The 71,896-nt window shown below is 45.7% G+C and overlaps 3 protein-coding genes and 1 long non-coding RNA gene across 7 annotated transcripts; 2 read left to right on the top strand and 2 right to left on the bottom strand.

The window, feature by feature from the left end:
- The first annotated feature begins 6,437 nt into the window (after positions 1–6,437).
- On the top strand, positions 6,438–16,526 carry LOC123452274 (MADS-box transcription factor 14-like). The gene is made up of 8 exons (XM_045128907.1): positions 6,438–6,777; positions 12,368–12,446; positions 14,917–14,981; positions 15,070–15,169; positions 15,368–15,409; positions 15,553–15,594; positions 15,684–15,796; positions 16,047–16,526. The coding sequence occupies exons 1-8, from the start codon at positions 6,593–6,595 to the stop codon at positions 16,153–16,155; spliced, it is 735 nt and encodes a 244-aa protein (XP_044984842.1). The 5' UTR covers positions 6,438–6,592; the 3' UTR covers positions 16,156–16,526.
- Positions 16,527–19,808: 3,282 nt separating this feature from the next.
- On the top strand, positions 19,809–23,441 carry LOC123452273. Of its 2 annotated transcripts, XR_006632574.1 has the most exons (3): positions 19,864–20,032; positions 20,123–20,683; positions 22,600–23,441. It is a non-coding gene; the product is annotated as an uncharacterized LOC123452273 (long non-coding RNA). The 2 variants fall into 2 exon arrangements; XR_006632573.1 differs by having other exon boundaries at positions 19,809–20,683.
- On the bottom strand, positions 20,952–24,510 carry LOC123452271. Of its 3 annotated transcripts, none has more exons than XM_045128903.1 (2): positions 24,101–24,510; positions 20,952–22,024 (listed from the first exon to the last, which is right to left on the bottom strand). In XM_045128903.1, exons 1-2 carry the CDS (start codon positions 24,213–24,215, stop codon positions 21,009–21,011), a joined length of 1,131 nt encoding a protein of 376 aa, XP_044984838.1. In that variant the 5' UTR covers positions 24,216–24,510; the 3' UTR covers positions 20,952–21,008. The 3 variants fall into 3 exon arrangements, with proteins under 3 accessions (XP_044984838.1, XP_044984840.1, XP_044984839.1); XM_045128905.1 differs by having other exon boundaries at positions 23,501–24,502; XM_045128904.1 differs by lacking the exon at positions 24,101–24,510 and adding an exon at positions 22,564–22,651.
- Positions 24,511–45,890: 21,380 nt separating this feature from the next.
- Positions 45,891–47,435, bottom strand: LOC123398387 (two pore potassium channel a-like). Its single transcript, XM_045092865.1, has 2 exons — positions 46,350–47,435; positions 45,891–46,245 (listed from the first exon to the last, which is right to left on the bottom strand). The coding sequence occupies exons 1-2, from the start codon at positions 47,243–47,245 to the stop codon at positions 46,092–46,094; spliced, it is 1,050 nt and encodes a 349-aa protein (XP_044948800.1). The 5' UTR covers positions 47,246–47,435; the 3' UTR covers positions 45,891–46,091.
- Between the last annotated feature and the right edge of the window lie 24,461 nt (positions 47,436–71,896).

The following is a 71,896-nucleotide window of genomic DNA, read 5'->3' as shown; positions in this document are numbered from 1 at the left end:
ACTATGAAAAGGTTGAAACTTAGCATGGTATCATAATTTTACCCACATAGCATGTGCTAAAACGTTGAGAGGGTTATGGAAAAAATTGGACACTTCGTGTACAAACTGGACAATCTCTTTCGAAGTATAGGGGTTTCGGACGAAAACTCGTCTATTACAAAGGGATTTCATTTTTTACATATTTTAACTCTAGACTTTTTGTGAGGTCAATATGCAACATTCTAAGACAAATTATCAACTTCTTCCTTTTTCTAACTTCATTTGCTCTTTTTCATCCATTTAATCATTTTTTGAGATAAATGACCTTGAAATTAAAAGGCACTACAAATGAACTCTCAAAAGGTTGAAACTTGACATGGTATCATTATTTCACCCACATAGCATGTGATAAAAAGTTGAGAGGGTTAGGCCAAACACTGGATGCACTTCATGTACAAACTGGACAATCTCTTTCGAAGTATCAGGGTTTCGAATGAAACTCATTTATTTAATTAAGTATTTAAAAAACCATTATAGAATATCATGAATAGAGAAGTGACTAAATTAATACAAGTTCATCATCAAATGTTATTACTGAAAAAATAAACACGTAAAGTCCATACATATAGTCATCATAGAACAACATACATCTATCTAGGGCATCTAATTAAAACATACATTCAAACTAACATACAAGTATGTAAAACATTTAAATGCAAGGACAAATGCGACCAAAATTGCAACTAAGGTAACAATTGATCCAATAGCTTAATGATACCAAGCCTCATTATCAATGACACATTTTTTTAATCTTCAAACGCATTGCATTCATCTAGATCTTGTGTAGATCGAGGACATCGGCAACATGCAATTTCAATATCATCTTCTCTTCTTCAACTATTTTCATTTTTTCTTTCAAATAATTGTTTCCTTTTTCAACTAGATTTAACCTCTCGACAAAAGGGTCGGTTGGAATTTTCGGTTCACATACTTTGTAGATAAATACATCTATGTCACGTTGCTCGACATAATTGTCATAAACACTAAATGAAACAAATAATTATAAAAGATAATATACCACATGTGAATCATAGACCGGACAAGGGCCGATGGGGGCAGATACCAAAACTATGGCACTATGTAATATCAAACAATAATAGAAGTAAGAAAATTATAAAAGAAGCTAAATAAATCATACAAGTTAGATTTTTTTCTCTAAAAAAGATAATTAATAACAAGAGGCTCACCATGGTGGTGTAGGCGACGAGATCGGCACGGGCAAATGACGGGGCTGAGGACGACGGGCACGGGGGCGGGACGACACTCTACACATGTGCAAACTAAAAGGTTAATTTGAGATCAAATTGTGCATCTAAATCAAATAAACTAACGCATACACTCCTGCACTAAAACCCACAAACCACACTACTTCTAAAGCATTTGAAATGAGCTAAACTAATAGTGAGAGATGAGGATGAAGTTGCTAACCTTTTTATAACACTTTGATAGTTGGTGCACCGCAAAACCTAGACAAATCTTGGGGAAAATGGAGCTTGGAGAGGAGAGAAAGCTTAAGTACGGCTCGGGCATTTCATCGAACACCTCATGTGCACAGGAGGTGAGAGCAGAGTAGCACACAGCTCCCACACACTGGCCGGCCAAAAATAGAGGAGTGAGCGGGCACGAATGAGGATATATATAGGCATTTTTTTAGTCCCGGTTGGTATCTAGAACCGGGACTGAAGACAGACATTTAGTCCCGGTTCCAGACACAAACCGGGACTAAAGGTGTTGCGCGAGGAGGCACGCCCTTTAGTCCCGGTTAGTGGCAGGAACCGAGACTAAAGGTCCCAAACAAATCAGGACTCGTGCCTGCCGAGGCCCGACAGGTGTCTTGGTCGCTCGAACCGGGAGTGTTGCACGCATTAGTCCCGGTTCATAAGTCGGCTAGGACTAATGCTCTGATCTGGCCAGGACCAAAGCCTTGTTTTCTACTAGTTCTTAATTACCCTTAGTTTCCACTAGGACACCACGACCATGGGAGGGTAGGAGAAAAGATGTTATAAAAGTTCTTATTGCAAGCACGTATAACTATTTACGGAATGCATGCCTAGTTATATATTATTAATGAATTGGAGCTAGTTTGCTATCGATCTAAGTTATGACTATTGCATATTGAATCTCATCTCCACAACCACATCAGTTACTCCATGCCTATGCTTTTACTGTTATTGTTTTCGTTACATTCACTAGTGTCGCGCTTTGCTACTACTTTGCAAACTTGTTACAATTTCTGCTACTCCTACTTTATCACCACTGATTTCAGTGCTACTAATAAATTGTATGAAGCAAGTTATCTCTCCAAGTATGGTTAAATTGACAACCCAGGAGGTGTTTGTTTTGGAAAAAAATCTTCATTACCTGTTTACGCTGTAAACACAAGACGTTAAGCGTGTTTGTTTCATCTATGCTGTAATCGGCTGCCACCATAAACGAGTACATGTCATATTTGGATCGATACCACCCACACCCCTCTGTAAACGATTTCGTTACTCCTCCCATGATCCCCTCCTTCTCTTCAACCAGCGCCGCCGCCTTCGGAAAGAAATCAGCACTGTCGCCTCTCGAAAGAAATCAGCTCCGCCGTAGTCGAGCTGGTTCGTCCCATTTTCGATGGTCGGAGAGCCTTCTCCTCTTTTCTCGGCCCCATCTCGTGGTAGCCATTGCCACAGGCCCTGTTCGCCACCCGTCGTTCGCTGCCGCCCCAGCTCGCCCTCGTCGTCGGAGCGTTCATTGCAAGGTACATGCCCCTTCCCTCCTCCACCCCCATTCTTCTGTCCTCTCCTCAGTCCTCCCTCCTCCTCCTTTGTCTGCTCTTCCCATCCCTATCTGTTGTCCTTCTTTTCTGAACACCAGCCACAACAACCCAGAAGAAGACATCCTCACTCAATTCCTTTACATGCACGAACCAAACAAAACAACGATTTATCCATTACATCCTTGTTACCAGCGTGATCTGTTTCCCTTACCATTTATCAATTGCTAAGTCTTATAATTATTCATTGACTTCCCTTATGTTGAATCAATAATTTTGGGTTGCAATACTTTCTTCGAAGACTGTCACGATCCCATGTACTTGTGGGTCATCAATCAGTTAGGGATAAATCGACCTTCAAAACGGAGGCGCGAAGTCATGACCTCTGGTTCGCATGATCCAAGGGAACAGTCGTGCGGGCTCCGAAGTAGGTACGTTGGATCATCGAATCAGAGTAGAGCCATTCGCCGATGGGGTTTCAACGCTGTCCTATGGCACCGTCGAACTGCTTAGAGCATCTCCAATAGGCGCGCTTCGACCGGCGCCCAAAAAACTTATATACAGCGCGCGGTTAGCTTTTTTAGGGCGCCGACGAGCGTCGGCTCCAGCGATCGCAACATATTTAGCGCGCGTGCGGCTCTCCAGCAGCGGCTGCAAATTTAGCGCGCGTGCGGCGCTCCAACACCCAAAACTTGTCCAACACGCATATAGATTGTTGTCGTATAAATAAAAACACATAGATTGTACGCGCGGGCGGCCTCGTGCACGGTCTCGAACGTGCCGAGGCCGAGGCGGACATCGCCGGACCGGATCTCGACGTAGTAGGTGCCGAAGGGGCGCTCGCAAACGCCGCGGTAGCCCGACGATGAACGGCGGCATGGCGGCAGAGGGAGTGGCGAGGGAGAGGCAGAGGAAGAGTCGAGAGCGCGACGAGGGAGAGGCGCGTGGCTGTGTGGGCAGCCGCATGGCGGGCGCGACATTTTATAGCGCGCTGAAAGCGGCGCGCCAAATCTAACGCGCGGCCGTCCGTTTTCTCCCGCGCGCAAAAAATTACCGCGCGCTTTTTTGCCGTGTCCGCTGGAGCGTGCGAATTCGTCCCGCGTGCGATAAAAGTGATGTTTACCGTTTTTACGGCCACTGTTGGAGATGCTCTTCGACCGTAGAATTTTAATTCGTGGGTGCAGCTATTTCCCAGTCCGGTCTTCCCTTGCTTTGAGGTCCCAACTGGATGTAGGTCCCTTGCTCGAATTCTTATTATTTTAGAAACCTTACGAGTCACGGTTTTGATATCAGCATGTCCTTGTTAATTGTATGTTTGACTCCAGGAAGCCTGCAAATGATCCGTTAATATATGCATTTGACATGCTCAACGTGCTGGGGCCTCGACATGAGGCGAGGTGGTTGCAGAAAGGTGCAACTGTGTTGCTTAGATTGCTCTACTCCGGAATTGCTCTGCGTACGACCTGATAGTTACGATTCACGTCCGACGTTCTGATCCCACGATTACCATTAATGCATACATCTGATCCAAGGGTGGCTGAGCAGTGTCGTACAAAAGTCGTAAGAAAAATATCGTACGCATAGCACTGCTCTGCTCTACTCGGCACCCGAATCGGCGGGAAAGGAATTGCAGCTAACAGAGTTGATTGCCGCAGGCCTATTCGTTTGCAATGCAGCACCTATGCCACACCGCTCTACTAGTTCCCAATTTAAGAGTGGATTATTTGATCACGGGATCATCTATTCCCTATAAAACTTTGAGATGTTTTCTATGAAGTATGGTTTACACAGTATATCTGATCTAAATATTGGTTTTGCATTCTTGGAAACACACTGCAAAGTTTAGGGATGCTCATGTTTGTATCTTTTCAATCATAGAGATATACTCCCTCCGTCCGTCAAAAACTGTGCATCTAGCAGTATATTTTTTTTCATAAAGAGTGTACATCTACATTTTCTATGCGCTTAGCTTTTAATTTAACCGGTATTAAGTGACTAATGTAGTAACTTGTGCTCTAGCTATTGGCTGCATGCCTAACCTTAATTACTGCATGCAGCAACGTTCATTTAATCTTCTTTTCTCAATGGTTGTATGTACACATAAGTCTGTTACTTTTGTACAATAATTATGTCATGGAGGTCTTTCTTGGTCTATGTGCAAATCTCTGTATGCACGATTTTTGGCGGACGGAGGGAGTACACGACATATTCACAAGCAAAAAAGAAAAAGTTGGACATGGCATATTCGCAAAAAAAGAAATAAGAAAAGAGAAGAGATGTGCATGGCATGATTGTGAAACCTATCCTCATCGATCGTAAAAAGCGGTATTGGTATTTTTAGGGGAATAAAGAGCGCTATTGGTGGTTGCTGGTTACATCGAATGGTTGCAAAGTGGTCATTTGACAAGCACGCATGTGGGCTTTATCTGTTTGTCATCATAAACGATAAATGGGTCAAGATTCACAGATCAGAGAATACGTCGTCAAAGGCTCGAACACTTCACTGCGTGGTCTACTGGGCCCAATAGCAGTTTTAGTGAACAAACCATTTTAGTGCTGCAATAGTTTCAGCACGATCCTTTGTACCGAGAAGCCGGTCACCGCAGATATATCACATGCACTTTCCGCATTTTTTTAATATTATATCACATGCACAGTTCTACTACAAGACATACACAGAGCGTTTATTTTTTTTGTGAGAAGGAAAACACATGAGCCGTTTCAACATCGCATGATTCGACGCTGGGCAACAGTGTATTGATGGGTGGAGGACTGGTCGGCGCACACGCGCGCACAGTACCCCTACTCCGGCGGGAGTATCTTCCATTCATTCCAGAAATACGCGGGTCGGCCAAAAGTAGAAAAATACACTGCGCCGACCCAACCCAACCCACACGCAGCAACGGTTCGCGTCAAAAGTCCAGCTCAATCACGCACGCACACGGTAGACGCGCTGCGAGCGGAGGCGGAACCCATCCGTGTCTGCCCGCCCGCCCCGCAGCCGCCCTCCCAAACGGGACAAGCGGGGGCGGCCCAAAACGAGCAAGGAAAGCAGCCTCCTACTGTGGCAGCCCGCCCCCACGACCACCATCTCGCCTTCCATTTCCCTGGACGGACCAGAGCCGTCCCGAGCCGCCCCTGACCTAGCCAGCCAGCATTTCCTGTTTCGTCCCGCGCCGCCGTGACGTGACCGAGAAAAGCAAAAGAGGAAAAAGCGAAAATGCTAAAGGAAAAAACTCTGCTCTTTTATTCCTTCCATATCTACTCCAGCCTAGGGTACACACACACACACTATATATATATATATATATATATATATATATATATATATATATATATATATATAAGTAGAAAAAAGAAGAAGAAAATGTTGCTCTACTGCTCTATGGTGTGGGTTTGTGGCGAGAAAAAATGATTTGGGGAAAGCAATATGGGGGAGATTCGCGCGTACGATCGTCCGACACGTCGACACGGGGCGGGCCCGCGGTGGGGCATCGTGTGGCTGCAGGACCGCGGGGCCCCGCGGCGCGGGCCGGGCCAATGGGTGCTCGACAGCGGACATGCCCCAGACCAGCCCGGTATTGCATACCGCGCTCGGGGCCAGATCCCTTTAAAACCCCCTCCCATCGCCCTGCCGGAACCCTCATTTGGCTATCCCCTCTCCCCTCCCACTTCACCCAACCACCTGACAGCCATGGCTCCGCCACCTCGCCTCCGCCCGCGCCTCTGGGAGTAGCCGTCGCGGTCGCTCGCTCGCTCGCTCGCTGCTGCCGGTGTTGGCCCGGTCCTCGAGCGGAGATGGGGCGCGGGAAGGTGCAGCTGAAGCGGATCGAGAACAAGATCAACCGCCAGGTCACCTTCTCCAAGCGCCGCTCGGGGCTGCTCAAGAAGGCGCACGAGATCTCCGTGCTCTGCGACGCCGAGGTCGGCCTCATCATCTTCTCCACCAAGGGAAAGCTCTACGAGTTCTCCACCGAGTCATGGTAAATTATGTACGCGCTGTCTTAAATTTCTCCCCCCCAATCCGCCCTGGGCTTCGATTTCCTCCGCGCCGTTCCGGTCCGGCGAGGCGACCCGGCCGGCCCCAGGGCCTTCTCCATTTCCGCGCTGCTGCTGCTTGGTTCATCCGGTTTGCTCGCTCGCTGTTTCCTTCGGATTCTGCCGTCGCTGCTTGCTCGTTTTTTCTTAGAATCGATGGCGGAGCTGGCGCTCCCCGCGGCCGCGATTTCTTGCTATGGGGGTAGGGCGTGCGACGGGTCGCGCCGCTATTTTATGCTCCGCCATCGCCGGGAAGGTTGTTCATCTCGCGTATTTTGGGGAAATTTTGGTCCTGGACGCGCCAGGTGGCACCCCAAGTGGAAGGGTTAGGACGGTAATCTTTTGATATTTTCACGGACCGGGGATACTTATGTAACAAATTTATTTTGGATTAAAAGTGACATTTGCGTCCGCAATTTAGCACGCTACCTCATCTTCTCATTTCGAATCTTACTAGGCGCTAGAATACTTCGTTGCCCGCCTCATCAAATCCGTGCTTGCTGCTTGAACAAATGAACCTTGTCATCTCGTTTCTTTCCAGAATTTTGTGCTACAGGCTTTACTATCATCCGTATTGCTAGCTCCGGCCTCCGGCCATGCGGCCATTTTGTTGTTTGCTCGGAGATGCTGCCTATGATACTTGACTAGCTCATGCATAGAATAATTGGCTCCAGCTGATGAAACTCCGAAATGAAGAGTCAAACCAAAAAGTAGAGAGTTCCTTCCAAATAAATACTATAACCCAGTCGCCAACATCAAAAGAAAGGGCCTGATGTTTATCATCATCGTAGTGCTTACTGCTATGCAGCCTAAAGGAGACACTCACGGATGTCTTGGAAAAACTGATTGCGGTCGATGATCTGGCGTTCCACCGCTTGATTGCGAATTTTGCCCGGCGTATAGTCTCGGAGTGAGGGGGGATCCTGTCCATAAACCACCCTGAAAGGACTGTCCTTCAATGCTGAGTGATACGAAGTGTTGTAGCAGTACTCCGCCCAAGGCAACCATTGTAGCCACTGGCGTGGACGATCCCCAGTGATGCAACGAAGGTACATAGTGGTGACGCGATTCACGGTCTCCGAAATCCTAACGTGAAAACCACATCTCTGTTCGAAACGATGGAGCTTGCAAAACCATGAAGTCAGACAATGTTGGAGACGAAGGCCTTAGCAACAAACTAAGCAGTGTATGGATGCGCCAAGGGAATGAAATGTGCATACTTGGAGAAACGATCCACGACGGTTAGGATCACACTTTTGCCGCACACCTTTGGGAGGGCCTCAATGAAATCCATGGAGATGTCTTCCCGGACACGAGATGAAAATGTCAAGGGCTATAACAAGCCGGTGGGATAAAACTGCTCCGTCTTATTGCGTTGATAAACCTGGCAAGCACGAATATACTGCTGAAGTGCTGCCCTTGCTTGCGGTAGATGGAAATCCCGGCGAAGATGATGAAGCGACTTCTGGATTCATGGCCCGTATCGTGGGCTACAGCTAGGACCTCCCCGACCAGCGACGACGCGGGTGGCACATAAGCTCGTTGCTGGAAGGTAACAACACCATCAACGAGAGCCCAAGGCTGGCCCAACTCACCAGATTCGAGCTGTTCCCAGAATGTGATGAGCGTCACGTCAGTGTGTGTTGCCCGACGGAGAGCTTCAAATAGATCAAAGGAAGGCCCAGTTATGGCAAGTGCCTAGGCAGCAGGAGCATCACGGCGAAAGAGCGTCGGCGACGATGTTTTGGCGACCTGGTTTATATTCCATCGTGAAGTCGAACCCCAACAACTTGCCCACCCAATGATGCTGTGGAATGGTAGCGAGGCATTGGTCCAACAAAAACTTCAGGATGTAATGGTCAGTTTTGATGACAAACGCACGTCCCCAACGATAGGGCCACCAGTGGTGCACGGCGTGCACCAGACCAATGAGCTCCCGCTCGTAAGCGGCGAGAGAAGCATGGCGTGGAGCGATGGTTTTGTTGAAGTAGGCGATGAGGCCGCCACCTTGATGCAGGACCGCCCCGAGACCAGATCCAGAAGCATCAGACTCCACAATGAATGAAACTGAAAAATCTGGCAGCTGAAGCACATGGGCGGTGGTAAGAGCTGTCTTGAGAGCTTCAAAGGCGGTAGTCGCTGCCGGCATCCAAAGAAATCCATCTTTCTTGAGGAGGGCCGTGAGGGGAGCTGCAATGGTGCCAAAATGCTGGATGAACTTGCGGTAGTAGCCTGCCAGGCCCAAGAAACTACGCACAACACGGACGTTGCACGGAACCGGCCAGTCTACCACGACGAGAACCTTGTCGCTGCCCATGGCAACTCCTGCCGTGGAGATCCCATGTAAGCCATGGTTTCCTCCCCAAAGGAACACTTGGAGCGCTTGAGAAACAACTGATGTGTGCGCATAGCCTCCAAGATGAGCTTGTCATGACGAAGGTGCTCTGACTAGGAGGAGTTGTATATCAAGATATCATCAAACAACACAGGCACAAACCGACGAAGGTAGGACGAAGAATGTTGTTCATGAGTGCTTGGAACGTCGCTAGGGCATTGATCAAACCAAAGGCCAACACCACGAACTCAAAGAGGCCCTCATGTGTGCGGAACGCCGTCTTGTGAATATCCTCAGGAACCATCCGGACCTGGTGGTAACCAGACCGGAGATCCAGTTTGGTGAAAAAATGGGTGCCCTTTAGCTCATCCAGAAGTTCATCAACAACGGGAATTGGAAACTTGTCTTTGATGGTGACCAGGTTGAGACCATGGTAGTCGATACAGAAACGCCAAGTCCCTCCGTGCTTTTTGACGAGAATGGGGGATGAAAATGCTGAAGAACTAGGACGAATCAGACCACGAACCAGCATCTCTGCACACTGGTGCTCCAGTTCTTCTTTCTGAATAGTTGGGTAACGGCAGGGTCCGACAGCAACCGGCGGTGTCCGTGGAAGAAGATGAATATGATGGTCATGGGCGCGCTGAGGCGGCAGGCCCTGAGGGTCGGCGAAAATGTCGGCGAACGTGGCTAGAAGGTTGTCAAGGAGGTCCTTGCCTTCGCACTCATGGAGGTGTGCATGGTGTCCGAGGGAGCCAAGTCCTGACCACTCCACACGGTGATCCGAGTGCCAAAACGACATCCACTGCGTAGTGAAATCCCAGAGAATTGGCCCAAGAGTTTTGAGGAATCGTGTGTCGAGGACGATGTCGAACCCGCCTAATGGTATGGCATGCAGATCAACAACGAAACACTCCTTGTCAATAGCGATCTTAGACTGCTAAAGGAGTCCCCAACAGGTCACCTTATCGCCATTAGCGACCGTGACTCCCAGGCGCCGATTGGAGGAGAAAGGCAACCCGACGACGGTGGCCAGCTCTTCGTGAATGAAGTTACGAGTGCTGCCCGAATCAAGCAAGGCGACCAGGTTACGGTCCCCGATGCAAAGAGTGACCTGCATTGTGTCGCTGGTGGGAATTCCGGTGACAACCAAGAGCGAGATTTGTGCCTCCTGGAAATCCTCAAACTGCTCTTCGTCGGTGTCGGTGGACTGAATGTAGAACACCCGTAAGCATAGACCCTTAGCGCGCCGTTCATCCATCTCGGCCGGTGAGTCTTTTGAAGACGAGCGCGAGCGTGGGGCTGGAGGAGTCCGGTAAGGCTGGAGTAGGTGCGGCCATGGGACAGAGTGGACGGCTAGGCCGTGCCGCGGTGGTTGCAGCGTTGGTGACGGTATTGTGGTGTTCGAAAGAAATGGCCAGGTCCATAACCGCGTCCAAAGTTGTCGGTTTCATTATCTCGACCCGAGTTTTCATGGGCTCGTCCAAGTTGTTCGTGAAGATATCCCGCTCATCGTCATCGGCAATGGGCGCACACGAGAGAGATTCTCGAGGAATTGTTTGGAGTATTCCGCCACAGTGTCGGAGCAGCGAGTGGAGATCAGTTCACCAAAGGGGTTGGCGCTTGTCGACGGTCCGAAGTGGTTGGTGATCAGTTGTTGAAATTCTGTCCAGGACGGCCGCTGGCCCAGTTTTGCCTAGAGGTGGCCATACCATAATGCGGCGATGTCGGTGAGGTGGTAGGATGCGAGCCAGGTCTTATCGACCTCCCGCGTTCGTTGTTCAAGGAAGAACTGGTTGCAGTGCGGGCTCGGGTCAGGATATTGAGCCCGACGATCGGGCTGGGCTCTGGTCTATGAAAAACCAAATTTAAGCCGAAGTTAGGTTGGGCTTTGTCGGGCTTTTCCTGGCTTGGGCCCAATATTTAGGCCTGACGGTCGGGCCGGGCAGAGCTCTGGCTTGGGTTTTCAGCATCGGGCTTTTTTCTGCCCAGCCTAGCCTGACATATGCCCAGGTATGGGCAGAACCATAAATTGGTTTTGAGCAATGTTTTTAAGGCATCGGTATACCGTCGATATAGCGAAGACATAACATTGTGGCGCGGTCACAGGCCGTCCAGGCTGCCCATATTTTTGACCCGTGGCGGGAGAGAGATAAAGAGAGGCGTCCATGGCTGGGAAAATTAGCCGCGTACCTCGTCCTCTCCCTGTCGCTGAGGACGGAGAGCCAAGGAGTCCGTGGTGGATGAGGTGCGACGGAAGTGGGAGAGAGACAGAGAGAGGCGTCCATGGCTTGGAAAATTAGCTGGGTACCTCGTCCTCTCCGTTGGTTGAGGACAGAGAGCCAAGGAGTCCGTGGTGGATGAGGTGCGACGGGGAGAGGAAGGAGACGACTAGCACGACCCGGGGAGGTGGGGGAGCACCGGCCAGCCATGGTTGAGGTGGTTGGTGTCGCCGGTCTGGAGGGAGGGTGTGCCGGTCGGCTGGATCGAGGGAAGGAGGGAGCGGCTGGGTCTGGATCGTGAGGAGAGAGAAATCGATAAATGAGGGAGAGAGAGATCGACAAGTTGTGGGGGTGGCAACGCGGTGCTAGGTTAGGGACTTTCCTTGGCTCGATATGAGCCCAAAGGGCTGAAACATGGAAACATATACTACTAACGAAATAAGCATGATGCATCTTATACAATGGGGTATATACACAGTGCATTATATACATCTAAAAGTAGTCGTGTACAAATTATAGATTTAGATTATGTCTATGAAGTTGTGATTTAATTGCTATCATTTTCCATAGGTTGTGTCTATGATGTCGCCACGTCATACGCCATAAGCGTTATAATGTTATGAAGGGGGTCGGTTTCCATACAATGCGTTACACCATGGAAACATTGGTTTTGAGATCTTTTCTGTTCCAGCTCTAGACAGACCCTCTATTCTTCCCAAGAAAACTTGAACAACACCAGAACCTTAATTTGAAGTTCAGTTTCATGTGCTCTTTCTAGCTTTGTTGCATGTTACCTATCATTACATTATGGTCACAGTGAAATGTTTTGCAAACTATTTGACCAGTGTATACCATATTTGAATCTCATTTGCATCTGCCGATATGAGACAGCGCATTCAAAAAAGCTTCCGATTATCAAAATGGTTAATCTTGTTTACATGTACTTCCAATGACCAGATATTTCTTTCTCTTATGCAGTATGGACAAAATTCTTGAACGGTATGAGCGCTACTCTTATGCAGAAAAGGTTCTCGTTTCAAGTGAATCTGAAATTCAGGTAAAAGTGAAAAGCAAACGGTTTGCTTTCCTTTAGCTATGAAGTAAATTGTTGCCGACATCAGATGTGCTGACATTTATTAGTAGGCCACTATATTTTGAATTATTTCAGTGAGCTATGAAGTTAGTTGAATTACAACTATAAATTGATTGTCCATTTGATTCTCTTGTAACCTATTTTCAGTTTGTCTTTGATGAATGCTTAGGCATGGTCGAATGATGTAACCTAATACCGCTCTCACCTAAGCCTAACATCTAAAGCCGGAGGCCCCGACCGAGCCACATACCGGGTCAGGGGCACAAACCGGTCTGACGCACTCACATGTGTCGTCGCCATCATCTTTCACTGGTTCATCTTCAGAGCAGATTGAGGTACCAGTCTTGGCAGGTGCCTCCGCCATCGACGCCACCATGACGCCAAACGACGACCGCCACCTACGCGAGTCCATCTCCAAGCAGCGGACGTAGATCCATGCTAGGATAGGGCCGCACCACCGTCGTCGCCCACCACCCACAAGCACCACCCAACCCCAAGGTTCCCAAAGCGGCACCTTCAAGAAGGGAACGACGCCGTGAGCGCCGCCGCTGCCCAACAAAGTTAGGGCTTTCGCCCGGGAGACCTAGGGAAAGGGGAAGTGAGGGGATCAGTTCATACCGACGCCTCCAAGGAGGGGAACGACGCCCTCAGGCGTCAACGCCAAGGATTTCGCCCGAACTAGATCCTCGTCACCAGTTGCGCCTCCTGTACAGAACCGACGACCCAAGGAAGCGCGGTTCGACCAGGCTAGTCCGCGCGCCGAACATGGGAGGAGGGGATGTGCCAGATCGCGCGCACCGACCACCGCGGAAGCCGTCGCCGGCCGCCAACGACTACTGGATCCCGCCGCCCGCGCGGCTCGGACGCCAGATCCACCGCCCGCACGACTGCTAACTTGCCGTGCCTCGTCCATGAAGTCGCCGCTCCAGATCTGGAATTCCTCACGCAGAGGCAGGGCAGCCAAGGCCCCGCCGCCACGATCCTTGGCGCCCCGGGCTTGCCCGGCGGCTGCCTCACGCGGCGGCGAGGAAGGGAGGGGGAGGGAGTTGGGCGGCTAGGGTTGGGAGGGAGAGGGAGGGGAGGGAGTGGGGAGGACCGGGAGGCGAGAAAAATCTGATCTGACTTTAAGCGTTACTAAGGCCCTGTTTGGAACCATAATAGATTATGATAATCTGGATTATGAACATAGATTATATAATCTGGTTTATAAAAATAATCCAGGTGGACATGTTTGGAGACCAGATTATATAAACTGTAAACCAGCTTTTAAATTGTACAATGACATGTTTGCCCTCTGTTTACAAGAAAAAATAGGAAAGTGGCGGTGGCACTGCGTAATTCTCTTGAAGTTTACAAGGGTAACACGTCATTTGTAATCCATAATCTCATTTTAGCTGGGGTGGAGCAGATTATGAGATTATAATAATCTGATCATCTAGTTTATAAAATCTACAATATAAACTGTCCTGTTTGAAAATACAATAGATTATAAAAACCAGATTATATAATCTGGGTGGTTCCAAACAGGGCCTAAATTAGTAGCAAACTGCAATGCATGTCAAGATCAGAAATTCTAGATTAGCTGGCTGAGTTTTCGAAGGGCTTAGCAACAAAAATTGACAAGCGTATATATTGTGATGGGGTTAAAATACTATGTGTGCATCAGTGACAATCACAATATTTTGATTGAAGTTACAAAAGACTGTCCTAGATTATTAAGACTTGTTACTTGGTTTGTCATTGATCCTAAGTTCTTAAGATAAGCCGTTGAATCTCCAGACCTACGGATTGTATTATGCTACTAATGGCCATTAAGGATCACTCCATGACATTAGGTCTCATCTCCAATATTTCTGTATTGTTTGCGATATTGATGCAGTTTCTTCTTACAGCTTGTCCAAGGCTAACCATCTAGGATAAAATGTAGATCCAGCAGACTTAGAAGATCCTGTTAGGCTCAATATTCTTATTTTTGTAACTCGAGCTCCAGGGCCACACTTCAATTTTATGGACAATTTTTACAAACTAAGTTATAGTTCCAACTGAGAGATCCAACCAGTTCTATCTGATTGCTGACAAACAGATTCAGGATGTACGTTTTACGAAGACTATTGAAACATGTAATTACTAACCAAAAATGATATTTCAAATTTATTTTAAATATTTACCTCCACTGCAGCATTTTTAATACGAAGAATAATATTTTTACTTATGCTAGTAACACTTGTTGCAGTGACATAATTTATTTTTAAATTACGAAAATTCAAGTTTGCTACACAGAACAATCCTTCCTGATTAATGCCCCTGGTGATCAATGTTGTTAAAGTCTCTTTTGTTCATTTCCGAATTAACTTAGCCTATTTATAGCATTTCTATGATTGTTCCTTCCTGATCCACTCAAAGTTAGTAATGCAATTGTTATTTGCTTGTGCAGGGAAACTGGTGTCACGAATATAGGAAACTGAAGGCGAAGGTTGAGACAATACAGAAATGTCAAAAGTAATTTGTAACGATTTTGGTTGATTGCCAGTATGCTGTATGCTCTGTGAAGATAAATGAGACTGAATTCTACCTCCTGCACCTGCAGGCATCTCATGGGAGAGGATCTTGAATCTTTGAATCTCAAGGAGTTGCAGCAACTGGAGCAGCAGCTGGAAAGCTCACTGAAACATATCAGAGCCAGGAAGGTAGTGATTTAAATGAGTTGATACAGCAGCACAATTTATATAAAAAAACAAGAAAAACACTTGCAGAGAAGTTCAGCGAAGTATATCTGAAAAGAGATTGTAGACTGAGATGTTCACAATATGTATATGCATTTTAGTCTTATGCTCTTTATAGTTAAAAAATGACTTTTTTTTTTCTTTCCTTTTTTGTACTTACAGAACCAACTTATGCACGAATCCATTTCTGAGCTTCAGAAGAAGGTAAACTGTCAGCCTTGCATACCTGAATCGATATTTGAACTGGTCAACTTGTCATGAAACCTTAGCTTGCTTGTGACATTATAACATGTATGCAAGTACTCTGTCTACCTGCACGAGATCTCATTACATCATTCTTGCTGCAGGAGAGGTCACTGCAGGAGGAGAATAAAGTTCTCCAGAAGGAAGTAAGCCCGTAGTCAATTTCTGGTCCAACCGTTCTAAATTGTTTCGTAAAGCTAATTTTATTGACAGAGATCCTTGTCCCTTCCCACAGCTTGTGGAGAAGCAGAAGGCCCAGGCGGCGCAGCAAGATCAAACTCAGCCTCAAACCAGCTCTTCTTCTTCTTCCTTCATGATGAGGGATGCTCCCCCTGTCGCAGATACCAGGTGATGATGTACATGTACATTGCAAGTCTATTCCTATTTGGAGTTGAAGGAACCATCTTTTGAATTGGTGTCCCTTTCAATCAATTTTTCGTGTGAATATACAGTCCTGTCCTGGACACATTTCAGTAACAAAATACTCCATCTGTAAACTAATATAAAAGCGTTTAAATTACTAAAGTAGTGTTCTAAATGTTCTTATATTATTTCGGGGGGAGTACTAAATATGCATGTGTTCGCTTTGGTTGTGCAGCAATCACCCAGCGGCGGCAGGCGAGAGGGCAGAGGATGTGGCAGTGCAGCCTCAGGTCCCACTCCGGACGGCGCTTCCACTGTGGATGGTGAGCCACATCAACGGCTGAAGGGCTTCCAGCCCATGTAAGCGTACTATTCAGTACGAGTAACAAGTTGCAGCGGCCAGCCTGGTGTATCATGCGGTTGCGAACATGCTAACCCCATGGAGGGGAGAGGAAAAGAAATCAGAGTAAAGTAGCAAGCTGCAGGAATGTGTATATTTCACTTCGTCCACCTCAGTTTCCTTTCCACCTGGGCTGAGATGGCTGTACGAGTAATCTACCATGTAATTTATATGTAGCATGAGTGACGAATTTTCAACTTTCGATGATACCCGTTGCTCCTGGGTGTTGTTTCTGTGAATTAACCTATCGAATATGAGCGTTGTGTATATTGTGATTCTTGAAAATAAATAAATCAGGACCTTATGTCTTCGTTATCTTCCCATCTTGAATAAACTGATCAGCCACAAAAGAGAGCATACCGATTGGATCTTACGGATGACATCGGTCACCAGTACAAAAGGTTCCGTCGGCCATACATTTCCCCCTTCATAAACAAACAGAACACCTGCCATTGTAAAAAAAGAAAGAAAATGACTGATAAGGGATGCTCTGCACTAACACCAATAACGTATGCAGCTTGAGCCTGCTGACGATATTTCAGCCCACGACCGAAAAGCTAGAAACGTAAGAAATCAAACACTGACATAAGATTACCTTTGTTCTTTCCACTACCAGCCGGTACGTGTGCTACAACTTGGATCCCATCCGTAAGAGAACTGTATTAGCCAACGTAAGATTATGGTTTGCCTCTCCGTGAAACAACCACCACCAAACTAGACAACGTAAGCTTTTTCTTTTGTGAGATTTCTTTTTTATAGAAGGTAAGATTTTTCTTGAGAGAAAGATTTTTCTTTTGTTGAAAACGCAAAACTACCAACTACTACCGTGACAAAAGATTACGAAAACTAATATTCCCTTCATTTCCTTATACAAGGCAACACTTTTTTTTTGAACAAAGTACAATCGAAGTCGCTCACATACACGAGTGTACACTCACCCCTATGAACGCATACCCTACCCCTATGAGCACCTTCGGAACGTCTCCTCCCACTGAAAGCACTTCGCCGGAATACCTGAAATAAATCCAGGAAAATGCAAGCATCAACGTCAAGTCTGGGACTTGAACTCTGGTGGGCAGGGATACCACAATCCTCCTAACCATGCAACCACGGGTTGGTTTGATATACAAGGCAACACTTAGCTTCTATCTTCTCAATCCTTCATTGTATGCATGTGCCCTATTAATGATTCTGATTAACAAAAGGAAAAGTTGACTTACAAAGTAGGCATTAATTTTTTACCTTGATACCTGTAATATGAGTTCGTGTCCTTGTATAAGGGAATGAAGGGAGTAACATACACCTTTTTGGCTCCATGAGCCAACCACCACCAAACATACATACTATCCGTGATTTGCTCGTTAAATCATCCGGAGTCCTTGCACACATGGGGTCAAATAAAACGCAATTCTAAGATATCTAGGTATAGCCTATTGTGCAATTTCACTTGTAGTATAAAATAACACGACATAATAATTATCAGAAAGACTTTACACTCTTTAAACACATGTTGTAAGATAAATTGGCATGGCGTTGGGAGCCCAAAGAAATGTGCTATGTAAAATGTGTCTCTAAATTCTTACAACATAAAAGACGAGCTGTTATATGTATTGCGTCATGGTACTATATGACCAGGTCTATGCCTCTTGATACTTTGTCTCCAAATCACATACAAACAGCTTTGTCGCTACCACGATTGCATACCCGAAGCCTTTATTTCTTAGTTTCCTGATAAATTCACAAAAAGTAGATCATGTAAGATTATTGATCAAGTACACTTGGAATTAGGATAAAATAATTATTCACTTCTCAAAGATAACAGACTTTCACTCTTGGTGATAACATATTTAACAGTTCAACCCAAAGGATCCCTACAAGGCAGATATGTATGTACTTGTGGCCCTCACCCAACACCAAGCAATATGAAATGCCAACTGATGGTATTCAATATCTTCTCGTTGTACTTACCGAATAAATTTTGCTCGCAAGCTTATTATTCTTTTTTAGCATCAGCAGTGGGTATTCTCCTTTAGCCTCAAAACAGTTGGCCCCTTCCAGATAAATGTGATTCAGGAATTTAGCATGTCATGACTTCACAGTGAAGAGATTAAATTTATCCAAGAAATAGGAGGTACTATTCCAGATAAAGATAATAGTGGAAGTTCAAAACTTCAGTTATCAATACGTACAGTCAATGTAAACTTAAAGAAACTACGGAGTACCTGCCTGGTTATAGACCAGCATGAACAACATAATGTTTAGTGGAAGATCTCAGGCATAAAAGAAGGCAATAACCTTACCACATCTCTGCGTCAAAAGTAGCATTTGTTGCAACAAACCTTGCATTGAACCACCACCACAAGGACCAAGGACGACATAATGCTCTAGCTAAAGAAAATTAAGAACAATACTGTAAAATACAGTGGCTAAATTCCGTTGAAAGTTAGTGATGACTATTGTCACTAATGTGTAGATGGATAACATACTTCTTCCTGTATTCACTACACTACTTAGACTAGACGTAATCTTTCAAGTAGAAATGAGATTCTGAACACAACATCGCTGGAAGATAATAAGGACATAACGGGTATATTATTTTTCAGGTATTTACACTCGTTTCAAGGAATGTATCAAAACAAACAGTAGATATGTATGCTCCAGGCAACCATTCAAAAGTAGAAACTTGATAAATAGGATTCTTCTTTCAGTAATAACTACTAAATGGGCGTGACCTGCATTATTTACTAGTAGCAACTAATGCATCAAATGATAAGATAAAAAAATGGAAAATATTACATCACAAAAGACCGGGTGGTTATACCGAACCTCCAGAATTTCTATAGTAAACAAATAGTCTTCAGATGGTTGACTGATGGCTAATGGAGAGGAAAGTGACTGTACGTGTGGGTAGTAGCGGCAAAGTTTGATAACGTCATGGAATTTCGGCTGGATATGGAAGCGGGGCTGAGACCAATTGATCAATTTGGCCTCGAACCATATTTTGCACTCGTTTTGGACCGAGATATTTCAACACAACCCAAACTTATCCAATTCGTTCTTAGGCATAACCCAAATCTAATCAAACTATTTTCCATTTGAATCCAATAGAGGCCAAACTTATTGAAACCAAGTCAAAAACCAAACAGCAAACTAAGTTTTGGTCCAAACTATTCACATGTTTACTTACAGCAGTGCCATAAATTACCCATGCAGTGAAAACGCTGTCTCCATGGTGGCTTCACAAGAACAACTTATGCTTCAGCAATCACTATTCACATGTGGAGCCTACACAAGAAACGAATGTTTCCATTAACATCATTCAGACCATAGCTGAGATGTTAAGCAACATAAATTTTGCTTGCTTCCGTACACTCTATATAAAAAAATTTAACAACACCATTCGCTAGTAACTATAATTAGAAGAAGAAAATATTGCACCTCTATAGTAGTTTAATCGGAACACCACAAAAGGCCACCATACCCCTGAACTACAGAAATCAGAATTTAACCTTCTAATCGTGAATAAAATGATCGATAAAGTTTTGAGATTTTGCCATATGATTCTGTTCTTTATTACTACCCCTCCATTCACTTTTGTAAGGCGCTGGAGGTGGTCACGTACAATTTTTGTCACGTTCAATTTCTTTTGAAGTTTCCCGATTTGCCCTCACTCCTCGCGTTTCTTTTTCACTATCGCTTTGCGCACCGCTCGCTCACACACTCTCTCGCTCCTCTCCGCCGCCGGGGTCGCCGCCCTCCGCGGCCCCAGTCGCCGCCCATCCATGGCTCCGTATCACTGCCGCCCCTACCTCCCTCTCTCCGTCGGCATCTTCCTCTCGCTCCCCACCGCAGGTTTTCTCCCGCAGTCCTTTCGAGGTCAAAGCTCACATTTTTATCCGCTGGATCTGCAGGAACGACGGACATGATGCCGGCGCGCGGACCAGTACAAAGCACGGGCCAGCCTTGCACGGCCACCCTGCTCTCTCCTGCTCGCTCCTCCCCTGGGACGCACTGTCCGCGAGGAGGCCTGTTTCTTGGCTGGCGCGGCGGCTCACCGTCAACGGAGCGCGCTCGAGGCGGCGAGAGATGAGCTGTCTGGTGTGGATCAAGAAGAGGGGTCCAAGAGCGGGAGGCGGGGGTCGTCGGCCTCGGCCCCGGCCACGACCATGACCACCACAACAACAGCCACGGGGTCGACGGTGAGCACGAGCCGGTCAGACGACTCCGGGGCGGGGGGGGGGGGGGGGGGGGGCAAACAACCAGCAAGTCCACGGGCTCCGCCTCCTCGCAGCCGAGCATCTCCTTGCTCTACGAGGAGCGCGGCCACGGCCAGCTGCGCACCAGAGATGAGGTCAATGGCCACACCGGCGAGCGGCAACACTAAGGACGGCCGGATCTGGCCGGAAAGGAGGCAGCAGCGGCGCACTGAAACTTGAGGCCCTTCACCGCGCTCATGTTCGTCGGATTGCAAGGTCAGTCTACGTTGACCAACCTCGCCCAATTATTTGTACTCCAACTATCTGCCAAATGTGGAGTAGATGTGGTTATGCACTAGATGTGGTTAAATCAACAGAGTTCAGTTTTAGTACTCATGCTCTCACACATACTCTTGAAACTAATGTTCAGTTTCAACAAACCTTTACAATTTAGTCAACCTTGCTGTGAGAAAGATAGTCTATGTTCGAGTAGCTTTTACCTAGAGAAAAGAGAAAATAATGTGCTCTTATCCTACCAATGCAGTTACAAGCACAATCCTACCGAAGTACCAATGCTTGTACACTGAATCAATTGGTCATCTCAAGAAGAGCTTCTCTGTTTTTGAGCTCCAGTATGATTTTGTTTTGAACTCCAAGTATAAGCTGGACTACATAGCAATATATAGCACAATATATAGTGTGTGGCAACAATAAATATAAGTTGGAGTACATAATCATCTTGCTGGATAAAAATGGGCTGTCCAGCATCATCTTGAGGCCACAATGCTTGAATTGCTGGTACAACCTTTTGTATAATGTACTCTCTCATCACTTCCCTCGTCACTATGATAGACTTTGTTTCCAATGTCCCCTTTTCCCTATTCTTGCTTCTTTTTGCTGCTGCAGTCACTCTCACGAATGGCCAAACCCCAATTTTCCCGGAAAATGTCATGTTTCCATCTTCATCAAACCGTGGTCTTGCTACTGCTGTGAGAAACATCACTTTCCCAATAGAGTTTTTAACAGGTCTCTCCGGGTCCTCTTCATCAGGTAGCAGATAGTAGTTTCTTTTTTTCTTTGTCATGCAGAACCATTTCTCATCAATGTGCACAATATTGTGCATACTCCTGAAACTTGGGCTTACATCTCCTAATGTTGCCTCATCTAGCATGGAGAGGCAAAACTCCACCCTATCTCTCTTATGTTTCTCTGTCAGTAACGGTTTTACACTGTTGGAGTGTCTCCTTATCTTTTTCAGCTTGAACTTCTTGTATAGTGTAGTAGGGCTTACACCGAGTGCCTTGGCTAGTGATCGAATAGTTGACCTCTTGTTTAAGGGAATTGTGGGAATGAGAGATAGGATATCATCATAAGGTTTCCTCCCACAATTTCCCTTTCTTTTGTTTGAAACATCCACCTCCTGACCAAGGCCTTTCTGTATCATTGCCGTCTCCCATATTCTTTGAATAACTCGAACATGTGCTCCAAATAGTGCAACCACCTCCTTCTTATCACTTCTCTTAAACCTGCCTCCTCTACTCTTATGGAGGGTTTCCAAGGACATGTAAGCGGCATATCTCTGTGCATCAGTGAGCCAATTCCTTTGACTCTGTACTCCTACAATAGCAATAGAATAATGAAGTTAATTATTGCAAGAATATTAAAAATTGGTTGCTGGAAATGTAAACAAGAGGTCAACAATAGAAATAGCAATTGCATAGGAGTATTGCTTGCTGTAAATATAAACATAAATGTTGCTTGCTGAAAATATATGCTTGCTGAAAACATAAATCAGGCCCGAGAAACAGAAGCTAACTAGGACCTAAACTGCAGCTAACTAGGACATAAACTGGTCAGAGTATATGAATATTTACACACACATACATGTTGTCACTTCATTTTGATTTTTTTTCCTACTGGATATTTCTACACGAGCTGTGAATCACACCCATTGCAGTTTGTTATCCTTCCTGACAAGGATACCATGTGGACATCTACGGATCAACAACTCTTTTGCATGATATTTCTTCATACAAATTGAAGTGACGGTTCTGGCTGTAGAGGACTTGGGATCTTATGCACCATTCAATCTTAGCAATCCCTTTCTTCTTTGTTATCTGAAGCATAATTTGATGCAAGATCAGAAGAAATTATACCTGCATTTTGACCAGCATTGTTGCCTTGTTCTTCAGGTTCTTCATTGGCTTCTTCAGGTGGAGTGAAATTGAGGTCTAGAACTACCATGATGTCAATTGAGCCAACGATTTGTTACTGTTGTTGTCGAGGATCTGCTGTTGTTGCTTTTATTGAGGGCTAATGATCTGTTCTTATTGGTTTTGTTGATGATATGTTGTTATTGCTTCTGTTGATGATCAACTGCTGTTGAGACCGGGAGCTACAGTTGAGGATGTACGGCTGTTGCCAGGGGAGAGCCTGGAGGAGCTCGCGCGTAAGAGGAGCTCCTGGCCTTCTCCTCTGGGCCTGGGCGAACTGGACCTTGCTGGCGACGCGGGGAAGAAGGGAGGCGGTACTGGGCAAGCTTGATCTTGCCGGCAAGGTGCTCCTGGGAACGGCGGCCGACGGCCGGCGAGGTGCCCTCCTGGGAACAGCGGCCGGCGAGGTGTCCTCCTGGGAACGGCGGCCGGCGGCCGGCGAGGTGTCCTCCTGGGAACGGCGGCCAGCAGGAAGCTGGGCGGCGAGGTGCCTGGACGAGCAGGAAGCTAGGCGGTTAGGAGGAGATCGTGGGTGGAGGAGAAGCTGGGCGAGGTGGGCAGGGGAGATCTGGGCGAGGTGGGTGGCGACGAGCTGGGCGGAGACGAGCTCGGCGAGGCGATCCAGATGTATTTTTGAATTTCAAATTGATCGAAGGGGTATTGTTGTCCATTACCGATTTTTTGGGGCTGTCGGAAAATGTCTTCCGCGCCTTACAAAAGTGAACGGAGGGAGTAAAACAATCTATAGACTACTGCATTTGCAGACATGTACAGATGGACTCCAAATTCAGTTTATTGATAAGCTTCTAATCATGAATAAATGAACTGATAAGCTTGTAAATCTACACAGAAAATACCAAACAAAAAGCAGAAACGTAACCTGAATTGAAAAGGGCTCGCTAGATTCAGGTTTGAGCTCATCTCAGGCCGTCAGGCCACATGAATCTACAACATGAATACAAACAACACTACAACATATCATCAGCTTTTAGTTCTCTCACACATATTAAGGCAAACTGCTAGTGTGCAACAGTTGCAATGGAACGAATATAAAACCTTTTCACTTGGAAATGTGTTGCGGAACACATATGAATCCTGCTCAGTGTCAAACACAAAATTACCCTATGTCTCGTAGCCTTGTTCTATCAGGTTAGCAGTAGACAGGATCACAGGATCTTGTCCACCAATAATACGACAATACTCCTAAATCCTAATATTAGTACTCCATAGCCGTGATGATTCAAGAATTGAAATCTCTTGCTATAGCTTGATATACCAATTCAGATGCGGACCATCCTAATTCCTAGGGAACTTAAAGTATAGTAAACAGTAAAAAATAGTATGTTTTCAACTCTTCTCTTCTGAATCTACCAGGTTTTGTTCAAGGCCCTCTTTCCTGAACCACCGGGATTTGTTGCTACCGTACATCTTAGGTAGACGAAGACAATGGTGAGGCCGCTGGAGAGTTAACAGAGACAACCTCCGCCTTGTCGGGGCTCCACAGCAGTCGTTGATGCGGGATCGCGAGCCTCTCTCCAATTAGAGGGGGCCGGGCCATAGCCACGCACAACGAAGGGGGAGGGGAATGGAGCCATGGAGGTAGGTCGCGACGACACGGTCGCCGGCCGTCGAGGCCGCAACCCGCCGCGAAACCTCCTGCAGCGCCACGAGCCTCGGTGCTGCCTCCGGCCAACGGGCCATCCCTAGTGCCGCATGCATCCGAGTCCACCACCTGCTGCCGCCAGCTCGCCGTCGAAACCTCCCCGACGCTCGCTGGCCTCAAAAACTGCTCGCTCGCATCTCGGATGCGAAAATTGCGTGGTGTTTACCTGAAGCATTGGGTCGTTTTTTTTTCTTTTTCTTTAGGATAAAGGAAAGGCTTGGATAGGCAACTGTCGCTTTGGAAAGAAAAATAGTCGAGCCGTATGGCCGGGTCGTTCGACCAGGGTGAAGAATTACTTATTCTTCACCTGCGTCATTAATAGAGTTTATATATATATATATATATATATATATATATATATATATATATATATATATATATATTCTTTCTCTAATAATAAAAGAGGCCACTATGTAGGTGCCGCACCTTTGTTTTCGGGTGCGGCTGCTAGTAGCAGCCCCACAAATCGCATCTTTACGTGTCATTTAAAAATAACAGATGTCTATATTTCAGACGTATAGCACAATGGTCTATGCGCTGATAGTGCATGCATGCTAGCATCTCAAAAAGTAAAAAAAGAAGACTGCATGCATGCAAAGCATAGTCGTTAGCTTAGTACAAATATTAGTAAGTAGGCACTGTTAGCATAGGCAAAATGTTTTATCTTACAGATTAATAATTTGATTGGAGATTCGCTTTCATCATTAGGTTCGTCTCGACGAGACCTTCAAAATAAGATCCCATGTTGACATGTTTTGTTGATTTTTTTTCATCGTTCCTAGTTGCCACATTTATGTCATCATAATTGCCATTTTACGGGTGTATGATTGTCATAAAAATTATACATAGTTACCGGAACAATAAGTTTATACTTTTTAAGTATTCCAGTGTTAAGTTGAGCTAAAAAGTACCCCCTCCGTTCCTAAATATAAGTCTTTTTAGACATTTCAATAGAGGACTACATACGAAGCAAAATGAGTGAATTCACGCTTTAAAATATGTCTATATACATCCGTATGTAGTTCAATAGTGAAATCTCTAGAAAGACTTATATTTAGGAACGGAGGGAGTAAGTATTAAAGCACTAATAATAAGCAAGTAAATGCATGAACCAACACAACCACAATGAATCAAGTTTTTTAGTGGGTGTATATCAATATCCATAAACCTGGTAACCAAGTTAATTTAATATGAGAACTATATGACAATAAATGTGACAAGTAAGTGATAATAATCTGACAAGTATAGACGAAAACAAAAGTTACCGAAACATGTCGGCATGGGATCTAGTTTTGAAGATCTCGTCGCGATAAAGTCAGTGATGAAAACGGATCATGAATTGAGATAACGGTTTGAAAGATAAATCTTTTTTAAAATGCACCACCGCTAAGCAAGCTCTCCGAGTTGCGCGCATCATCGGCCGCACGGGAAAGCGGCTATGCATTGCATGCAGTTTAGATTTTTTCAATAATAAAACAGCCACTGCTTCTTCATGAATATTTTGCAAAACAGTCCCTGTCTTTTTAAGTAATTAACCCGCCGTCCCGCTTTAAGTGACTAACCAGGAAAACGTTTCGTTCTTACAAAGGAACCTTGCGTTTTGGGGTATTCCAGTCGAGATCCTTCTCTTAAGATAATCATCAGCCCACCGGCAGCCAACTGGTTGGAGCCTCGCACTCCCACTCAGCAAACCTGAGTTCGATCCCCACCTCCCCCCCTTTTTCTTTCTTTTCTCTCAGATTTCATGTGAGCGTAAGATAGAACAGCCTCGCCCAAGTGCCATCTTATTCGATGGGCTACATAATTTTTCAATTTCAGTCCAGCCATTTTTTTCTTAAACTTTTTTGGCAGATTCAAGTATTTTCAAAAATATTCATATCTTTAAAATGCTAACTTGAAATTTAGAATGTTCTATATGAAATTCACTGAAAAAGTATGTGCATTCCAGATATGATATTATCTTGCATGATAATAATTTCTAAAATTATTTTTATGTTATACCCTTAATTAGTACTTTCCTTTATATGGGGTATTTGAAAATGCCCATTTGTTATACATATCCTTACATATTAATTGTTTTCAATGGAAATATCTAACATGTTTGCAAGCAAATTTAGCCTTGACTTGGATTACAGTTGCAAACAATATATCAACAAAAAAAAACTAATGATGTTATGCACGTGCTATCATTGAGTATTAAAGTGTAATTTTCTATTTTATGCATTATTATTTTTACGAGTAATGCATTATTTTTTAGGTATCATTAAGGAGGAACACCGCAAAGACGTGAAATGACACCGGCAACTAGGTAGATATGTTTGTTGTCTAATAAACTGGAAACAACTTTAGTTACTTAAAAAGAGAGGCGATTTCCTATGCATGGTGGTAGCTACGCACCCTTTAGTATAAGTGCTTTTTTTGATATACGAAGTGTCGGTTTCAATGGAATTGGCGCAAGTACATTTTTGTTGTAGATGAATGACCTTTTCTCACTTTTATTTGTCTTTTTTGTTACCTTTTTAACACAAGTGTCTTTTGTTGTGTAGAAAGGACGTTTTTCACATCTCTCGGTCTTTTTTCCTTGTCTTTGTGGCATAATTACATGTTTCCTTGCCTTATCTAATTGTGTTTTCACTAACCCCAGTATTTTTGTCTGTATTGATGCAGAACTGAAACTACTACTATCTCATGCTTTTTCTTTCTTCTCAATTGCATTTAATCTATGGGGTACACATGTTATGCGCTACTGGTTCCAAATCCTTATACATGAAAACTTCCACCATTAACGCAATACTAACAGTGCTAGAAAATCAATGCACACAGCACTCTAGCATTTCCATGTACTTTTACATATATAGAAAAATGAATATATTAAATATTACTTTATATTTATTTATTTATACAGCTACATGGAGATGAACACTGTGGAATTCAACCTTGAAGAAGCTTTGAATACGGTCCTAATGCAAGGCATGTCTCTGAGCAAGGAAAAACAAATTTCTCTTGATTGTGATTGGCCAGTAGAAGTATCATCAATGTACCTATATGGGGATAACTTAAGGCTTCAGCAAGTCCTAGCAGACTACTCCCTCCGTTCCTAAATATAAGTCTTTTAAGCGATTTCACTAAGGGTCTACATTCGGAGCAAAATGATTGAATCTATACTCTAAAGTATGTCTATATGTTGAGTAAATAGGCAATTTTCCGAGTATATTAATCCACGAAATAGTAACTAGCATGGCATTGACTAGACTAATGACATACTGATCTTGAGCTAACCTAGCATATACTACGCATATAGTGGATACATCTATGCAAACAAGTAGTACTGCTAGGATGAATACGAACATGAGGATAAACGAGTCATACCCTCAGCAGCAGCGGCGGCAGTATCCTCTGCCGTCTTCTTCTCGGCTTCCTCGCGGAGACGGTCAGCTTCGGTTGGTGAAGACATGGCGATGACGAGGGCGACGCGGACGTAGACGAAGCAGACGGACGGAGGCGAGCAGTCGCGTGATCGCTCCCCAAAAACCTAATCGCCCCTCTCCCGTACAGGAACCGGAGAGGCGAGGTTTCGGAGGCCTGCTGTCCCGTCGACCGTGTACGTGGTAAACGGGACGGAGTCGCCGGCGGCAGCAGCAGTTCAAGGAACGAACGCGTGAGGCAGATGTGATCTGATTTTCGTGACGGCTAGGGTAGGCAATCGCGTGCTTATAAAGGCGGCTGGGTGGAGAGACGTGGGCCGAACCCACGTCCGAGTCGATAACGGCCACGATCCGACGTCTCGGATCGTGCCTCGTCCGTTACGTATTCTCCGTTCCCGACCGGCAAAAATAAGCGCGTAGGTATGAGCTCGGCTCGGCTCATTCCCGCGGCGCGGCGCGTCGTGACGAGGCGAGGCGTGGCGTGGCGAGGCGGGCAGCGGAGGAGGAGTGCGCGAGGGCACCTTCTCTTCTCACTCTCCAATAGCATGTGGAAGAGAGACCCTTATAAAGGGGTCCAAACTCTCCTCCACTAGCAGGGTGGGACTAAACTCCCACCACCTTGTCATGCCACCACCTACATGGGCCCTTGTAGATTTTCTGAAATTCTCTAATGGGCCTAAGGCCCACCTCCAAATTTCAACAATCCCCCACCAGATCTCAAGGGCACATCGTGTTCCCTCGTTCCAATCACTGTTTTAATATACCAGCATTTCAGTGAAGACCTATTAAGGTTGAGCTTCACCTAGAACAAGTAGCTACACTCCTTTACAACTGAACAATGGACTATGCCTTGAATTGTCAGCTTGGCGTAAAAGAGCTTCACCACAAGTCTTACTAGTACTAGACTGCCGAAGGTGACCCCTCGGGTGGAGCATATTAGTCACACTCCTGGCCTATTCATGAGTTTACTAGAGATCATCCAAACCTCATAGACTATGACCAGCAGTCAAGATCATATAGGTGTGTTCCTCCAAAGATCGCTCTGTAGGACAGCATCTTGCTTACATATAAGCTTTAGAACACATTAAGACAGTAGTCATCCTACCGTACAGTATCCGAGAGTATTGCATCTCCAACGGAGTGGGTTAGTAAAGTTACTCTCCTCAGTTCACCACTGGCTTGTTTTCCCAGGTCCTACTTCACGGGATCTCCGATCATATAGGTTGGGTTACTACCATGGCAACTCATGTGGGTCTCATACCCATCTCCCTCGATGCACTATCTATCACAACACGTGATAGCCCTTTAGTAAAGGGATCTGCCAGATTCTTAGCCGTTTGGACATAATCCAACGCTATCACTCCGGAGTTTCTCAAACGTCTGACAGACTTCAATCTCAGTCTTATATGTTTGTTGGACTTCATATTGTCCTTTGAACTCTTCACTTTAACAATAACCGTCTGATTATCGCAGTTCATAAGGATAGCCGGAACCGGCTTCTCAACCACAGGTAAGTCCATCAAGAGATCTCGAAGAAATTCTGCTTCGACACCAGATGTGTCTAATGCTGTTAATTCTGCTTCCATTGTCGATCTTGTTAAGATCGTTTGCTTGCAAGACTTCCAGGAAACAGCACCACCCCCAATAGTAAACATATACCCAGTAGTGGCCTTCATCTCATCAGCATCAGAGATCCAATTCGCATCACTATACCCTTCAAGTACCGATGGGAATCCCGTATAGTGAAGCCCGTGGTTGACAGTACCTTTCAAGTAGCGCATAATTCTTTCAACAGCACGCCAATGAACATCGCCCGGGTTTGCAACAAACCGGCTAAGTTTGCTCACAGCAAACGCGATGTCAGGCCTCGTTGCGCTAGCTAGGTACATAAGTGAACCGATAATTTAAGAGAATCTCAATTGATCTATAGCCGTGCCTTTAAACTTTCGAATAAGCACACTAGGATCATATGGTGTTTGACAAATTTTGCAGTCTGAATATCCAAAGCGACTCAAAATCTTATCAACATAGTGGGATTGCAGAAGTGTAATCCCACCCTCATCATCTCTCAACAGCTTGATGTTCAAGATAACATCAGCCACCCCAAGGTCCTTCATCTCAAAGTTTTGAGACAGAAAAGACTTAACCTCCTCAATTACTTTGAGGTTGGTTCCAAATATCAGTATGTCATCAACATACAAGCACAATATAGCTCCTTCGCCCCCACCATGGCGATAGTATACACATTTGTCAGCTTCATTAACAACGAAGCCAACAGATGTCAGAGTTGTATTAAACTTCTCATGCCATTGCTTAGGTGCTTGTCTCAGACCATATAAAGACTTCAGCAACTTACACACCTTTCCTTCCTGACCTTCTATCACAAAGCCATCTGGCTGTTGCATATAGATTTCCTCATTTAGCTCTCCATTAAGGAAAGCCGTCTTAACGTCCATTTGATGAACGAGAAGACCATGAGAGGCCGCCAATGAGAGTAGTACTCTAATGGTGGTCAGCCTAGCCACAGATGAATAAGTATCGAAGAAATCTTCCTCTTCTTTCTGGGCATAGCCCTTGGCCACAAGCCTAGCCTTGTACTTTTCAATCGTACCATCGGGCCTAAGATTCTTTTTGAACACCCACTTGCATCCCAATGGTTTGCAACCATAGGGACGATCAGTGATTTCCCATGTCCCGTTAGCCATGATGGAGTCCATCTCGCTACGGACCGCAGCTTTCCAGTAATCAACATCTGGAGAAGCATACGCATCTAAAATAGAAGTGGGATTATCATCCACGAGGTATACGAAGAAATCATCACCAAAGGTCTTTGCAGTCCTTCGTCTCTTGCCCCTACCACGGGCTTCCTCGTCATCCTCCTCAGGATTTTCATCATGTGTTTGTTCATAATATTCCATAGGAATGGCAGGCTCAGGAGTTATCTCAGATTCCTGTCTAGAAGTGCTTTGCATATCTCTCATGGGAAATATATCCTCAAAGAATGTAGCATCCCTCGACTCCATTATTGTACCGACCTTCACGTCAGGTACCTCAGATTTCACTACTAGAAATCTATAGCCTACGCTATTCTTAGCGTATCCCAAATTAACGCAATCCACAGCCTTTGGTCCAAGCTTACGCTTCTTCTGGATCGGTACATTGACTTTCGCCAAGCAGCCCCAAGTACGTAAGTACGAGAGTGTCGTCCTTCTCTTCGACCACTCCTCGTAGGGAGTGACCTCATTATCTTTTGTAGGAACTTTATTCAGGACATGACACGCGGTCAATATAGCCTCCCCCACCATGCCTTGGATAAACCCGATGTATCTAACATGTCGTTAACCAAATCAGTTAGAGTACAGTTTTTCCGCTCGGCAACCCCGTTTGACTGGGGTGAATAGGGAGGCGTCCTCTCATGAATAATGCCGTGTTCCGCACAAAATGAATCAAATTCGTTTGAGAAGTACTCTCCACCACGATCAGACCGGACTCGTTTAATTTTCTTTTCAAGTTGATTCTCAACTTCTGCCTTATAGATTTTAAAGTAGTGTAGAGCCTCATCTTTAGTATTTAACAGATACACATAGCAAAATCTAGTGGAATTATCTATCAATGTCATGAAGTATTTCTTTCCACCTTTAGTCAACACACCATTCATCTCACAAAGATCAGAATGTATGAGTTCTAATGGTGCCAAGTGTCTCTCCTCTGCAGCCTTGTGAGGCTTGCGAGGTTTCTTTGCTTGCACACACGAGTGGCACTTAGAACCTTTGGCTAAAGTGAAAGTTGGGATTAAATTCAGTTTTGCTAGCCGCGACATAACACCGAAACTTATGTGACAAAGACGTGAATGCCAAACTTCAGATTCATTAACACTCGAATGAATATTGTTCACGACTTTATTACAAAAGTCTGCTAGAGAAAGGCGGAACAGACCTCCGCATTCATAACCTTTTCCAACGAAAAGTCCATATTTCGTAACTACTACTTTATTAGACTCGAACACCAACTTAAACCCTTCTCTACACAGAAGGGAGCCACTAACGAGATTCTTCTTGATGGCGGGGACATGCTGCACGTTCTTCAGCTGCACGATCCTTCCCGAAGTAAACTTTAGATCGACCGTGCCAACACCAAGAACAGAAGCACTCGCGCCATTCCCCATCAATACGGACCCGCGACCGGTGGCCTGATAAGAAGAGAACAATGATAAGTCAACACACACATGAATAGTTGCACCCGTGTCCACCCACCAATCGGTGGACTGACAAACTGTAAATACAGTAAGTAAATTACCATACCCAGATGCACCACTTTCATTGTTGCCCACAATCATGTTTGCAGACTTGGAGTCCTGCGCCGGCTTCTTGTACTTGTTTGGGCATTTGTTCGCCCAATGTTCCTCTGAACCACAAGTATAGCATCCATCTCCCTTCTTATTCTTCTTTAAGGGCTTCTTCCCCTTCTTCTTGAAGTCGGTATTCTGTTGGACAGAGTTCTTTCCCTTGGGCTTGTGAGAATTGAAGTTCGTCTGATGTACCATATTGGCAGCAGAAGAGCTTTCCACCGCTTTTCCATTGGAGTCCTTTGCTCTCGAGTTCTGCTCAACACTCAGATGGCCGATGATGTCCTCTACTGAGAACTCACGCCTCTGATGTTTCAGAGTAGTAGCAAAGTTCCTCCAGGAATTAGGGAGTTTAGCAATTATACAGCCCGCGACAAACTTGCCCGGCAAATTGCACTTAAGAACCTCAAGTTCCTTAGCTATGCATATTATCTCATGAGCTTGTTCCAATACAGAACGGTTGTCAACCATCTTGTAATCGTGGAACTGCTCCATAACATACATCTCACTCCCAGCGTTGGTGGCCCCGAATTTAGATTCGAGCGCCTCCCACAAGTCCTTGGCAACATGCATATGTAAATATGCATCAACCAGCTTATCTCCGATCACGCTAATGACTGCTACAAGGAATAGGACGGTGGCCTCCTTAAACATCTTCTCCTGTTCAGGAGTGATAGTTTCCGTAGGAGTGACACCGGCTACCCAGACGTTCATAGCCGTGAGCCATAAGGTGGTTCTCGTTTGCCAACGCTTGAAAAAAGTACCGGTAAACTTATCCGGTTTCAGTGCAGCAGCAAAACCATTACTCGAAAAATTCCTACATACATTAGGTTTTTGGATTGTTGAGTAAATAGGCAATTTTCCGAGTATATTAATCCACGAAATAATAACTAGCATGGCATTGACTAGACTAATGACATACTGATCTTGAGCTAACCTAGCACATACTACGCTAGTGGATACATCTATGCAAACAAGTAGTACTGCTAGGATGAATACGAACATGAGGATAAACGAGTCATACCCTCCAATCGGCCAGTTGGCCGTAGCAGCGGCGGCGGCGGCGGCAGTATCCTCTGCCGTCTTCTTCTCGGCTTCCTTGCGGAGACGGTCAGCTTCGGTTGGTGAAGACATGGCGATGACGAGGGCGACGCGGACGTAGACGAAGCAGACGGACGGAGGCGAGCAGTCGCGTGATCGCTCCCCAAAAACCTAATCGCCCCTCTCCCGTACTGGAACCGGAGAGGCGAGGTTTCGGAGGCCTGCTCTCCCGTCGACCGTGTACGCGGTAAACGGGACGGAGTCGCCGGCGGCAGCAGCAGTTCAAGGAACGAAAGCATGAGGCAGATGTGATCTGATTTTCGTGACGGCTAGGGTAGGCAATCGCGTGCTTATAAAGGCGGCTGGGTGGAGAGACGTGGGTCGAACCCACGTCCGAGTCGGTAACGGCCACGATCCGACGTCTCGGATCGTGCCTTGTCCGTTACGTATTCTCCGTTCCTGACCGGCAAAAATAAGCGTGTAGGTATGAGCTCGGCTCAGCTCATTCCCGCAACCCGCGGCGCGGCGCGACGAGGCGTGGCGAGGCGGGCGGCGGAGGAGGAGTGCGCGAGGGCACCTTCTCTTCTCACTCTCCAATAGCATGTGGAAGAGAGACCCTTATAAAGGGGTCCAAACTCTCCTCCACTAGCGGGGTGGGACTAAACTCCCACCACCTTGTCATGCCACCACCTACATGGGCCCTTGTAGATTTTCTGAAATTCTCTAATGGGCCTAAGGCCCACCTCCAAATTTCAACAATCCCCCACCAGATCTCAAGGGCACATCGTGTTCCCTCGTTCCAATCACTGTTTTAATATACCAGCATTTCAGTGAAGACCTATTAAGGTTGAGCTTCACCTAGAACAAGTAGCTACACTCCTTTACAACTGAACAATGGACTATGCCTTGAATTTTCAGCTTGGCGTAAAGGAGCTTCACCACAAGTCTTACTAGTACTAGACTGCCGAAGGTGACCCCTCGGGTGGAGCATATTAGTCACACTCCTGGCCTATTCATGAGTTTACTAGAGATCACCCAAACCTCATAGACTGTGACCAGCAGTCAAGCTCATATAGGTGTGTTCCTCCAAAGATCGCTCTGTAGGACAGCATCTTGCTTACATATAAGCTTTAGAACACATTAAGACAGTAGTCATCCTACCGAACAGTATCCGAGAGTATTGCATCTCCAACGGAGTGGGTTAGTAAAGTTACTCTCCTCAGTTCACCACTGGCTTGTTTTCCCAGGTCCTACTTCACGGGATCAACGATCATATAGGTTGGGTTACTACCATGGCAACTCATGTGGGTCTCATACCCATCTCCCTCGATGCACTATCTATCACAACACGTGATAGCCCTTTAGTAAAGGGATCTGCCAGATTCTTAGCCGTTTGGACATAATCCAACGCTATCACTCCGGAGTTTCTCAAACGTCTGACAGACTTCAATCTCATTCTTATATGTTTGTTGGAATTCATATTGTCCTTTGAACTCTTCACTTTAACAATAACCGTCTGATTATCGCAGTTCATAAGGATAGCCGGAACCGGCTTCTCAACCACAGGTAAGTCCATCAAGAGATCTCGAAGAAATTCTGCTTCGACACCAGATGTGTCTAATGCTGTTAATTCTGCTTCCATTGTCGATCTTGTTAAGATCGTTTGCTTGCAAGACTTCCAGGAAACAACACCACCCCCAATAGTAAACATATACCAAGTAGTGGCCTTCATCTCATCAGCATCAGAGATCCAATTTGCATCACTATACCCTTCAAGTACCGATGGGAATCCCGTATAGTGAAGCCCATGGTTGACAGTACCTTTCAAGTCGCGCATAATTCTTTCAACAGCACGCCAATGAACATCGCCCGGGTTTGCAACAAACCGGCTAAGTTTGCTCACAGCAAACGCGATGTCAGGCCTCGTTGCGCTAGCTAGGTACATAAGTGAACCGATAATTTGAGAGAATCTCAATTGATCTATAGCCGTGCCTTTAAACTTTCGAATAAGCACACTAGGATCATATGGTGTTTGACAAATTTTGCAGTCTGAATATCCAAAGCGACTCAAAATCTTATCAACATAGTGGGATTGCAGAAGTGTAATCCCACCCTCATCATCTCTCAACAGCTTGATGTTCAAGATAACATCAGCCACCCGAAGGTCCTTCATCTCAAAGTTTTGAGACAGAAAAGACTTAACCTCCTCAATTACTTTGAGGTTGGTTCCAAATATCAGTATGTCATCAACATACAAGCACAATATAACTCCTTCGCCCCCACCATGGCGATAGTATACACATTTGTCAGCTTCATTAACAACGAAGCCAACAGATGTCAGAGTTGTATTAAACTTCTCATGCCATTGCTTAGGTGCTTGTCTCAGACCATATAAAGACTTCAGCAACTTACACACATTTCCTTCCTGACCTTCTGTCACAAAGCCATCTGGCTGTTGCATATAGATTTCCTCATTTAGCTCTCCATTCAGGAAAGCCGTCTTAACGTCCATTTGATGAACGAGAAGACCATGAGAGGCCGCCAATGAGAGTAGTACTCTAATGGTGGTCAGCCTAGCCACAGGTGAATAAGTATCGAAGAAATCTTCCTCTTCTTTCTGGGCATAGCCCTTGGCCACAAGCCTAGCCTTGTACTTTTCAATCGTACCATCGGGCCTAAGCTTCTTTTTGAACACCCACTTGCATCCCAATGGTTTGCAACCATAGGGAAGATCAGTGATTTCCCATGTCCCGTTAGCCATGATGGAGTCCATCTCGCTACGGACCGCAGCTTTCCAGTAATCAGCATCTGGAGAAGCATATGCTTCTGAAATAGAAGTGGGATTATCATCCACGAGGTATACGAAGAAATCATCACCAAAGGTCTTTGCAGTCCTTCGTCTCTTGCCCCTACCACGGGCTTCCTCGTCATCCTCCTCAGGATTTTCATCATGTGTTTGTTCATAATATTCCATAGGAATGGCAGGCTCAGGAGTTATCTCAGATTCCTGTCTAGAAGTGCTTTGCATATCTCTCATGGGAAATATATCCTCAAAGAATGTAGCATCCCTCGACTCCATTATTGTACCGACCTTCACGTCAGGTACCTCATATTTCACTACTAGAAATCTATAGCCTACGCTATTCTTAGCGTATCCCAAATTAACGCAATCCACAGTCTTTGGTCCAAGCTTACGCTTCTTGGGGATCGGTACATTGACTTTCGCCAAGCAGCCCCAAGTACGTAAGTACGAGAGTGTCGTCCTTCTCTTCGACCACTCCTCGTAGGGAGTTACCTCATTATCTTTTGTAGGAACTTTAATCAGGACATGACACGCGGTCATTATAGCCTCCCCCCACCATGCCTTGGATAAACCCGATGTATCTAACATGGCGTTAACCAAATCAGTTAGAGTACGGTTTTTCCGCTCGGCAACCCCGTTTGACTGGGGTGAATAGGGAGGCGTCCTCTCATGAATAATGCCGTGTTCCGCACAAAATGAATCAAATTCGTTTGAGAAGTGCTCTCCACCACGATCAGACCGGACTCGTTTAATTTTGTTTTCAAGTTGATTCTCAACTTCTGCCTTGTAGATTTTAAAGTAGTGTAGAGCCTCATCTTTAGTATTTAACAGATACACATAGCAAAATCTAGTGGAATCATCTATCAATGTCATGAAGTATTTCTTTCCACCTTTAGTCAACACACCATCTATCTCACAAAGATCAGAATGTATGAGTTCTAATGGTGCCAAGTGTCTCTCCTCTGCAGGCTTGCGAGGTTGCTTTGCTTGCACACACGAGTGGCACTTAGAACCTTTGGCTAAAGTGAAAGTTGGGATTAAATTCATTTTTGGTAGCCGCGACATAACACCGAAACTTATGTGACAAAGACGTGAATGCCAAACTTCAGTTTCATTAACACTCGAATGAATATTGTTCACGACTTTATTACAAAAGTCTGCTAGAGAAAGGCGGAACAGACCTCCGCATTCATAACCTTTTCCAACGAAAAGTCCATATTTCGTAACTACTACTTTATTAGACTCGAACACCAACTTAAACCCTTCTCTACACAGAAGGGAGCCACTAACGAGATTCTTCTTGATGGCGGGGACATGCTGCACGTTCTTCAGCTGCACGATCCTTCCCGAAGTAAACTTTAGATCGACCGTGCCAACACCAAGAACAGAAGCACTCGCGCCATTCCCCATCAATACGGACCCGCGACCGGTGGCCTGATAAGAAGAGAACAATGATAAGTCAACACACACATGAATAGTTGCACCCGTGTCCACCCACCAATCGGTGGACTGACAAACTGTAAATACAGTAAGTAAATTACCATACCCAGATGCACCACTTTCATTGTTGCCCACAATCATGTTTGCAGACTTGGAGTCCTGCGCCGGCTTCTTGTACTTGTTTGGGCATTTGTTCGCCCAATGTTCCTCTGAACCACAAGTAGAGCAGCCATCTCCCTTCTTATTCTTCTTGATGGGCTTCTTCCCCTTCTTCTTGAAGTCGGTATTCTGTTGGACAGAGTTCTTTCCCTTGGGCTTGTGAGAATTGAAGTTCCTCTGATGTACCATATTGGCAGCAGAAGAGCTTTCCACCGCTTTTCCATTGGAGTCCTTTGCTCTCGAGTTCTACTCAACACTCAGATGGCCGATGATGTCCTCTACTGAGAACTCACGCCTCTGATGTTTCAGAGTAGTAGCAAAGTTCCTCCAGGAATTAGGGAGTTTAGCAATTATACAGCCCGCGACAAACTTGCCCGGCAAATTGCACTTAAGAACCTCAAGTTCCTTAGCTATGCATATTATCTCATGAGCTTGTTCCAATACAGAACGGTTGTCAACCATCTTGTAATCGTGGAACTGCTGCATAACATACATCTCACTCCCAGCGTCGGTGGCCCCGAATTTAGATTCGAGCGCCTCCCACAAGTCCTTGGCAACATGCATATGTAAATATGCATCAACCAGCTTATCTCCGATCACGCTAATGACTGCTCCAAGGAATAGGACGGTGGCCTCCTTAAACATCTTCTCCTGTTCAGGAGTGATAGTTTCCGTAGGAGTGACACCGGCTACCCAGAACACGTTCATAGCCGTGAGCCATAAGGTGGTTCTCGTTTGCCAACGCTTGAAAAAAGTACCGGTAAACTTATCCGGTTTCATTGCAGCAACAAAACCATTACTCGAAAAATTCCTACAGACATTAGGTTTTTGGATTGTTTAGTAAATAGGCAATTTTCCGAGTATATTAATCCACGAAATAATAACTAGGATGGCATTGACTAGACTAATGACATACTGATCTTGAGCTAACCTAGCACATACTACGCATATAGTGAATACATCTATGCAAACAAGTAGTACTGCTAGGATGAATACGAACATGAGGATAAACGAGTCATACCCTCCAATCGGCCAGTTGGCCGTAGCAGCAGCGGCGGCGGCGGCAGTATCCTCTGCCGTCTTCTTCTCGGCTTCCTCGCGGAGACGGACAGCTTCGGTTGGTGAAGACATGGCGATGACGAGGGCGACGCGGACGTAGACGAAGCAGACGGACGGAGGTGAGCAGTCGCGTGATCGCTCCCCAAAAACCTAATCGCCCCTCTCCCGTACAGGAACCGGAGAGGCGAGGTTTCGGAGGCCTGCTCTCCCATCGACCGTGTACGCGGTAAACGGGACGGAGTCGCCGGCGGCAGCAGCAGTTCAAGGAACGAACGCATGAGGCAGATGTGATCTGATTTTCGTGACGGCTAGGGTAGGCAATCGCGTGCTTATAAAGGCGGCTGGGTGGAGAGACGTGGGTCGAACCCACGTCCGAGTCGGTAACGGCCACGATCCGACGTCTCGGATCGTGCCTTGTCCGTTACGTATTCTCCGTTCCTGACCGGCAAAAATAAGCGTGTAGGTATGAGCTCGGCTCAGCTCATTCCCGCAACCCGCGGCGCGGCGCGGCGCGTCGTGACGAGGCGTGGCGTGGCGAGGCGGGTGGCGGAGGAGGAGTGCGCGAGGGCACCTTCTCTTCTCACTCTCCAATAGCATGTGGAAGAGAGACCCTTATAAAGGGGTCCAAACTCTCCTCCACTAGCGGGGTGGGACTAAACTCCCACCACCTTGTCATGCCACCACCTACATGGGCCCTTGTAGATTTTCTGAAATTCTCTAATGGGCCTAAGGCCCACCTCCAAATTTCAACAATCCCCCACCAGATCTCAAGGGCACATCGTGTTCCCTCGTTCCAATCACTGTTTTAATATACCAGCATTTCAGTGAAGACCTATTAAGGTTGAGCTTCACCTAGAACAAGTAGCTACACTCCTTTACAACTGAACAATGGACTATGCCTTGAATTTTCAGCTTGGCGTAAAAGAGCTTCACCACAAGTCTTACTAGTACTAGACTGCCGAAGGTGACCCCTCGGGTGGAGCATATTAGTCACACTCCTGGCCTATTCATGAGTTTACTAGAGATCACCCAAACCTCATAGACTGTGACCAGCAGTCAAGCTCATATAGGTGTGTTCCTCCAAAGATCACTCTGTAGGACAGCATCTTGCTTACATATAAGCTTTAGAACACATTAAGACAGTAGTCATCCTACCGAACAGTATCCGAGAGTATTGCATCTCCAACGGAGTGGGTTAGTAAAGTTACTCTCCTCAGTTCACCACTGGCTTGTTTTCCCAGGTCCTACTTCACGGGATCTCCGATCATATAGGTTGGGTTACTACCATGGCAACTCATGTGGGTCTCATACCCATCTCCCTCGATGCACTATCTATCACAACACGTGATAGCCCTTTAGTAAAGGGATCTGCCAGATTCTTAGCCGTTTGGACATAATCCAACCCTATCACTCCGGAGTTTCTCAAACGTCTGACAGACTTCAATCTCATTCTTATATGTTTGTTGGACTTCACATTGTCCTTTGAACTCTTCACTTTAACAATAACCGTCTGATTATCGCAGTTCATAAGGATAGCCGGAACCGGCTTCTCAACCACAGGTAAGTCCATCAAGAGATCTCGAAGAAATTCTGCTTCGACACCAGATGTGTCTAATGCTGTTAATTCTGCTTCCATTGTCGATCTTGTTAAGATCGTTTGCTTGCAAGACTTCCAGGAAACAGCACCACCCCCAATAGTAAACATATACCCAGTAGTGGCCTTCATCTCATCAGCATCAAAGATCCAATTCGCATCACTATACCCTTCAAGTACCGATGGGAATCCCGTATAGTGAAGCCCGTGGTTGACAATACCTTTCAAGTAGCGCATAATTCTTTCAACAACACGCCAATGAACATCGCCCGGGTTTGCAACAAACCGGCTAAGTTTGCTCACAGCAAACGCGATGTCAGGCCTCGTTGCGCTAGCTAGGTACATAAGTGAACCGATAATTTGAGAGAATCTCAATTGATCTATAGCCGTGCCTTTAAACTTTCGAATAAGCACACTAGGATCATATTGTGTTTGACAAATTTTGCAGTCTGAATATCCAAAGCGACTCAAAATCTTATCAACATAGTGGGATTGCAGAAGTGTAATCCCACCCTCATCATCTCTCAACAGCTTGATGTTCAAGATAACATCAGCCACCCGAAGGTCCTTCATCTCAAAGTTTTGAGACAGAAAAGACTTAACCTCCTCAATTACTTTGAGGTTGGTTCCAAATATCAGTATGTCATCAACATACAAGCACAATATAACTCCTTCGCCCCCACCATGGCGATAGTATACACATTTGTCAGCTTCATTAACAACGAAGCCAACAGATGTCAGAGTTGTATTAAACTTCTCATGCCATTGCTTAGGTGCTTGTCTCAGACCATATAAAGACTTCAGCAACTTACACACATTTCCTTCCTGACCTTCTGTCACAAAGCCATCTGGCTGTTGCATATAGATTTCCTCATTTAGCTCTCCATTCAGGAAAGCCGTCTTAACGTCCATTTGATGAACGAGAAGACCATGAGAGGCCGCCAATGAGAGTAGTACTCTAATGGTGGTCAGCCTAGCCACAAGTGAATAAGTATCGAAGAAATCTTCCTCTTCTTTCTGGGCATAGCCCTTGGCCACAAGCCTAGCCTTGTACTTTTCAATCGTACCATCGGGCCTAAGCTTCTTTTTGAACACCCACTTGCATCCCAATGGTTTGCAACCATAGGGAAGATCAGTGATTTCCCATGTCCCGTTAGCCATGATGGAGTCCATCTCGCTACGGACCGCAGCTTTCCAGTAATCAACATCTGGAGAAGCATACGCTTCTAAAATATAAGTGGGATTATCATCCACGAGGTATACGAAGAAATCATCACCAAAGGTCTTTGCAGTCCTTCGTCTCTTGCCCCTACCACGGGCTTCCTCGTCATCCTCCTCAGGATTTTCATCATGTGTTTGTTCATAATATTCCATAGGAATGGCAGGCTCAGGAGTTATCTCAGATTCCTGTCTAGAAGTGCTTTGCATATCTCTCATGGGAAATATATCCTCAAAGAATGTAGCATCCCTCGACTCCATTATTGTACCGACCTTCACGTCAGGTACCTCATATTTCACTACTAGAAATCTATAGCCTACGCTATTCTTAGCGTATCCCAAATTAACGCAATCCACAGTCTTTGGTCCAAGCTTACGCTTCTTGGGGATCGGTACATTGACTTTCGCCAAGCAGCCCCAAGTACGTAAGTACGAGAGTGTCGTCCTTCTCTTCGACCACTCCTCGTAGGGAGTGACCTCATTATCTTTTGTAGGAACTTTATTCAGGACATGACACGCGGTCAATATAGCCTCCCCCACCATGCCTTGGATAAACCCGATGTATCTAACATGGCGTTAACCAAATCAGTTAGAGTACGGTTTTTCCGCTCGGCAACCCTGTTTGACTAGGGTGAATAGGGAGGCGTCCTCTCATGAATAATGCCGTGTTCCGCACAAAATGAATCAAATTCGTTTGAGAAGTACTCTCCACCACGATCAGACCGGACTCGTTTAATTTTCTTTTCAAGTTGATTCTGAACTTCTGCCTTATAGATTTTAAAGTAGTGTAGAGCCTCATCTTTAGTATTTAACAGATACACATAGCAAAATCTAGTGGAATCATCTATCAATGTCATGAAGTATTTCTTTCCACCTTTAGTCAACACACCATTCATCTCACAAAGATCAGAATGTATGAGTTCAAATGGTGCCAAGTGTCTCTCCTCTGCAGCCTTGTGAGGCTTGCGAGGTTGCTTTGCTTGCACACACGAGTGGCACTTAGAACCTTTGGCTAAATTGAAAGTTGGGATTAAATTCAGTTTTGCTAGCCGCGACATAACACCGAAACTTATGTGACAAAGACGTGAATGCCAAACTTCAGATTCATTAACACTCGAATGAATATTGTTCACGACTTTATTACAAAAATCTGCTAGAGAAAGGCGGAACAGACCTCCGCATTCATAACCTTTTCCAACGAAAAGTCCATATTTCGTAACTACTACTTTATTAGACTCGAACACCAACTTAAACCCTTCTCTACACAGAAGGGAGCCACTAACGAGATTCTACTTGATGGCGGGGACATGCTGCACGTTCTTCAGCTGCACGATCCTCCCCGAAGTAAACTTCAGATCGACCGTGCCAACACCAAGAACAGAAGCACTCGCGCCATTCCCCATCAATACGGACCCGCGACCGGTGGCCTGATAAGAAGAGAACAATGATAAGTCAACACACACATGAATAGTTGCACCCGTGTCCACCCACCAATCGGTGGACTGACAAACTGTAAATACAGTAAGTAAATTACCATACCCAGATGCACCACTTTCATTGTTGCCCACAATCATGTTTGCAGACTTGGAGTCCTGCGCCGGCTTCTTGTACTTGTTTGGGCATTTGTTCGCCCAATGTTCCTCTGAACCACAAGTATAGCAGCCATCTCCCTTCTTATTCTTCTTTAAGGGCTTCTTCCCCTTCTTCTTGAAGTCGGTATTCTGTTGGACAGAGTTCTTTCCCTTGGGCTTGTGAGAATTGAAGTTCCTCTGATGTACCATATTGGCAGCAGAAGAGCTTTCCACCGCTTTTCCATTGGAGTCCTTTGCTCTCGAGTTCTGCTCAACACTTAGATGGCCGATGATGTCCTCTACTGAGAACTCACGCCTCTGATGTTTCAGAGTAGTAGCAAAGTTCCTCCAGGAATTAGGGAGTTTAGCAATTATACAGCCCGCGACAAACTTGCCCGGCAAATTGCACTTAAGAACCTCAAGTTCCTTAGCTATGCATATTATCTCATGAGCTTGTTCCAATACAGAACGGTTGTCAACCATCTTGTAATCGTGGAACTGCTCCATAACATACATCTCACTCCCAGCGTCGGTGGCCCCGAATTTAGATTCGAGCGCCTCCCACAAGTCCTTGGCAACATGCATATGTAAATATGCATCAACCAGCTTATCTTCGATCACGCTAATGACTGCTCCAAGGAATAGGACGGTGGCCTCCTTAAACATCTTCTCCTGTTCAGGAGTGATAGTTTCCGTAGGAGTGACACCGGCTACCCAGACGTTCATAGCCGTGAGCCATAAGGTGGTTCTCGTTTGCCAACGCTTGAAAAAAGTACCGGTAAACTTATCCGGTTTCAGTGCAGCAGCAAAACCATTACTCGAAAAATTCCTACAGACATTAGGTTTTTGGATTGTTGAGTAAATAGGCAATTCTTCTCGGCTTCCTCGCGGAGACGGTCAGCTTCGGTTGGTGAAGACATGGCGACGCGGACGTAGACGAAGCAGACGGACGGAGGCGAGCAGTCGCGTGATCGCTCCCCAAAAACCTAATCGCCCCTCTCCCGTACAGGAACCGGAGAGGCGAGGTTTCGGAGGCCTGCTCTCCCGTCGACCGTGTACGCGGTAAACGGGACGGAGTCACCGGCGGCAGCAGCAGTTCAAGGAACGAACGCGTGAGCGGCTCGGCTCATTCCCGCAACCCGCGGCGTGGCGTGGCGCGTCGTGACGAGGCGAGGCGGGCGGCGGAGGAGGAGTGCGCGAGGGCACCTTCTCTTCTCACTCTCCAATAGCATGTGGAAGAGAGACCCTTATAAAGGGGTCCAAACTCTCCTCCACTAGCGGGGTGGGACTAAACTCCCACCACCTCGTCATGCCACCACCTACATGGGCCCTTGTAGATTTTCTGAAATTCTCTAATGGGCGTAAGGCCCACCTCCAAATTTTAACACTATATACATCCGTATGTAGTCCACTAGTGAAATCTCTACAAAGACTTATATTTAGGAACGGAGGGAGTACTTGGCATGCACACTTCAATTTACTCGGCCAGCTGAAGGGCCTATTGTACTCCAGGTCATTCCCAAGAAGGAACACATTGGTTCTGGCATGCAGATTGCTCATCTAGAATTCAGGTTAGCCCCTCCTCCCCCCCTCCCCCCTTCTCTCTCTCCGAGCATGCCACAAACTGAAATAACTATATAAGTACATCAGAAGAACACATAGGGAACCTGAGACACTTATTTTACGTGTAAATTATACTCAGTGATACAAAATGCCACAAACTGAAATAACTATATAACTATATGAGTACAACTAGAATTACATAGATGTCTTCATAATATATTCCTTACAAAATGCCAATGCAACAGTTAAACTCAGTGATCCAAGGGAAATCTTCTTCCAAGCACAATGAATCCTATTATTTAGCCCCTGTACTCCAAGCACTTCAGGGATATGATGTGGGTTGCAAATAATAATAGTTCAAGTCCAACTACTAGAATTTGTTATTTGATCTTTTTTGTTCAACTAGTACTGTAGTTAAATAGAGCTTTTCATCTTTTGTTCTTAGAAAATGCTAAATGGAACAACCAAACTCACTGATATGAGTGAAATCTTCTTCCAGTACAATTATCAGTCTTATGCTTTTATCCCCTGTACGTAATCTGTAAGTGCTTTCAGCATCAGTTTCTTAGCTTCAAAAACTCCATATCTGCGACTCCTTGTGGACTCTAACAGCAGTAGGTGCTCCATTGTTTGAAAATATCTATGCCTGCATTCACCTGGCCAGTTCTAATGGCAATGGGTTTGTGTTTAAAATTAGAATCATTTGCATTGTCAAGACTCGGTTCTTTTCACTGACCATTTTTCTTCCTGAGATACTCATGATTTTATCATCCTTGGCAGGTTGAAGTTGGAAGAGGTACTGGAAAAGGGTGTCAAGTTTGAGATTGAAGCATTGTCATCAAGTTCCATTTCTTTCCTGTCGCAAGAGTACATCCCCCAAAAGATCAGACTGGGTAGGTATATATAGTATTGCATATACCTGTATCTATACAGAATTGTGCTTAGCTAAGAGTCTTCTTTTGTTTTGGTTACACCGCTTGTAGTTGCTTGTCTAATCATACATCAAAACAATCCCCTTGGTATTCGCAACAAGAGTTTGGATGCAATTATTGTATACCTTTCGACACTGCATGGTTAATCATGACTGCTACTTGGATTAGTTCTGATTTATTATGTTCTTGTGTAAAGGGCAACCTGCTAGAAGTGAATGCCTGAATAGAAACTCTGGGTGTTCACTTAGTTCTCCCAGGTCATCATCTCATGGAAGCAAACTCCTATTTGCCTGAGACCTCATTAGATAGATTGCCGTTTGCCTTGCAATTCTGGACCCAGGAGCAACAAATCCAAGAAAAAAAATACATCTACACAGGCTACCATATTGGAAGCTGGAAATATTTCATGACTGGAAAACAATAGCTTAGCAAACTTCATTTACACAGGTACACAAGCTTATCAAAGCATCACCAAATACCTCTTTCTTACACATGTCCAGGTGCATATGAGCAGATCCATTGTGTTAAATACATGTAGGAGCTCAACAAGGTCGTATCTTTTGACACTTTACAAGATTACAGAACTAATTAACAGCATTAACCGACCATTCAACTATAGTATTTAAGCTGTAGAATTAAGTACAAGCCCATATGTTCATCACTGACCGGATTGTGCCTGAGTAAGGTCATAGGTGGAGAGCGTGCCGGACTGGTCAACGTCGAGTTTCTCAAACTCCTCTAGAAAAGAAGATATGTCTTCTTGGCTGATCTTCCCCAGTTCTTTGAGCTTGTACACGACAAATTCAGCAGCACTGCACATATCAAAGTTCACAAATCAACACCGATGCTCATTACCTGCAAAATCTTAAGGGATATGATGGCGAGGAAGAATACTAAAAATGCTTTATGCGCTTACCCCACTTTTCGATCATTATCCAGATCAGCTGCTTCAAGATCCATGTTTGTTATTCTCCGTGTGAGAACCCATTTGGCCAGCATTTTCTGCCGTCGCTGGGTGTAGATCTCAGCAAGGTACATGAAGAACAGCGCCAGGATTATGGTGCTCGTAATTATCCAAAATACCGCGAAAGTGCGCCCCAATTCGGACGAGAAGCTTTTATCCCCATAGCCCAGGGCAGTTATTGTGGCACAGACACAATAAAAGGAATCGACAAGGCTCAGCTTCTCAACCTTCCAGAGAAAAACAGTCCCCACAACAATGGTTGTCACAAGAAGTAGGGCAGCAGTGTAGAATTTGTACTTTGTCTTGTTTGTCTCAATTTGCCTGAGCATTTTGGCCTTGCTAAACTTCATGTTCATGTGCAGTGCCTTGAAGAACAGCACCTCCTGCTTCTCGACGAGATAATCTGCCGACTTGCTCACAAAGAGAGCAATAAACGCCATGCCAGTGAAGACGAAAACACAGGCGAGGAGCTTCGCCGTGTCACTGTGAGGGACAAGGTCTCCGTAACCAACCGATGTCATCGTGACAATACAGAAGTAGAGTGCGTCAAGCACCCTGTTGGTTCTCTTGCCAGATAACTGATCCATGACAAGGTAAAAGACGACGACGCCCGCTAGCAGGTAGAGAAATAGGAGGAGCCCTGCTAGTCTAAAGCTCGGTCGTATCACGCTGAACAACTCCTTGTCTGGAAGCGGCGAGCCATTTTCTTCTGGTTTCTGATCGGCCTCTGATCTGGGAGCCGACCTGCTTCTTCGGAACCGTTTAGCTCCTTCTGACGGCTTCCTTTGGAGCACGTCGGCGTTGTGGTTATCAGGTAGCAATGCTCGTTGAATACTGTTGTCAGACATTGGTTTAGGTTGCGAATTGCCGTCACAATCAAAAACCTATTATTCAGAGAATGTCACACGTTACAGTATTGGTGTTACAGATAAGCGAGAAAGAAGTTTAGAAGCTCATTAAATATCAGGTAAAAATTAAGGCAAGACTGTGGATATGCACTGAATTGCATGGACAACTGAGAGACAATTTTTTTCCTATCACCGTCATTCTAAGCATTGAATTTTTTAACTGCAGGTCAAAGAGAGGCAGACAAAGTAACTTGGGTCAAAAATAAGGGCCAATTCTTACTAGATGTTATCCTGAATTCCTGATTTTGACTTTCTGGGCCTTTAGGCACAGAATTCTCCGCTTATCTAGTATCAAAATAAGGACCGATTCCTATTACACTTACCTATTCTGTCGCTTTCTCTCTGGACAAAGTCGCACTGCTACTGGCTCAGATCGGATCTCTACAGCTAGCTTAATCTGCAACCCAAGGAACTGAGAAGCTAAGTGCTGGAAAGTTAACCTTGATCAGAGACGGGTCGTGAAAAGGGGAAGCGAGACGAGCAGGGGAAGCATTTCCCCACTCTGCTAGTGCTAGCAACAGCATACAACAGCAGCATCTACTCGTGAATCGTGATGAAGCTACATACAGAATCAAAGCCATTCGCACGAAGCAAGCAAAGAACAGAGCACAGTTCAGAAGGCAGAGAGATTATCGACACGAGCACAGAATCGTGATGGCTTGTAAGAACAGAGCACAAGCGAAGCCCTCCGGCCGACGGAAGCTAGGCGACGCTTTGGTTCCCTCCGCGTTGGCTCGCTTTTTGTCGACCCGAGCTGAGACCGGAGAGGCCGGATCTCTCTACGTGTTGGCGTCGCGTGGGTTGAGCTGTGGAGGTCCCGCGGCTTTGACGTGGCCGGCGCAAGTTGGCCTCGCCGCTTTGTTGACCTTCCGGCGCAAGTTGGGGTCGGTTGGCCGCAGGCAAAATTCAGCAGGGTAACATGTTTCTCAGATCAGGATCCAACTGAGATCAGATCCGAGCTCGGCATGTTAGCTGAATGAAATGCAACTGTGCACGAACCAGCAAATCGGGATAAGAAAGGGCCTACATGTCACTCTCCCCCCTCGTGCCTCGTGCCCTTCCCGAAAGCTTCACCCACCGCCCCCATCACTCTTGTGTCGTTGCCCGTTGAAGAACGATGTCCCTAGCTTGCTTTGCAACGCGGTAGGAGCATTTAATAAAGATGCCAATCTTGAGATGAATTGATCCCGGCCGTCGGATCGTCTCTGATGTGACTAGCAATGAATAATGTCTTTCCTTATACACTCATGTTGCCTCTGTGTATTAGAATGACTCGCGGGCCCTGGGCGGGTGGGCTCCAACCGTTAGTGCGTGTGGTGGGTGGTGCTCTCGGTGCTTGTCCTTCTCTGCGCGCTGGCCGTGCCACGCCACCGCGTGTTATTTTCGATGCCCGTCGAGGGTACTTCTGACATTCCACGTCTTGCCCCTTGCGTGGCACTCCGCTTGTGGCTGGCTCTTGGGGATAAAGGCGAGGAGACCGGTTGGCTGAGACCAAATCGTAGCCTGCTCTTTCGTCGTCCTCCCTTTTCCTTCCTTCTTCCTCCCGTCCCAAACCAGTTGCCTCCCCCACCCTGCCAATGGCGATGGCCACCGGTGAGCTCTACCCTCTCTCCATAGGAGGCCCACCGATGTCGTTTCACCTTCTCGAGAAGATCAGGTGAAGGCCATATCGGCCACACGACACATCGGTGCTTTCGCTGACGCGCTCCTCTGTCGTTCCCGAGCCCGGTGACAAAGGAGATGCACGGTCATCCCCTCCCCCGCACGATGGTGGACGTAGGAGGTGGACATCTCCGTCGAGGTCGGCGTGCCACCCTCCGGATTTGTCCTGCCGATGGCGATGGCCATCGGTAAGCAGCACACACCTACAACGCCAACCACCACCACCATGCTCCTGCGAAGGTAAGCCCACTTTGTGATGCCTACTAATTATTCCTGCTGGTGCTAATCCTTTTTCTCACGTACGCCTCTACCAGATCCGTTGTTGCTCGTGTTGTTGCTCTTTGTGTTGTTGCTTCTGTCTTGGGGCGTTTGCAGTGTTGCACCTCGCGGTAATCAGACATATCCTGCAATCGCTTGAAGGTGGATGTACTTAGACAGAACAAAGCATGAATGTCGGCAACCTCGCATCGTCTACGTATCCCCAGTTATATGCCTTTCTGTAATTTGTTAACAACCCAGTTCACTTTGGGTCCATAATGTGTGTTGTAATGAGACGGCTCATATTCTGTTGAACCCAAACTCTGTAGGCCTCCCAACATTTTGAAGACATATTATCCAGTTTATTTACTAGCTTGGTCTCAGCTAAGAAACTGCTGAAGCTTCCTTGCCACTTGAGAAGAGCTTGCATTGCATGAGAGACTGTGTGCGTGCGCGTGCGTGTGCAGAATCTCGGGAGGGACAAAAGAGAAGCTCACGAGGGACAAAAGAGGGGGTCGTTAGGAGATGGCGGAAGGGCAAGGTGTTGGAAATATGCCCTAGTGGCAATAATAAAGTTGTTATTATTATATTTCCAGTTCATGATAATTGTCTATTATTCATGCGATAATTGTATTAACCAGAAACCGTAATACACATGTGTGAATATATAGATCACAATGTGTCCCTAGTGAGCCACTAGTTGGCTAGCTCATTGATCAATAGATGATCATGGTTTCTTGATCATGGACATTGGATGTCGTTGATAACGGGATCACATCATTGGGGAATGATGTGATGGACAAGACCCAATCCTAATCATAGCACTAGGTCGTGTTGTTCGTCTGCTAAAGCTTTTCTAATGTCAAGTATCGTTTCCTTAGACCATGAGACATTGCAACTCCCGGATACCGTAGGAGTGCTTTGGGTGTACCAAACGTCATAGGTAACTGGGTGATTATAAAAGTACACTACAGGTATCTCCGAAAGTATGTGTTGGGTTGTACGAATCGAGACTGGGATTTGTCACTCCGTGTGACGAAGAGGTATCTTTGGGCCCACTCGGTAATCCATCATCATATTGAGCTCGGTGTGACTAAGGAGTTAGCCATGGGATGATGTATTATGGAACGAGTAAAGAGACTTGTCGGTAACGAGATTGAACAAGGTATGTGGATACCGACGATCGAATCTCGGGCAAGTATCATACCGGTAGACAAAGGGAATTGCATACGGGATTGATTGAATCCTTGACACCGTGGTTCATCCGATGAGATCATCATGGAACATGTGGGAACCAACATGGATATCCAGATCCCATTGTTGGTTATTGGTCGGAGAGATGTCTCGGTCATGTCTGCATGTTTCCTGAACCCGTAGGGTCTACACACTTAAGGTTCGATGACGCTATAGTTGTAAAGGGAATAGTATGTGGTTACCAAAGGTTGTTCGGAGTCCCGGATGAGATCCCGGACATCACGAGGAGCTCCAAAATGGTCCGGAAGTAAATATTGATATATAGGAAGTCCTGTTTTGGTCACTGGAAAAGTTTCGGACTCATCGGTAGTGTACCGGGAGTGCCGGGAGGGTGCCGGAGGACCCCGGGAGGGGTGTGACGACCAAAGGAGTCCATGGGCTGTTGGAGGAGGTGGACCAGCCCTTATTGGTATGGCCAAGGCCTTCCCTAAAGGCCCATGTGGCAAGGGATAAACGAGATAAGGCAAAAGGGGTTTAAAAGGAAGGGATCCACCTCCCTTGTGGGAGGTGGACTCCTCCCCTAGTTCGACCGAACCTCTCCTCCTTGGAGGAGGGGCCAAGGCAGCCCTCCCTCTCCCTCCTCCTATATATACTTGAGGTTTTGGCTCTTTTGAGACACCCAATTGATCTCTGATAACCCACAAGTGTAGGGGATCGCAACAGTTTTCGAGGGTAGAGTATTCGACCCAAATTTATTGATTCGTTCACAAGGGGAAGCTAAAGAATATTCTCAAGTATTAGCAACTGAGTTTATCAGATTCAACCACACCTGAAAGATTAGTGTCTGCAAGCAAAGTATCAGTAGCAAAGTAGTATGATAGCAACGGTGCCAGAAACGATCTGTTGACGGTAGACTATTCCTAACTGTTGTATCAATGGCGCCAGTAAATAGCACGTTGACGGGGGATTATTCTTGAGAAGAATGCTTCCCCCGCTACGGCTCCAGAAAAGTCTTGCAACAAGTAACAGCAAAGTAGCAAGGAACAGCAGTAGCAGCAGCAGCAAAGTAACAGTAGTAGTAACAATAGCAGCAAAGTGACAGCAGTAGCAACAGTAGCAGCAAAGTGGCCCAATCCCTTTTGTAGCAAGGGACAAGCCAAGACAAAGTAACGTAGCAAGGACCAGTAGTAAAATACTCGTAGGCAGTGGATCGGTGATGGATGAGTATTACGAATGTGATTCATCATGTAACAACTATAACACAGAGAGATATGTAACTAGCTCCCGTTCATCAATCTAATGTAGGCATGTATTCCGTATGTAGTCATACGTGATTAGGGAAAAGAACTTGCATGACATCTATTGTCCATCCCTCCCGTGGCAGCGGGGTCCTAATGGAAACTACGGGATATTAAGGTTCTCCTTTAATAAAGAACCGGACCAACGCATTAACACGCGTTGAATACATGAACTCCTCATACTATGGTCATCTCCGGGAGTGGTTCCGGCTATTGTCACTCCGGGGTTGCCGGGTCATAACACATAGTAGGTGACTACAACTTGCAAGATAGGATCTAAAACACACATATATTGGCGAAAACATAATAGGTTGAAATCTGAAATCATGGTACTCGGGCCCTAGTGACAAGCATTAAGCATAGCCAAGTAGTAGCAACATCAATCTAGAACATAGTGGATACTAGGGATCAATCCCCGTCAAAAACTAACTCGATTACATGATAGATCTCATCCAACTCATCACTGTCCAGCAAGCTTACGATGAGATTACTCACGAACGATGAAGAGCATCATAGAATTGTCGATGGAGAAAGGTTGATGATGATGATGGCGACGATTTCCCCTCTCCGGAGCCCGAAACGGACTCCAGATCTGCCCTCAGATGAAGAACAGGATGTGGCGGCGCCTCCGTATCGCAAAATGTGATAAAACCTTCTCTCTGATTTTTTTCCGGGCGAGACGGAAGATATAGAGCTGAGTTTGGAGGCGGTGGAGCCACGTGGACCCCACAAGCCCCCACGACGCGGCCAGGGGGGTGGCCGCGGCCTGTGGGCTTGTGGCCCACTGGTCCACCTCCTCTGGTGGATCTTCGCGCAGGTATTTTTCTTTTATTCTAGAAAAAATCTTCGTAAATTTTCAGGACGTTTCGAGAACTTTTATTTCTGCACAAAAACAACACCATGGCAATTCTGCTGAAAACAGCGTCAGTCCGGGTTAGTTCCATTCAAATCATGCAAATTTGAGTCCAAAACAAGGGCAAAAGAGTTCGAAAAAGTAGATACGACGAAGACGTATCAACTCCCCCAAGCTTAAAGCCTTGCTTGTCCTCAAGCAACTCAGTTGACAAACTGAGAGAGACAAAAGAAAAACTTTGACGAATTATGTTTGATCTTGTTGTTGCAACTATGTCTAACTCACAACCAGAATTTCAGCAAGATCACAAGCAAACCACATAAGCAAATGACATCTAGGTCTCACGGTAAACTCATATCAATGGCATAATCAGCTAGCGGCAAATAATAATAAGTCTCAAACGTCAACACTTCAATCAAGACAACATGAATCCGTACAAATAGATGGTATCTCGCTAGCTCTTTCTGAGACCGCAAAACATAAATGCAGAGCACCTTCAAAGACCAAGGGCTGACTAAACATTGTCATTCAAGGCAATGAAGATCCAGTCATAGTCATACTCAACACAGTTGAAAGCAAAGCATAAAAATGACAGAGGTGCTCTCTAATTGGTGCTTTTGTAAGAGGAGGATGACTCAACAGGAACATAAATAGACAGGCCCTTCGCAGAGGGAAGCATTGATTTGCAGAGGTGCCAGAGCTCAAGCTTTTAAAACAGAGATAATAATTTTGGGTGGCATGCTTTCATTGTCAATGCAGTGACTAAGAGTTCTCAACATCTTCCACGCTACACATGCTATAGGCGGTTCCCAAACAGAAAAGTAAAGATTTCACTCCCCCACCACCAATCAATCACACTCCACGGCTAGCCGAATCCTCGGGTACCGTCCATACCAACATCAATCCTGGGGGAGTTTTGTTTGCAATTATCTTTTCGATTTGAGTATGGAACTGGGAATTCCAATTACCGGCCCCTTTCTCGTGAATGATAGTGAATAAACACATATCAAGGATAACACGCCTAGCATGGAAGATACCAATAGCCCCCTATCACCACATGAGCGGTTCGGGCATGCAAAACAGATTATTTCTTGAAGATTTAGAGAGTGGCACATGCAAATTTACTTGGAACGACAGGTAGATACCGCATATAGGTTGGTATGGTGGACTCATATGGAACAACTTTGGGTTTAGGGAAGTGGATGCACAAGCAGTATTCCCGCTTAGTACAAGTGAAGGCTAGCAAAAGACTGGGAAGCGATCAACTAGAGAGCGACAACAGTCATCAAAATGCATTGAGATTAGCTAGCATTGAGTGCAAGCATGAGTAGGACATAAATCACCATGAACATGAATATCATAGAGGCTATGTTGATTTTGTTTCAACTACATGCGTGAACATGCGCCAAGTCAAGCCACTTGAATCATTCAAAGGAGGATACCATCCTATCATACTACATCATAGTCATCTCAACATTCATGTGGGCATTCAAGACAAACCATTATAAGCTCCTAGCTAAGTAAGCATGGCATAAGCAACTATGATCTCTAAGTTGTCATTACAAACATGTTTCCCTCACAACAAAGCTGAATCAGGAACGATGAGCTAGTCATATTTACAAAAACAAAATAGATCGAGTTCATACCAGCTTTTCCAGGCTTAGTCACTTCATCATATATCGTCATTATTGCCTTTCACTTGCACGACCGAACAATGTGAACAATAATAAGCGTGCTCGTGCATTGGATTAAAGCTGGAATCTGCAGGCAAACACAAAGGAGAAGACAAAGTAATATGGCTCTTTGAAAGATAAACAGGTATGCATGCAAGAGCCACTAAACATTGTAACCAATATCTTCTACCTTGACCCAAAGAAAAAGAAAACTATCTACACGGGAAAGCCCCCAACAAGCAAAAGAAAATCTTTTTGATTTTTTTTCTCAAACTAGACAGACACACGAAAAGAAAACGAGAAAAAGAAAATAAACTAACATGGATGATACAGTGGCAAACTGTGAACACCGGCTAACAAAGTGAAAGCATAAGCAAGAATGTAAAGTCGGTGAGAACACGTACTCCCCCAAGCTTAGGCTTTTGGCTTTAGTTGGTATACTCCCAAGGAGGGAAATAACCAGCCCCGGGATACTCCAGTGTGGACTGAGGATGCCACTGCTGTGTGAGCTCCTCTGGTTCCCACTGATAAACTGGCGTCTGGTACTCGACTGGTGGCTCGGGCACGGACACCTGTGGTTGGACCAAGCCCCAATATGCATAGATGTCCGAGGGCATAATAATGTACCTGCCTGCATGAAGATTGAACAAAGAAGGAGCAGGCAAAGTAATAGTCTCACGAGTACCCTGACTAAATACCAGGTTATAAATCATCCTTCTACTTATATCTCTATCAAGAAAGTCATGGTGAACCATGCTATCGTAATCTAGATATCTCTCGGGAAGAAGAACCTCTTCTTCTTCCTCCAGTCTAATGGGTATCTCAAAGTGTCTGGCAAGACGGGTAGCATAGATACCTCCATAGACAACACCTTTAGAACGGTTCAGGTTCAACCGTTGAGCTACTATAGCGCCCAAGCTATAAGTTTTATCGTTATAAAGGGCTTCGCGCAAGACCGCAAGATCTGGGGAACTAAGTGATCCAACCTTCCCACAGCCAATCAAACATTTTCCCACAAAAAGTGAGAAGTACCGAAGCACGGGAAAATGAATGCTAGCAGCTCTAGCGCAAGACACTCCTCTCTCCTCTCCTACAACAATAGTACCGATGAAAGCTTCCAAGTCCCATGGACGAGGTTCATGAATATCCCCAACGTAAGGCAATTTGCAAACATTGCAAAAATCCTGGAGTGACATGCGCTGGGGGATATCATAAAGTTTAAACTCAACCATAGGAGGATTCTTCCTCGGATAGAAGTTAAAGCTTTGCACGAAGATATTAGTGAGGAGGAGGTATTGCGGACACTTATCTTCAACGAAGCCAGTAAGGCCTGTGTTTTCCACCAAGTGATAAAAGTCCTCATAATTTCCAGCGGCGCGTAAGAACACGTCGCTTGGCCACTCGCACGCTCGAACTTCTGCGACTCGGGGTACCAAATACTTGGGCTTCTTCTCACTTCCATCATCCTTGGGGTCATGGCCTGAAGAGCCTCTTAAGAACCTTCTCATCTTTTCCCTTTTCTATCTCTGAAAATTTCTGAAATTTTTAGTGATTCTAAGGAAAGGTGAACAAGGCTCAACGAAAATCGTAGCAACTACTCCCACAAGTGTCTAGAGACCATATTACGCATCAAAACTACTTGAGACCAGCTAGAATCAGCATGCAAAGCTCAAGAACATGGTCACCAAGGCAGCAAAAATACGCGGAGTATAAGGCACTAGAGCAAAAACTAATTGGACCAATGGAGGAGTCACTTACCAAGGAGTAATTTCCCGAAAACAGTTCGGAGAACGGTGATTTGAGCAAAGAGATCGAAAATCCCAGCAAGAGGAGCAAGAACACGGGTTTGAGCTGCGAAACGATTTTTTCTAGAGGTAGGAGAACCAGATGAGAGCAAGAATGAGTGGAGGGGGTGACTGTGGGCCCCACAAGCCTGGGTGGCGCGGCCAAGGGGGGTGCCCGCGCCCCTAGGGCTTGTGGCCCACTAGTGTGGCCCCCAGACAAACTCTTTGTCCCAGTATTTTTCAAAAATCCATAAAAAAATCATACTTGATTTTCACGGCGTTCGGAGAACTTCTATTTTCGGGGTATTTTTCTATCGGACGCTAAAACAGAAAACAGGGAAAACTAAACTAAATTTATCATTTTTCTTCTAAGCAACCGAAGGTGAAAGCTTGGAACAGAGGTTTGTGACTCCTCGATTCATCCATCTCATGGTGAACGAAAGAAATCCGTCAGTGAGGTTGATCAAGCCTCTTTGAAAAACCTTTTCGAATCGCAAAAGAGAACAGAGAATTTTCGAATAGTCACTAGGTCACCTCAATTGGGATGTGTATCTCCCCAACAAGCAAATCATACTTCATCTTGACACGAGGAATAGGGCATTCAAAGCTCCCAATAAGAATGGATGAAGTTTTTTCGATAGCAATGATGCAATGTACTCGATATTGTTTCTTCGGAAAGTGCACCGTATGCTCATTACCGTTGACATGGAAAGTGACATTGCCTTTGTTGCAATCTATAACAGCCCCTGCAGTGTTTAAAAAGGGTCTTCCGAGGATGACTGCCATGGCATCGTCCTCAGGAATATCCAAGATAACAAAGTCTGTTAAGATGGTGACGTTAGCAACCACAACAGGCACATCCTTGCAAATGCCAATAGGGAAAGCAATTGATTTGTCGGCCATTTGCAGAGAGATTTCAGTGAGTGTCAACTTATCCAGTTCAAGTCTACGATAAAGAGAGAGAGGCATCGTTTGGACTCTCAGGTGTAGCAGCAACAGGGTTGCTAGCATGCAGATCCCTATCATCTTTCTTCTTCTTTCTAGGATGACTAGGTGCATCAGTGCTAACTCCTTGAGAATCTTGTTCAACTCTCTTCGGATGAACCCGGGGATACAAAGGTTCCTGGGTCATTCTACCACCTCTAGTGACGACTCTAACGGAATTGTCATTCAACTCATTGAGCAAGTCATTCTGAGCTTTAAGTACTTGTTCTACCTGAGTAGTAACCATAGAGGCATGTTTACTCAGAAGCTTGAGAGCATTGACATTTCTGTCTACACAAGCACTTAAATGACTAAGTATACGAGCATTCTTTTCCAATTGTCTGCTAACATAATCACTGAAACTCTGTTGTTTGGCAACGAAGTTATCAAATTCATCCATGCATAAGCTAGCAGGTTTATCAAAAGGAATATCACTCTCATAAAACCTACGCAGAGAATTTACTTCTACTACCTGTATCGGGTTATTGAGACCATAGATCTCTTCGATAGGTGGTAGATTTTTGACATCTTCAGATTTAATGCCTTTCTCTCGCATAGATTTCTTGGCTTCTTGAATATCTTCAGGACTGAGGAATAGAATACCTCTTTTCTTTGGAGTTGGCTTAGGAGGTGGTTCGGGAATAGTCCAAGCATTCTCATTGCACAAGATGTTATTCAGTAGAATCTCAGCTTTTTCTACAGTTCGTTCCCTAAAAACACTACCGGCACAACTATCTAAGTGGTCTTTAGAAGCATCGGTAAGTCCATTATAGAAGATGTCAAGTATTTCATTCTTCTCAAGATGGTGATCAGGCAAAGCATTCAGTAGCTGGATGAGCCTCCCCCAAGCTTGTGGGAGTCTCTCTTCTTCAGCTTGAGCAAAGTTGTATATTTCCTGCAAGGCAGCTTGCTTCTTATGGGCAGGGAAATATTTTTTAGAGAAGTAGTAGACCATATCCTGGGGGCTATGCACACATCCAGGAGAAAGAGAAGTGAACCAGGTCTTAGCATCATCCTTTAGCGAGAAAGGAAACACCTTGAGCATATAGTAGTGGCGGATCTTTTCCTCACTAGTGAATAGGGTGGCTATATCGTGCAGTTTGGTAAGATGGGCTACAACCATTTCAGACTCGTAACCGTGAAAAGGATCAGATTTGACCAGAGTGATTAACTCAGGGTCGACAGAGAATTCATAATCCTTATCGGTCACAAAGATAGGCGAAGTAGCAAACTTCGGGTCGTATTTCATCCTAGCGTTCAGAGATTTTTCTTTCCACTTGCGCAGTAGTTTCTCAACATTATAGCTATCCTTACACGCAAGAAAGTCCTCAGCTATCTCTCCCTCCATAACATAGCGCGTATCAGGCATAACAGGCAATTCAGGCATAGTAGCAGGTTCTACTTCAATAGTATCAGCAGTTTCAGAAGTATCATCGCGTCTAGCAGCAACTCTAGCAATATGTGCATCAAGGGCACCTAGTGGCTGTAACATCCCAATTTTTCCTAATTGGGAATGTTCTACAAATGTAGCTAAGCATCTATGCATCTTGTTTGCAATAAAGTTTTGCATTCGATTTCCGTCAAATACTTGCTTTTGCTTTTCTATTTTCTCCCCACGAGAAATGCCCCGACAAAAGTCTTGCAAGCAAGAAAGAGCGGAGGAAAATGACCCTCCAAAATGTGAGGCACTTTTGAAAATATTTGAGCCAAGAAAAACCAAAGTTTTATGGAGAAATTATTTGCCAAAAATAAAATATAGCATAAGGGGTTTTTCTGAAAAAAAACATTTTTTAAAAAAGTTTTTGTTTTGGTTTTGGAAAAATGATAAACAATTAGGAAATATTTTTCTGATCATTTTGGTATATAATACCCTATATTAGTATTTTTTTATTTTGTTTCCTTTTATTCTTCTTCTCTTACTGTTTTAAAAGAAATAAAAAAAATCGGGAGATTTTTTTTGGGCCAGATCCCCCATCGCTAGGAGCCAGATCCGTGGCAACCGCCGCCTCCAGCCCCCCTCGCACCTCTTTCTTTCCTTTTTTATTTTCTTTCTTTCCTTCCTTTCTTCTTCCTCCTTCCTTTCTTCTCCCGTGCCCCTTTCCTTCCCAGCGCACGAGCCCCCCTCTCCATGGCGTCGCCCCTGCCTCGCCGGGATCCGACGGGATCGACCCGATCTCGGCCTCCCCCCTTTCCTTTGCCTCGCCCCCTCTCCCCCTATTTAAGCCGCGCCTCCAACCCCCCTCGCCCCCTCCTCCTCACGCCAGATCGCCCCCACGCCACCTCGCTGGAGCCAGGCTCCAGAAGAAAAACACCCACGCCACCCTGCGCCACCCCTCGCCCACCCCGCACCAACCAACCCCACCAGAGAGTTCGCCGCCTCCCCCGCACTCCATTCCCCCCTAGACCTCCCCTTCGCCACCCCCACGCTGCCGCACCTCCCCTCGCCGGAGTTCGGCCGCCGCAAAAGCTTGAAGAGCTCGTGCTGCTCGTCCCCGACGCTCCCTCAACTCCCCGACACAGCAAACAGACGAAGGAGCCTCACCGCCATCCCCTGGTGCCATCGAACTCGTCGGAGACCCGCTGGAGCCCCGTCCCCGTCGACCTCCACTTCCCTACTCGCCGGAGAAGAAGCAACCACGGTGAGCTACCCCCATCCCTCCTGTAGCCGTTAGATCAAAGATCAACGCCCGAGATTATAACCCGCGTACCCCTTCGGTTTTTAGTTAAAAACCGACTGATTTTCTTCCCCACTTAACACTAGCCGACACGGTTTGTTTAGTTATCGGCCGTTTGTTAGTTAGCCCGCAACACACACCATCTAGGCCAACCAAAAGCTGCCACCTAACCCCCTGTTCACTAGCAGTTTTTCTTCTTTTTATGTTTTAGATTAGAAAACAGAGAAAGTTCCAATCTTGTTTTGATCATAGCTTTTGATCCAGGATTCCAATGGAGTGGAAACTTGTTCCAGTAGATCACAATTTTTCTGTAGTTTTCAAAAACGTATAATTTGTCTATGTGTGAAATTTGCAAATTTGAATTAGATCAGATTTAGTTTAAACCTTGTTTTGCTTATTCCAGGAGTTTAAAAATAGATTTTTATTTGATTCTTTTTGCTACTGCTTCCTAGTGATTATATATTTATGTAGTATAAGTTTCATTTGTTTTTAAATACTTTTACTTGGGGTTTTAATAGAAACAATTTCTGCCTTAGTTAGGTGAAGTGAATTCTTTCACTTTATGCCATAGCTACTTTATGCTTGTGATGTATTTTACTTGTTGATGATTGTAGTGCTTATGGTGTGTATTTGTTTGTATCAGTAGATCACCCGGAGTGCGAAGCTTATTACTTAGAAGCGCTCGATCAAGACAACTATCATCAAGGCAAGTCATTTTGATCATACTATTCGCCTATGTTTTCTATGCATGGTAGTTTCACCTTTCTTTGCCCAATTGCATGCTGAGTAGGTACTTGGAAATTATAGTTATAGGTTGTAGTATCTTGTGGTAGGCACACAAAAACCCCGATACTTGGCCCGGGACGACAAATTTCATATTGCTATGCTTGAGTAGACGGGATTCTGGTTGAGTGCATAACACGAGTGATGCGAGGATAATTAAATAACCAAGACCGGTTAAGTCAAGATTTTCAAGACCTCGTGAAGCAATGCAACTCTGGGTGAAGGACGGTTTGACGGGCTCCCTGGAGAAACTAGTGGACGACCCCGGGATGCTTGGAGACGTGCCATGTCATCTTGCGGAAAGCTTCACCCAGGCTCGAAGAGACGGACGGAGGCTTCAAGACCCAAGGCTTACCTGCACAGCCACAAGTCATTATGGGGTCTGGCTTGGTTGGACAACGCGGCGACCCTGGACAGGCGGTGCTAGCAGATGTAGAAGAACGGTAGGAATGGATGGGCACCGACAGGGATTCAGAGGGACCCGTTGAAGACCATGTTTTGATCATCCGGTCTTCAAACACCCTGAAGTGCGAGGACATACCCGGAGGCGATTAAATCTTGTGGGGAACGTGTGCAAAACTCTGCAGAGTGCCCAAACCTAATCGATTAGCCGTGTCCACGGTCATGGACAACTTGAGCCGAAGGCATTGAAATTTCCCTGAACTCTCGACACAACTTAATAATGATGTGGGTATCAACAACTCGGGTACGAGAATTGGTTGGCGGAACCATCTCGTTAACAACAAACAATGTAGTAATATTTTTGCTTTCAACCCTCTCTTGTTGTAGGAGAAAATTGGCTTTATGCTAAAACTTATAGTCCCACCTGCCAAATATGCATGTAGAGATAGTTGGTTATTACTTTTCCCCTCTCTTTGATGACTTGCCGGCATATTCCATATGCTGACCTACACGGCTGCAACGTATCATGTTGCAGATTACTTTTCCGACCAGGAGTGAGGCTACGATCTACGCTCAACGACATGCCCTGGAGTCGGATGGACTCGTCTACCTGATGCTTCCACTAGTCTTCGTTAGATATCTCATGAGACGGCCTTCAGTCACTTTATTGTAATTCATTATTGTAATAAAGTACTCGATATGAGATTTCGATTAATAAAGCTGTGTGATTGAACTCTTGATATATACATTGATGTACTGAGTGTGTACCATCATGATCTTGGGATGGTACAGAAACACCAGAGGCTTGAGTCGTATTGAGTCGGGTCGCTACAGAAATGGTATTCAGAGCACACGCTGACCGTAGGACGTAACCTCTAGGAATGGAAAAGCCTTAGGAAGAAAACTATTTTCTTATGTCTATAAATCCTCTATTTCCTCTTCTGATCATTTCTGACTTCTCTCCGATTTTCCAATGTTTTAGATGGCCACCTTCATCCCCGTTAAATTCACGGAGTTTTGCCAGGCCGACGCCACTATGCCTTTTGGAAAGGAGTTGATACAGATCACCAAGGACTTGAGGATTGCTCTGCCAACTATCACAGGGAAGCCTACTTCGTCTTACCCGGAGGATTCACGCTACAGGATTGAGGTGCACGTTCCCGGAAGGACATTCGAGCCGCGCACTGAGCCTGTGGACTTCAAGTTCATCGCACCCAACTGGATTCTCGGAAGGGACATGGCGGTCCATTGTGCACTCCGACGTATCAAGGAAGTGTACAGAGGCTGCCCTATTTCACCGGACCTATTCACGGTATCCCGGAGAGGAGAAGATGGAGAAATCATCTCAAGCAAGACCAAGGACGCTCTCCTGTCCTATGCCCAGACCTTGGAGAAGCACAGCGGGACTCTGGAGCATCGTGTGATCAAGGACGCTAGGAAGATCAAGCAATTGTCGCTCCGCGAACTCGAACTCGAACTCAAAGAAGCAGCCCGGGAAGCCCACTATGAGCACGAATTGGAGGTGAAGGACTTCCTGGAGAGGATCGAGAAGCTGAAGACTCGTGTCGCACACCTGGAGGAGGAACTAGACATGGGCGAGAACCTTCATCCCGAAGGAGACGTAGCCCCCTTGATCAGCAATGAGGAGGACTATGAAGAAAGCTCCACCGAAGGACCCACCACCATGCTTTTCTGAGGAGGACACTTAGACTAGTCCACCAAATTTATCTTATCGTTAAACGCTTCGGCCAATGTTTAGGTTATCAAATTTTGTATCCCCGTGTGTGAACCTTTTGTGATGGTATTGAATAAAATGTGTGGTGTGATACTTGGTTGTTGCATTTCATATGGGTAGTGTAATTACTATTTAGACCATTGTTCTATGCTAATCTCACCCCTCTACAAACACTAGATGCCTCCGAGACGTGCCTGTGCTTCCAACTTCCCGCCGGAACTCACTCAGTTGATTCAGCAACAGAATACCCTGATGCAGCTGATCATCCAGAACCAGAACAATAGTAACAACCATCATCCACCCCAGGCCGACAATCTCACCCGTTTCCTGAGGTTGAACCCTCCGACTTTCTCCAGCAGCATTGAGCCCATTGTGGCAGATGATTGGCTCCGCAAGATGGAGCGGGAACTAATCACTGCTGGTTGTACTGAAGCTGAGAAGGTGCGCTTTGCCGCGCATCAACTTGAAGGCCCTGCAGCTGCATGGTGGGAGAACTACACCACCACATACCCCATTGCTGGAGTCACTTGGGAGCAGTTCAAGCAAGCCTTCCGCACCGCACATGTCTCAGCTGGTGCAATGAGTCTGAAGAAGCGTGAGTTTCGCAACTTACTCCAGGGAAATCGCTCTGTGGCTCAGTATGTCGATGAATTCAGCATGCTCGCCCGTTATGCACCTGGAGATGTGGCCGATGATGCGGCCAAGCAGGAAAAGTTCTTGGAGGGACTCAATGATGAGCTGAGCATTCAGCTGACTGTAGCCAACTTCAACAACTACCAGGAGCTGGTAGATAAGGCCCTCATCTTGGAGGGGAAACATCAGCAGATGGAGAACCGCAAGCGGAAGTATGGCAATGTAAAGTTCAACTCCGGCACTCAGCAGAAGCCTCGCTACACCCCCTATTCAGGGAATACCGGGACTGGATCCGGTAAGTTCGGAGGACACGTCCAGCATAACCACTCAGTGCACAACCATGGAGGAAATGGGAACCACCGCAACAACAGCAACTTCAAGAATGGCGATACCGGCACTGAACATCATTCAGCTCTAGCTCAGAAGGATCTGAATCACATCACCTGCTTCTAGTGTCAGAAGACGGGACACTATGCCACTAAATGTCCCCAGAACAAGCAGGGAAATGGAAACGGCAATGGCAACTCTGCAGCAAAGAAGCCCAATCCTTTTCCTCGAGCTCAGGTGAATCACATTGATGTTGAAGAGGTCTATGATCACCCCGATACTGTGGTTGGTAAGTTTTTGCTAAATTCATGTCCAGTATTGGTACTTTTTGATTCTGGTGCAACACATTCATTCATATCAAGGGTAGTTGTGGAAAAGTATAGTTTGCCAACTAGAACCCTCAGGCAACCTATTAAGGTCAGTTCCCCAGGAGGCATAATGACAGCCGGGATAGGATGCCATGCTTTGAGTCTCAGGGATTGGATGTAATCCCGGGCATGGATTGGTTGGCCAAGTACGAAGGGAATATTGATTGTACCCTTAAGTCTATTTTGTTCACCACCCCCGAGCAAAAGCGGATTAAGTACATGTCTCAGCGCCCGACACGGAGTAAACGAGTAAACTCTCTCACGGGAGTAGTCCAGGAGGAAGTACCGATTGTACAAGAATACCCAGATGTATTTCCGGAGGAATTGCCGGGCATGCCACCTGATAGAGAGATTGAGTTCCTGATTGAGGTATTACCCGGAACAACCCCGATATCCAAGAGACCCTATCGGATGCCCGCAAATGACTTGGTAGAAATCAAGAAGAAAATTAAGGAGTTGTTGGACAAAGAGTATATTCGCCCAAGTTCTTCACCTTGGGGAGCGCCAGTGCTCTTGGTTGAAAAGAAGGATAAGTCCTTGAGAATGGTTGTCGATTATCGTGCATTGAACGAGGTGACCATCAAGAACAAGTATCCCTTGCCGATGATCAATGATCTGTTTGACCAGTTAGTTGGAGCCCCGAGTGTTCTCCAAAATCGATCTTCGATCCGGGTATCATCAGCTGAAGATTCGTGAACATGATATACCCAAGACAGCCTTCACCACTCGGTACGGCTTGTATGAGTACACGGTCATGTCATTTGGACTGACTAATGCTCCGGCATATTTTATGAATCTGATGAACAAGGTATTTATGGAATACTTGGACAAGTTTGTCGTGGTGTTCATTGATGACATACTGATATTCTCCAAGAACAAGGAGGAACACAAGGAACATCCGCGTCTAGTTCTGGAGAAACTTCGAGAGCATCAGCTGTATGCAAAGTTTAGCAAATGTGAATTTTGGTTGAAGGAAGTCGGATTCCTCGGACACGTCATTTCAGGAGAAGGAATAGCAGTGGACCCTGCCAAGGTCGCAGCAGTCACCGAATGGGTAGCACCCACTTCAGTTAAGGAGATCCGCAGTTTCCTCGGACTTGCCGGATATTACCGGAGGTTCATTGAGAATTTCTCAAAGATCACCAAGCCCATGACAGAGTTGTTGAAGAAGGAGTCCAAGTATGTTTGGACTGAGGAATGTGAATCCAGTTTTCAAGAGTTGAAGAAACGTCTGGTTACAGCCCCAGTGCTGATATTGCCGAACATTCGGAAGGATTTCCAGGTTTACTTTGACGCTTCTCGTCAAGGACTCGGAGGAGTGCTCATGCAAGAAGGTAAAGTTGTAGCCTATGCATCCAGACAGCTCAGACCCCATGAGTTGAATTATGCCATGCATGACTTGGAGCTAGCAGCCGTAGTGCACGCTCTCAAGAGTTGGAGACATTTCCTGATCGGAAATAGTTGTGATGTTTACACTGATCACAAGAGCCTGAAATATATCTTCACGCAGAAGGAGTTGAACCTCAGACAGAGGCGATGGCTAGAATTGATCAAGGACTATGACATGAGATTGCATTATCACCCAGGCAAGGCAAATGTTGTAGCCGATGCGTTGAGCCGCAAGAGTTATGTGAACACACTCATAGCGGGAGGATTACCCCCAGAGTTAGCCGATGATCTCCGAGAGCTCAAATTGGAAATAGTTCCAAGAGGCTTTGTAGACACACTGGAAATTAATTCCACCTTGACAGAAAAGATCCGCGAAGCTCAGAAATCAGACAAGGAGATAGCTGAGATTAAGCAGAAAATGAAAGACGGGAAGGCTAAAGGTTTTCATGAGGATGAACACGGAACTCTATGGTTTGAGGATCGCATTTATGTGCCCAATGATCCCGAACTCAGGAAGTTGATACTTCAGGAGGCCCATGATTCCCCGTACTCGATACACCCCGGCAACACCAAGATGTATCTGGATCTGAAAGAAAGTTTCTGGTGGACAGGAATGAAGAAAGACATTGCCGAGTTTGTAGCAATATGCGATGTTTGTCAGTGAGTAAAAGCCGAGCATCAGAAGCCAGCAGGTTTGCTTCAACCTCTGCCGATACCCGAGTGGAAATGGGAAAAGCTTGGTATGGACTTCATCACAGGATTACCCAGGACCCGTTCTGGCTATGATTCTATTTGAGTTGTGGTCGATCGTTTGACCAAGGTAGCTCACTTCATTCCCGTGAAGACTACTTACACGAGTGCCAAGCTGGCCAAGATATATATGACCAGGATCATATGTTTGCATGGAGTACCGAAGAGTATTGTGTCGGATAGAGGGACTCAGTTCACATCAAAATTTTGGCACCAACTGCATGAAACCTTGGGAACGAGATTGGAGTTTAGTACATCTTTTCACCCACAGATAGATGGACAGACTGAGAGAGTCAATCAGATTCTGGAGGACATGTTGAGAGCTTGCGCATTAGACTATGGGTCTAGTTGGGATGACAATTTGCCTTATGCCGAGTTCTCATACAACAACAGCTATTAGACCAGTCTGAAGATGGCCCCTTTCGAAGCTCTATATGGAAGGAGGTGCAGAACACCGTTGATGTGGGATGGAGTTGGAGACCGACAACTTTTTGGTCCCGACCTTATCCGAAATTCTGAAGAGAAGGTCAAGCTGATTCGTGACCGACTCAAGATAGCTCAGTCTAGGCAGAAAAGTTATGCTGATAGCAAATGCAAGGAACTAACATACGAAGTGGGAGACCGAGCCTATCTTCGGGTGTCTCCACTTCGAGGAATCAAGAGATTTGGTGTGAAAGGAAAGTTAGCACCCCGATTCATTGGCCCCTACAAAATTCTTGAACATAGAGGCGAAGTTGCTTACAAACTGGAACTGCCAGAAGGATTGTCCGGAGTTCATGATGTCTTCCATGTTTCCCAGTTGAAGAAATGCCACGCTGAGATGGCTGATGTTCCGTTGAGAGATACAGTGCCCCTAGAGGCCATACAACTTGACAGTGATCTGATGTATGAGGAGAAACCCATCAGCATTCTCGAGACTGCCAACAGTGTTACCCGCAGCAAGATCATCAAGTTCTGCAAGGTGTTGTGGAGCCACCACACCGAGGAAGAAGCCACCTGGGAACGAGAAGAGGATCTTCGTCGAGACCACCCGCACCTATTTTCTAGCCAACCTGAATCTCGAGGGCGAGATTCATCTTAAGGTGGGTAGGTTTGTAACATCCCAATTTTTCCTAATTGGGAATGTTCTACAAATGTAGCTAAGCATCTATGCATCTTGTTTGCAATAAAGTTTTGCATTCGATTTCCGTCAAATACTTGCTTTTGCTTTTCTACTTTCTCCCCACGAGAAATGCCCCGACAAAAGTCTTGCAAGCAAGAGAGAGCGGAGGAAAATGACCCTCCAAAATGTGAGACACTTTTGAAAATATTTGAGCCAAGAAAAACCAAAGTTTTATGGAGAAATTAATTGCCAAAAAGAAAATATAGCATAAGGGGTTTTTCTGAAAAAAACATTTTTAAAAAAAGTTTTTATTTTGGTTTTGGAAAAATGATAAACAATTAGGAAATATTTTTCTGATCATTTTGGTATATAATACCCTATATTAATATTTTTTTATTTTGTTTCCTTTTATTCTTCTTCTCTTACTGTTTTAAAAGAAATAATAAAAAAATCGGGAGATTTTTTTTTGGGCCAGATCCCCCATCGCTGGGAGCGAGATCCGTGGCAAACCGCCGCCTCCAACCCCCCTCGCACCCCTTTCTTTTCTTTTCTTTTTTTCTTTTCTTTCTTTCCTTCCTTTCTTCTTCCTCCTTCCTTTCCTCTCCCGTGCCCCTTTCCTTCCCTGCGCACGAGCCCCCCTCTCCATGGCGTCGCCCTTGCCTCGCCGGGATCCGACGGGATCCACCCGATCTCGGCCTCCCCCCTTTCCTTTCCCTCGGCCCCCTCTCCCCCTATTTAAGCCGCGCCTCCAGCCCCCCTCGGCCCCCTCCTCCCCACGCCAGATCGCCCCCACGCCACCTCGCTGGAGCCAGGCTCCACAAGAAAAACACCCACGCCACCCTGCGCCACCCCTCGCCCCCCGCACCAACCAACCCCACCACAGAGTTCGCCGCCTCCACCGCACTCCATTTGTCCCCCTAGACCTCCCCTTCGCCGCCCCATGCCGCCGCACCTCCCCTCGCCGGAGTTCGGCCGCCGCAGAAGCTTGAAGAGCTCGTGTTGCTCGCCCCCGACGCTCCCTCGACTCCCCGACACAGCAAACGGACGGAGGAGCCTCGCCGCTGTCCCCTGGAGCCATCGGACTCGCGGGAGACCCGCCGGAGCCCCGTCCCCGTCGACCTCCACTTCCCTGCTCGCCGGAGAAGAAGCAGCCACGGTGAGCTACCCCCATCCCTCCTGTAGCCGTTAGATCAAAGATCAACGCCCGAGATTATAACCCGCGTACCCCTTCGGTTTTTAGTTAAAAACCGACTGATTTTCTTCCCCACTTAACACTAGCCGAAACGGTTTGTTTAGTTATCGGCCATTTGTTAGTTAGCCTGCAGCACACACCATCTAGGCCAACCAGAAGCTGCCACCTAACCCCCTGTTCACTAGCAGTTTTTCTTCTTTTTCTGTTTTAGATTAGAAAAAGAGAAAGTTCCAATCTTGTTTTGATCATAGCTTTTGATCCAGGATACCAATGGAGTTGAAACTTGTTCGAGTAGATTACAATTTTTCTGTAGTTTTCAAAAACATATAATTTGTCTATGTTTAAAAGTTTCAAATTTGAATTAGATCAGATTTAGTTTAAACCTTGTTTTGCTTATTCCAGGAGTTTAAAAATAGATTTTTATTTGATTCTTTTTGCTACTGCTTCCTAGTGATTATATCTTTCTGTAGTATAAATTTCATCTTTTTTAAATACTTTTACTTGGGGTTTTAACAGAAACAATTTCTGCCTTAGTTAGGTGAAGTGAATTCTTTCACTTTATGCCATAGCTACTTTATGCTTGTGATGTATTTTACTTGTTGATGATTCTAGTGCTTATGGTGTGTATTTGTTTGTATCGGTAGATCACCCAGAGTGTGAAGCTTGTTACTTAGAAGCGCTCGATCAAGACAACTATCATCAAGTCAAGTAATTTTGATCATACTATTCGCCTATGTTTTCTATGCATGGTAGTTTCACCTTTCTTTGCCCAATTGCATGCTGAGTAGGTACTTGGAAATTATAGTTATAGGTTGTAGTATCTTGTGGTAGGCACACAACAACCCTGATACTTGGCCCGGGACGACAAATTTCATATTGCTATGCTTGAGTAGACGGGATTCTGGTTGAGTGCATAACACGAATGATGCGAGGATAATTAAATAACCAAGACCGGTTAAGTCAAGATTTTCAAGACCTCGTGAAGAAATGCAACTCTGGGTGAAGGACGGTTTGACGGGCTCCCTGGAGAAACCAGTGGACGACCCCGGGATGCTTGGAGACGTGCCATGTCATCTTGCGGAAAGCTTCACCCAGGCTCGAAGAGACGGACGGAGGCTTCAAGACCCAAGGCTTACCTGCACAGTCACAAGTCATTATGGGGTCTGGCTTGGTTGGACAACGCGGCGACCCTGGACAGGCGGTGCTAGCAGATGTAGAAGAATGGTAGGAATGGATGGGCACCGACAGGGATTCAGAGGGACCCGTTGAAAGACCATGTTTTGATCATCCGGTCTTCAAACACCCTGAAGTGCGAGGACATACCCGGAGGCGATCAAATCTTGTGGGGAACGTGTGCAAAACTCTGCAGAGTGCCCAAACCTAATCGATTAGCCGTGTCCACAGTCATGGACAACTTGAGCCGAAGGCATTGAAATTTCCGTGAACTCTCGACACAACTTAATAATGATGTGGGAATTATCAACAACTCGGGTACGAGAATTGGTTGGCGGAACCATCTCGTTAACAACAAACAATGTAGTAATATTTTTGCTTTCAACCCTCTCTTGTTGTAGGAGAAAATTGGCTTTATGCTAAAACTTATAACCCCACCTGCCAAATATGCATGTAGAGATAGTTGGTTATTATTTTTCCCCTCTCTTTGATGACTTGCCGGCATATTCCATATGCTGACCTACATGGCTGCAACGTATTATCTTGCAGAGTACTTTTCCGACCAGGAGTGAGGCTACGATCTACGCTCAGCGACATGCCCTGGAGTCGGATGGACTCGTCTACCTGATGCTTCCGCTAGTCTTCATTAGATATCTCATGAGACGGCCTTCAACCACTTTATTGTAATTCATTATTGTAATAAAGTACTCGATATGAGATTTCGATTAATAAAGCTGTGTGATTGAACTCTTGATATATACATTGATGTACTGAGTGTGTACCAGCATGATCTTGGGATGGTACGGAAACACCAGAGGCTTGACACGTATTGAGTCGGGTCGCTACAGTGGCAAAGCAGTATCAGGCATAGCATCATGAGGCAAAGCAGTATCAAGCATGCATCATCAGGTATAGTATCAAGCATAGCATCATCAAGCATAGTATCAAGCACAACATCATGGGCAGCAGAAGTAGCATCATCAAGCACATGCGACATATCAAGATTTCTAGCAGGAGGCGAAGTCGCAAACTTACTCAAAACTGAAGGTGAATCAAGTGCAGAGCTAGATGGCAGTTCCTTACCTCTCCTCGTAGTGGAAGGCAAGATTTTAGTTCTTGGATCTTTCGGATTCCTCATAGTGACCAGCAGACGAAAATCCCAAGTGACTCAGAGAATATAGCTGTGCCTCCCCGGCAACGGCGCCAAAAAAAGGTCTTGATAACCCACAAGTGTAGGGGATCGCAACAGTTTTCGAGGGTAGAGTATTCGACCCAAATTTATTGATTCGCTCACAAGGGGAAGCTAAAGAATATTCTCAAGTATTAGCAGCTGAGTTTATCAGATTCAACCACACCTGAAAGATTAGTGTCTGCAAGCAAAGTATCAGTAGCAAAGTAGTATGATAGCAACGGTGCGAGAAACGATCTGTTGACGGCAGACTATTCCTAACTGTTGTATCAACGCGCTAGTAAAAAGCACGTTGACGGGGGATTATTCTTGAGAAGAATGCTTCCCCGGCTACGACACAACGTAACTGGGTCATTATAAAGGTACACTACAGGTATCTCTGAAAGTATTTGTTGGGTTGTACGAATCGAGACTGGGATTTGTCACTCCGTGTGACGAAGAGGTATCTTTGGGCCCACTCGGTAATCCATCATCATATTGAGCTTGGTGTGACTAAGGAGTTAGCCACGGGATGATGTATTATGGAACGAGTAAAGAGACTTGCCGTAACGAGATTGAACAAGGTATGGGGATACCGACGATCGAATCTCGGGCAAGTATCATACCGGTAGACAAAGGGAATTGCATACGGGATTGATTGAATCCTTGACATCGTGGTTCATCCGATGAGATCATCGTGGAACATGTGGGAACCAACATGGATATCCAGATCCCATTGTTGGTTATTGGCCGGAGAGATGTCTCGGTCATGTCTGCATGTTTCCCGAACCCGTAGGGTCTACAGACTTAAGGTTCGATGACGCTACAGTTGTAAAGGGAATAGTATGTGGTTACCGAAGGTTGTCAGGAGTCTCGGATGAGATCCCAGACATCATGGGGAGCTCCAAAATGGTCCGGAAGTAAATATTGATATATAGGAAGTCCTGTTTTGGTCACTGGAAAAGTTTCGGACTCATCGGTAGTGTACCGGGAGTGCCGGGAGGGTGCCGGAGGACCCCGGGAGGGGTGTGACGACCAAAGGAGTTCATGGGCTGTTGGAGGAGGTGGACCAGCCCTTATTGGTATGGCCGAGGCCTTCCCTAAAGGCCCATGTGGCAAGGGATAAAGGAGATAAGGCAAAAGGGGTTTAAAAGGAAGGGATCCACCTCCCTTGTGGGAGGTGGACTC

The sequence above is a fragment of the Hordeum vulgare genome, chromosome 5H (assembly GCF_904849725.1).
Source record: "Hordeum vulgare subsp. vulgare chromosome 5H, MorexV3_pseudomolecules_assembly, whole genome shotgun sequence".
NCBI classification, from domain to species: Eukaryota; Viridiplantae; Streptophyta; class Magnoliopsida; order Poales; family Poaceae; genus Hordeum; species Hordeum vulgare.
Note: the sequence above shows the minus strand (reverse complement) of the source record. Positions and strands in the feature narration are given on the sequence as shown.

Bases quoted from the DNA above. Each gene is read 5' to 3' on its own strand.
- LOC123452274 (XM_045128907.1), top strand. From the start codon at position 6,593: ATGGGGCGCGGGAAGGTGCAGCTGAAGCGGATCGAGAACAAGATCAAC. The intron at 14,982-15,069 runs GTAATTTGTAAC...CTGCACCTGCAG, and splicing joins ACAATACAGAAATGTCAAAA to GCATCTCATGGGAGAGGATC. The intron at 15,595-15,683 runs GTAAGCCCGTAG...CCCTTCCCACAG, and splicing joins ATAAAGTTCTCCAGAAGGAA to CTTGTGGAGAAGCAGAAGGC.
- LOC123452271 (XM_045128903.1), bottom strand. From the start codon at position 24,215: ATGGCTCCATTCCCCTCCCCCTTCGTTGTGCGTGGCTATGGCCCGGCC. The intron at 22,025-24,100 runs GTTGTCTCTGTT...TTGCTATTGTAG, and splicing joins GGAGCCCCGACAAGGCGGAG to GAGTACAGAGTCAAAGGAAT.
- LOC123398387 (XM_045092865.1), bottom strand. From the start codon at position 47,245: ATGTCTGACAACAGTATTCAACGAGCATTGCTACCTGATAACCACAAC. The intron at 46,246-46,349 runs GTAAGCGCATAA...TGATATGTGCAG, and splicing joins GATAATGATCGAAAAGTGGG to TGCTGCTGAATTTGTCGTGT.